The 60,948-nt window shown below is 42.6% G+C and overlaps 2 long non-coding RNA genes across 3 annotated transcripts; one reads left to right on the top strand and one right to left on the bottom strand.

Moving 5' to 3' along the window:
* Nucleotides 1-12,539: 12,539 nt before the first annotated feature.
* LOC138753574 (uncharacterized) lies at nt 12,540-37,640 on the bottom strand. Of its 2 annotated transcripts, XR_011351276.1 has the most exons (7): nt 37,572-37,640; nt 34,337-34,380; nt 31,478-31,583; nt 30,941-31,065; nt 27,124-27,256; nt 26,002-26,131; nt 12,540-14,747 (listed from the first exon to the last, which is right to left on the bottom strand). It is a non-coding gene; the product is annotated as an uncharacterized lncRNA (long non-coding RNA). The 2 variants fall into 2 exon arrangements; XR_011351271.1 differs by lacking the exon at nt 27,124-27,256.
* On the top strand, nt 14,649-33,707 carry LOC138753584 (uncharacterized). The gene is made up of 2 exons (XR_011351278.1): nt 14,649-14,849; nt 33,569-33,707. It is a non-coding gene; the product is annotated as an uncharacterized lncRNA (long non-coding RNA).
* Nucleotides 37,641-60,948: the final 23,308 nt, after the last annotated feature.

The raw sequence follows: 60,948 nt of genomic DNA, 5'->3' as shown, positions 1-60,948 counted from the left end.
CTGCTGAGTTACTCTAGAACTTTTGTGCATTGCTCTAGACCCCAGCATCTGCAGACTTTCTTGTTTAACAGGCATAGGATTCAAGTGAGGAGTAAAAGGCTCAAAGGGGATATGAGGAAGAATTTTTTTCACACAGAGGGTGGTTGGAATCTGGAATGCACTGCCCAAGAAGATGGTGGAGGCAGGTAATCTCACAACATTTAAGAGCACCTGGACAAATACTGGAATCACCAAGTGGGGTGCAGCCCAAGTTCTGGCAAATAGATGTCAGATTTATTGTCAGAGTACATACATGTCATCACATACAAACCTGAGATTCATTTTCTTTTCCCTGAAGGTGAGGCAGAATTACCATATATTGGCAGTGCAAAAAAAACTGACTCAACGTACACATGTGAACCAAGAAAGAAATGTAAGCAAACTGACTGTGCAATACAGAGAAAAAAAGTCAATAAAGTACACAAGTAAGAGTCCTTAAATAAGTCCCAGATTGGGTTTGTTGTTGAAGAGTCAGATGGTGGAGGGGTAGCAGCTGTTCCTGAATGGTGGTGCGAGTCTTGTGGCACCTATACCTCTTTCCTGATGGTAGCAGTGAGAACAGAGTGTGTGCTGGGTGGTGTGGGTCCTTGATAATTGCTGCCGCTCTCCAACGGCAGTGTTCCCTGTAGATGTTCTCGATGCTAGGAAGGGTTTTGTCTGTGATGTCCTGGGCTCTATCCACTACTTTTTCCCCCATGCTAGACTGTGATGCAGTCAGTCAGCACACATCTGTAGAAATTTGCCAGGCTTTCTGATGTCATCCCAAAACTCTGCAAACTCCTGATATATAGCTAGTCAACATGAGCTTGGTGAGCTGAAGAGACATTTCTCCTTGTAATGCTCCACTATAAAAGATGTGATAGTGCTGGAGAAAGTGTAGAAGAGATTCATCAGGACGTTGTCTGGAATAATAGACCAGGCACCAGAGGGGATTGGATAGGTTAGGCTTGTGGTCCCTGGCTGACTGATGATCTGATAGAGGTATATAAGATAATGAGAGTTAAAAATAAGATAAATAGTTAAATCATTTCCTCATGGTAGAGGTTTCAAAAACAAGAGGGTGTCGGTTTCAGCAGAGAGGCAAATGGTATAACAAGATGTGAAATGGAAAGTTTTTTGGAACATGTTGCTGGAAAAGGCACTGAAGACAAATATAATTATTATATTTAAGATGCATTTAGGCAGACACTTAAATAAGCAAGGCTTAGAAAGATGTAGGCCTAATACAGGTAAATAGGATTGGTGTAGATGGACATTGTTAGGTGAAAGGCCTGTTTTGTTCTGTACAATTTTATGATTGCATGATCCCATGATTCAATAGGTGAAACTTGCAGGGCTACAGATACAGAACATGAGACTGGCAATGACTAGTTGGCTCTGCAAAGAGGTGGCATAAATTAGATAGGCCCAATGGACTATGTCCATCACATTAACCTGCCTGAACTGCATAACACTATTTGGCACCTAGAATGAAGAACCACAACAAAAATTTCAGTAACATTTCATGCGATCATATCAAGGTTGTCAACTATGGTGTGACATATTTCAAAAGGTTTCATCGTAGGAATCCCTGTCTCCACTCACCCCATTCAAAACATCAGTTGACTAACTCACCCACCCATTGAGCAAACTGTGTGGTCACATCAATTTGATAACAGACTCTTCATTGCCTAATTACATGGCTCTTGAACATGGCCAAACAGCATTGATTCCCTTCACCAATATGCATTTAAATGTTAAGTAATGAACAAAAGTGTTTTAAAAAAATGAAAACTAAAGAAAAGAAATTTCATGGCTTGATTTTTTAAATGAGTTTTGTAGTGAGGTGAATCTTCAATTGTGGGAGATTTTACAATCATCTACCACAGTGTAAATTCCCAATGTGTTCCCTGAGACATAAATAATAAAGACTATTTAGCCTGTGCTAGTTAATTTGTTCCTGCATACTCTGATACCTAGTACAGAGTAGCAATGATAAATCAACACATGCACCCCGGCATTGAATTACAACTCATGAATGACAAGCTGTTCAAGCATCTGTCAGATGGAGAACTCACTAAACTGTTCACCCGAGGAGACAGGAATTGACAAACCTTCAACCCTGCTCCCAAATACTTCTAACTTAAAAGAGCAGTTCTTCAGAATGGCTGTGCCTTAGCACCTAAACACTTCAAACATTAACCACTCAATTCCCAGTGTTGAATGTCATTGCTGAAGGCTTTCAAAGCAGTCCAGGTATTTCTACTTTTTGAATTCCTCTTAGAAACTCCAATCTGTTAACATTTGTGTTTATGTGTGCTGGTTTGAAAAAAGAAAATAAAAGCAAAATGTACATATACCTCACAGCAAGGTACACAGTTTAGGAAAAGATCTACTGTGCTCTTAATGCCTCAGATTTGTCTTCTTTTAACAATTTCTTGGGCAATCCCTTGGAACTGAGGATGATTTACTTCCACAGCAATTCTGTGGTTCTTGTGTTGTCCAACAGGTCCAATGTGGCAACTGCAGCTTTCTACAGATGGTCCAGGAGCTGCTTGATGGAGCAGGCAGGTTGTTTTTGCTTGGTGAGGCAATATGCTCCTTCTGCCACTATCTGTGCTCCTCAAGATTCTCAGAACATTCCAGATCCTTCTCCATGTGCAGTGGCCATGGGCCAGAGATTCTGAAGAATTAGTGGCTGCATTTTTTAAGGAAGGCTTTGAGTACATCCTTGAATTGTCTCTCCAACTGACCTAGTAATCTTCTCCTATGACTGAATGCGGAATACACAAAAGTGCTGGAGAAACTCTGCAGGTCACCCAATTATCCACCGGAAGTAAAAGGCAGTCAATGTTTCAGGCCTTGTCAGGAATCTGGAAAAACTAAAACTATTTGGAAATACATAGAGAGAAAATGGAATAGAGTGTCTATTTCAGGATTTTTCCGGGGCGCATGCAAATAACGATGCTGGGGTTGGTGGTCAGAGAGAGAATGAAGTTCACTTATTGTTTCAGTGATTGGGAAGATTTTGGTGGGTGGGGGGGGGGGGGAACAATGTTGGTGCCATTTTCCATTGCCTGCTGTCGGCAGCAAATAGGAGAGGAGGCACCATTTTAGCATGTGGAACATAATCCATGACTAATGACAAATAAAAATAATCTATTTCATTCAGAGTTAAGCACTTTGGCACATTCTGAGCTCGTGAAATGTGTGATGTGTGCAAATGTATATTTGCTTTCCAGTGCAAATTAATTTTCTGTCACTCAGTTATTCTTTATTTCCTAGAGAACGATGCAGCAACAGGATCAATAATTTCCTTAGCGATCTCCATCTCATACTTACTGCCAATATAAAACACACTAACTTTTTAAAAAATTTGTAAATGACTGGATGAATGGTTTTGAATGTTTCAATATAATCCCATGGCTGCTATGCTCAGAAAATATAACTTGCATTTATTTAGTCCCTTGGATATAATAACAGGCGTGAAATACTCTTGGATATTTTATTTGGCATCATTCCATATAAGGGAATGACAAGACATAACAAAAGCTTGGTCAATAAATATGCACTTATGAGTAGCATAAAGGAAAATAAAGAGAAACAATTATAAGGTTTGGAGTGGAATTCTAACAAACGAGTCTGAACACAGCCATTAATAGTGGATCTACTAAAATCTTGGATACACTAAAGATTACAATTAAAATATAGCAGGGCCTTTGAAGGGTTGTGGGATGGAAGAGATAATATTGATAGAAACGGATGAGATCACACAATGGTTTGCAAACAAAGCTGAGAACATTAAAACCATAACAATGTTTGAATGTGAGCTAGTGTAAATTGATGGGCATGTGGAAGGGAGGTAGGAGAAAGGATGTAATTTTGCAAGGGCAGAGGGACTTATTAAAGAAAGAGACAACATTGCAGGTTTCAAGGAGAGAGAATAGCTGCCAACATCAACTAAAATGCCTGACCTGCTGAGTTTTTCTAGAATGTTTTGTTTTTATTTCAGCAAGCACGAGTTCATGAAGGAAAGCTGGATAGACAGCAAGAGAGGTACTGAGGGGAGGGTGTGAAGGTTAAAACCTTGTGTTTTTAACTCTTAGTTATTTTGTGCCTGCCTCTTTAAACAAACTATTGTTTGTAGTGTTACCATAGTGACTATGATGTAATATGTAGTAATATCCGCCCAGGCTAATTGCTCTTTCTACAAGATGTGAAGGAAGCATGAGGACAAGAAATTTTTCTTTGAATTTTTTATATCTTTACATAACATTGTGTATCTCTTTAAAGGCTTATGTATCTTTTAAAAGCCTTTTATATCATTTGTATCTTCGTATACATTTTATGTTTTCATTATACAGTAAATACTCTGTTATTCATCATTATTTAAGTCTTATTGCGAAGTTATGCAAAAAGTTTATCCATTTTATCATCAAATTAAAACTACATAAAGTAACAGCCACAGAGTTTGATTTGTTGATACCAAAAAACCCAGAGATTTTCCTTCTAATTAATATAAGAAATAAAGAATTTGGACTCGATTTGGATGGAGCACAAAAAAGATTTATTATGATAGCCCTAGCTGTAGCAAAAAAATGTATTATGTCAACCTGGAAATTAGAAGACAACTTGAGAATACAACAATGGTACATAGAAATGAATAAATGTATTTCATTACAAAAAATAACATATAATTTAAGAAATAACATCACACTATTCGAACAAATATGGGAACCATACATGAAATACAATCGAGAAATCCTACCACGAACCTCCACCACCTAAAATGACAGAAGGAGAAGACAATGAAATGAACTGACTCAATATATAAAAGTAAAAGACAAAAATTTCTTGTTTATTTTTATTAAGTGACGACATTGTTTAACGGGTTTAATGTATCTTATAGATTGAACTTTGAATAAATGAGAAGGGGGAGAGGGAGGGAGGGAAGGGATGGGGGAAAAAGGGGAGAAAATGACACTGTATATATTCAAGAGAAAAATGTCTGTATGTATTTTGGTCAGTATGGTTTATAGTGTGAAAAATTTTAAAAAATTTTAAAAGATCTAAATTTGGGATATCGCAGCTCTCGCTTTGGAAGGCGATAATCTGAAATTAGGATATATTAGAATAAGGAATTTGTCATCTATAGAGGGTAGAGTCACAAGAGGAAGTCTGACAAACACACAATGCATATAATTATATATATATATATATATATATATATATATGTACACACACACACACACACACACACACACACACACACATGGTTTCAGACACTGCTGAGTATTTACAAATATGTTGGAGTGAAAGCTAAATAGAATAAGTATAACTTTGTAAGAAAGATGCAGAACAAAATGCCTTCTCAGTCATGAACACATATTTTCAATTAATTTTAACTCATTATTGACACCTTGAAAAATTTTCATTTTCATTTTTGTATTACTCTATACTGCACCAAATTGCATCAAAGTTCCCTTAATTTTATAATCCACTCCCTTTGTAATAAAGGCCAATATTCCATCTGCCTTCCAATTACTTGCTGCAATTGTGCGTTAAGTTTTTGTAGTTTGTTTACTGGGATCCCCGGATCCTTTTGTTACACTTTGTAATCTCGCGCCACAGAATCAATTTGGTTTTTTTTCCTTCTTCCTTAAGTGGAGAACATCACATTTCCTTCATTATATTACATCTGTCAAATTCTTGCCAACTCACTTAATTTATCCCTTTGCAGGATCTTTGTGTCTCCTTATAACTTACCAACCCACCTATCTTTACACCATCAGCAACTTGGTCCACAATACGCAGTCCATTCATCCAAGTTATTAATTGAAATTATTCATCTTGGAGGCTCCAGCACAAGATTCTTATTAACTCTCTGAAAATCACCTATTTCCTTCTTTTCTCTAATTTTCTGATAATTAGCTACTCCACTATCTAGATCAAAATATCTTCCCCAATCCTGTGTCCAAATACATTGCATCTATTGGTAAGATGAAGGGTCCATGAGGAGCAAGATCCACACACTATGTCACTATGTTAAATCCAACTTCTTTTACATAGAACCATGATTTTTTTCTAATATTTTATTTTAAATCAACACATATATGACTGTTATAACAGTTAATAAATCATAAATCACAATATTAAAGTTTGCAAATATATATTGATTAATATATAATAAAGAAAAGAAAGAGAAAAAAACCTTAAAAATTCCCAACTAATCCCTCCCTCACTCCCCCAACATTTACTAACCCTACTCTTTCTTTGGCTTGGCTTCACAGATGAAGATTTATGGAGGGGTATGTCCACGTCTGCTGCAGGCTCGTTGGTGACTGACAAGTCCGATGGGGGACAGGCAGGCACGGTTGCAGCGATTGCATGGGAAAATTGGTTGGCTTGGGCTGGGTGTTGGGTTTTTCCTCCTTTGTCTTTTGTCAGTGAGGTGGGCTCTGGGGTCTTCTTCAAAGGAGGTTGCTGCCCGCCGAACTGTGAGGCGCCAAGATGCACAGTTGGAGGCAATATCAGCCCACTGGCGGTGGTCAATGTGGCAGGCACCAAGAGATTTCTTTAAGCAGTCTACTAAACTAAATCCTAAATCTAAAATACATGATAACATAGCCTAATATTGATTTGAATTGCTTCAGAGGATGCTCAAGGATCTCAAAGAAAACATTTTTCTATTAAAGCCCTTACTCATTTTCAGGGAAAACTTCACCAGCTTCAAAGAAACTATTTATAATTTTAATCCCATTATTGGAGCATACGGGCTCCAAACTTGTAAAAGTACAGAATATTTACCCCTCAAATTATATGAAATTTGTTCCTAAAGGGATACAACTTTGAATCTCTGTTTGCTATGAATGTTAATGGAATCTCTGATCTCCAAGTAACAGCAACACATTTCCTTGTGTTACCAAAACTAATTTGACAAATTTCAATTGAAAATCTGATAAAGATAGTTTAGAAGTTATATTCTCAACATTTCTCATCAACAATAATTCAGGATTTAATGGAAAAACAACACCTGTAATTCATCGTAAAAACTTACTAATAGGTATCCAAAAAGGTTAAACCTTTGAACAAGATCATGTAGAATGAACAAAAGTTCCAACATCCTTTCCACATCTAAAACATTGATCCAATGTATCCAATTTCCATCTATTCAATTTCTGAGGTGTAATATACAACTGATGTAAAAAGTTATAATGAAGTTGTTACAAGGTCGCTATGGCTACAGCTAGGTTATAGCTCTCAGTTATAGCCCTAAGGTTGTAGCTTGAATCCGAAGGAGAAGAAAGACACACACACAGCAGTAGAGTGTATTCAACACTGAGTTTATTCAGTGGCAGCTCTGCATTTTATAGTCAGTTCGCCTGTGTCACCATTGGGGTGTGGCTTGAGAGTGCTGGCTGCCAATTGGTTGCCTCGGATGCCCGGGCCCCAATATGACCCCTGCAATCCACCATCAGTAATTGGCCAGTTTTATCGCTTTGCTGGCAATCTATGGAAATGGGCATTTCAGCCCGCACGATGCTTTGCTAGTCACTGCATTTGATGGCCATTTCCTGTGTTGGCCCGAGGCGTGGGCTGCAGGTCGCTACATGAGTTTGAAAGTTTCTTCTCTACCACCAAAGTCCAAAACATAGGTGGAGCTGTTGTGTCTGAGGACATGGTATGGCCCCTCGTAAGGCCGCTGTAGAGGTGGCTGGTGAGCCCTGCACCAAATAAACACGTGTTTACATTCAGTAAAGTTCTTTGGGTGTAAGTGCAGGGGTTGGCCATGGGGTTTAGGTTTAGCGGGGGTCAGGGTGCCTAGGTGCTCACATAGTTGGGACAATGTGGTCGCCGTGGACTCCTCTAAGTCCTCAGGGTCTGTCACGAATTCGTTCGGTATAATTAGGGGTGTGGCATAGACAAATTTGGCAGAGGATGCCTCAAGGTCCTCCTTGGGTGCAGTGCAGATGCCTAACAGGACCCAAGGGAGTTTGTCAGCTCATTTAGATCCAGTAAGCCATGCTATTAAGGCTGCCCCAAGGTGTCTGTGGAACCTCTCCACCAACCCGTTGGCCTGTGGGTGATACATCATGGTGTGGTGGAGTTGGGTGCCCAGGGCATGGGCTAAGGTTGTCCAGAGACTGGAAGTGAATTGGGCCCCCCTGTCTGATGTAAGGTGTTCGGGGACCCCGAAATGCACTACCAAGTGTTGATGAAAGCCCGTGCGCATGGTTTTGTGGAAGCCTCCGTTAGTGATACCACCTCTGGCCATCTGGTCATTTGGTCAACCATTGTGAGAAGGTAATATGTGCCTCTGAATATGGATAGGGGCTCCACAATGTTAATGTGCATGTGGCTGAAGCAGCGACAGGCTGGTTCTAATGATTGTGGTGGAGCTTTGATATGAGTCTTGATTTTGGATGACTGTCACTGAGTACAAGTCCTGTCCCACAGGGCAACCTCTTCACGGAGGCCGTGCCAGACCTACCTGTTCACCACCACTTTGAGTGTAGTCTTGATGGCAGGGTGATCCAAGTTGTGGACCGAGTCGAAAACCCACCTCTTCCATGCAGCCGGAATGACAGCGCGATGTTTACCCATCGAGGTGTTGCAGAGCAGCGTGCGATTGCTGAGAGTGATCTGGTGTCCTCCAGTTGTAAGCCAGTGAACGCTGTGCAGTATGCCGGGATGTCAGGGTCCACTTGCTGCGCATCAGCCAGGGGTAGGGTTGTGCACTGCCAAGATAGCCAGACGGGACAGGGCATGTGTCGCCACAATGGATTTGCCAGCTATGTGTTCAATGTCCATTGTAAATTCAGAAATGTAGGAGAGGTGCCATTGTTGCCCTACTGAAGGCAAAAGTAGGGGGTTAGTGGTCCATGTAAATTTTGAACTTCCTGCCCTTCAGGAAGTAACAAAAGTGTCAAATTGCCATGTATAAGGCCAACAGTTCTTTATCAAAGGGCCTGTGCTTGAGCTCTGGTGGCCTGAGGTGTTTATAGAAAAAGGCCACCGGTTGCCATTGTCCATTCACCAGTTGGTCAACTACACTCCCGACCGCTGTGCTGGAGGCGTCTATTGTGAGGGCAGTCAGGGTATCTGTCCATGGGTGCCCAAGGAGGGTGGCATTGGCTAGGATGTTTTTGGTGGCCTGGAAGGCGTTGGTTGCCTTCTGGCTCCATTGTATGTTTTACTGGGTCCTGCCATGAGGAGAAAGAGTTGGCTCCTGATGCGGGCTGCTGAAGGTATGAAGTGGCAATAAAAGTTGACCATAGCTGCAAACTCTTGTAGTCCTTACACTGTCGATGGCATGCGGAAAGAATGAATAGCATTCACCTTGGTGGGTAACGGTCTGGCTCCAGGTTGGTCGATACGATGGCCCAGGATGTCAGTAGTCTCTCAACCACACTGGCACTTGGCTTGGTTGATGGTTAGGCCAAAATTGCTCAGCCTGGAGAATAATTGTTTTAAGAGGGCAGTGTGATTGGTGCATGTATGGCTAGTGATTAAAATGTCATCGAGGTAGATGAAGGCAAAATGCAGATCCCGGCCCATTGCATCCATCAGCCTCTGGAAAGTCTGAGCTACGTTTTTTAACCCAAAGAGCATGAGGAGAAATTCGAACAATCCAAAGTGGGTTATGATGGCAGTTTTGGGGATGTCTTCATGGTGTACCAGGATCTGGTGATAGCCCCTGATGAGGTCCACCTTTGAGAATATCTCCTTGTAAGTTAGTGGTGAAGTCTTGGATATGGGGCATGGGATGGCCTCCAACAATCCGCTGCCTTGGGGACCATGTTGAGGGGGGAGGCTCGAAGACTATTGGAGTGCCGCACAATGCTGAGTTCCTCCATCTTTTTTAACTCGTCCCTGGCTAGGTGGGGGGGGGGGAAACGGGATGTCGTGCCCTGGCATAGAGGGGAGGGCCCTCTGCAAGGATTTGGTGCCTCACCTCATGTTTGGGTTCTGCCAAGTGGAAGTGAATCATTGTGATGGATAGGAATTCTGCTAGGACTCGAGCAAATTCGTTGCTGAGAGTACTCAATGAGTACAGGTGGGGGCTGGCGAGTTCAGTGCCTTTGAGCGAGAGTGACTGAAATGTCCAGTGTGCACAAGCCGGTGCCTTTTGATATCCACCAAGAGTGAGTTGGCCCAGAGGAAATCTGCACCCAGTACTAGTTGTTGCACTGCCACCTCTGTAAACTTCAAGTGAATTGTCTGTCCTCGAAGCGTAGGGGAATGGTGTGGGTGCCGAATATTCAAATGTTGGAGCCGTTTGCTGCTCAGAGCTCCCAGCCCACTTTGCCACAGCGGGCCTCCAGGCCGGTTGGGGGAATTATGCTGTACTGTGTCCTAGTGTCCACCAAGAAATGTTGGCCCAACAGGGAGTCTAGAATATGTAGCACACTATGCAGTTTGTTGGTTGTCACAGCCACTAACGACGACTGGCCAAGGCATTTCCTTGGAACGCGCAGGGGGAGCAGCATCGACAGGTCTCAGAACATCACCATTGGGGATAGAAACAGTACTGCTCACTGGTGGGCCATGGCTTTTCGGTGGTCGGTCAGTCAGATGGTCGTTCAGACGGTTGGTCGGTTGTCTTCCTGGCCAAGTGCTGATGACGCAGTGCTATCACCTGCTCAAGCAAAGTTCAAGTGTCCCTCTTCGCCGCCCATAGCAGGACTGCTCAGGCACCCACCTTCCTGGAGACATTGAAGTCTTCTTCCACGATGAGCATTTGTATGTCCTTGGGCAGCCTCTCCAGGAAGATCTGCTGGAACAACAGGCAGGAAGTGTGGCCGTCGATGAGAGGGAACATGTCGCTCATGAGGGCAGAAGGGGCCCTGTCCCCCAAAATGACAATATGCAACAGTTGGGTGGTGTGCTCATGCTTTGAGAACCTGAAAATATGGGTTAACAGCTCTTTGATGGTCACACATCTTCTTTGTTTCAGGGGCTGCTGGAGGAAGTCAATGATGTGTGCTGTGTGTCCTGATTGAGGGTGCTGACCGCATGATAGTAGTGCGTGTCGTTGTCAGGGATCCATCAAATGACGAACTGCACCTCGGCTTACTCAAACCACACCCATGGTTGTGGCATCCAGAAGCCAGGCAGCTTCAACACTATGGTGTTGATCACAGGTTTCTCTTCCATCTTCAGGTCCAAAGCGCCATTTGAACCAGTCCAGGTTACCATTGTAGCGAGATTGCTATGGCTACAACTAGGTTATATCTCTTGGTTGTAGCCATAAGGCTGTAGCTCAAATCTGCAGGAGAAGAAACACACACACACACACACACACACACACACACACACACACACACACACGCACACGCACACGCACACACACACACACACCAGTAGAGTGTATTCGACACTGAGTTTATTTAGTGGCAGCTCTGCCTTTTAAAGTGAGCTCGGCTGCGTCACCACTAGGGCATGGCTTGAGCAGGCTGGCTGCCGATTGGTTACCTTGGTTGCCAGGGCCCCAATTTGGACCCCTGTGATCCACCGGCGGTGATTGGCCAGTTTCACCACTCTGCCGGCGGCCTATGGAAATGGGCATTTCAGCCCATACAATGCTTTGCCAGTCGTCATTTTCAATGGTCATTTCCTTTGTCAGCCCAAAGTGCGGGCCGCAGGCCACTGCAAAGTCATCTATATCTTACATTAATTGTATTAGACATAACTTCTTTACATAAATCTTGCCAAACCTGCTGATCTATTGATATACTTAAATCTTGTTCCCATCTTTCCTTTGACTTAAATAAACCTAATTTAGGTGCTTTTTCTTGTAACATCGTATATGCTATTGAAATAAATTTTATAGCCATTCCATCAACAATTAAATGTTCTAAATCCATAAGATCTTTTAAAATCATATCAGATCCTAATTTCTCTCTTAAATAAGCTTTTAATTGAAAATAACAAAAAAGTATATTGCAAGGAATATCATACTTCAATTTTAATTGATCAAATGACATCAATATATCATTATCGTAATAATCTCTTAATTTAGAAATTCCTTTATTATTCCAAAAATTCAAAAAAGGATTATCTTTTGAAAAAAATAAAAGAGGATTAATCAATGGCATTTTTAACAATGAAAAATTTCCATCAATTTCTAATTTAATTTTATTCCAAATATTAAACAAATGTTTTAATATTGGAGCATCTCCATCAGTTGTCATCAACCTCAGTTCCCATTTATAAATAAATTTTTCAGGTATAGTTTCTCCAATCTTACTTAATTCAATTTCCACCCATGATGGTTTTTCAACAGCAATAATTACAGTTATTTCTAAAAAAAGATAGAGATGCATTAAAAGAGTTTCATATAGAACAGAAAATGTTGATTATAAAATTATGACAAAAGTTTAGCAAACTAGAATTAATGATTATCTTCCTGAATTGATAAATACAGATCAAACAGGTTTTGTTAAAAATAGACAAACTTTGGAAAATATAGTAACGTTATTAAGTATAATTAATTTAGCACAAAAGAAAAAGGACTTAAATATAGCAGTGGCTTTAGATGCAGAAAAAGATTTTGATAGGTTAGAATGGGATTTTTTATTTAAAGTTTTGAGTAAGTTTGGGTTTGTAATAAGGTCACCAGAACTGAACACAATATTCCAAGTGTGGTCTCACCAGAGATTTATAAAGCTGCAATAGGTCTTCTTAACTATCCTATAACTCTGCACAGCAGCCTTGAGAGATCTATAAAATTGACCCCAATGTCCCTCTCTTCTTCCACACTGTTAAGTATCCTACCATTAACCATGTACTTTGGCTTTGTTTGACCTTCACACTTAGCTGGATTGAATTTCATCTGCCACTTTTCTACCCAACTCTGCATCCTGCCTATATCCTGTTGTAATCTACAAAAGCCTTCTATACTAACTGCAACACCTCCAACCTTGGTTTCATCTACAAACTTATTGACCCATCCTTCTACTTCTGCATCCAGGTCATTTATAAAAATCACAAACAGCAGGGATGCCAGAACAGATCCTTGTGGAACTCCATTGGTAGAGTACTTACCTTCCACTAATACTTCCTGCTTTCTACAGTCTAGGTTCCAGGGATCCCATGACTCATGACTTTCTGAACGAGTCTCCCCTGGGGGACCTTGTAAAATGCTGTATGAGAACCCTTATCACCACATCCACCACCTTACCTTCATCAATTTCTTTTGTTACCTCATTTACCCTAATTTAACCCCCTTACTTAGTTTTTTTTATGGTGACATATTACTTTCTGTTCATCTTTCTATATTATTATGAGGGTGTTTTTGCAGCTTCTGTGAAATACAAACCAAAATATTTCTTTAGATTCTCCACAATTTCTCTATTTCTCGTGATTAATTTTCCATTCCCTTCTCAGCAACCAATTATGAACTTACCACTTTCTGCCCTTTTATTTACCTGTAGAACTCTTACTGCCTGCTCTTATATTATTTGTTAATTTTATTATAAACTCTTTTTTTTCAATTTTTTTTGTAACTTCCTTTGCTAGTTTCTAAAAATATTCCAATCCTCCAGCCCACCACTACTCTTGGCAACATTGCATGACTTTCCTTTGAATATGATACTATCATTAGGCTCCTTAGTTAGCCATGGATGGTGCACATCTTGGCAGTCAACCCTGTGTAAAGATAGCCAAAGGACAACAGCAGTGGCGTGATCAAGCTGGAAAAATCCTGGTGCATTAATGGCATATGCTTTCATCAATCAGCAGAAAATTCAAGGGATTAAGAGATCTGCTTCATGTGGCAATTCTCCAGAATTGGCTTGGCAATTTACCCTCTGCCACTGTTCGCTCAGTACAAGCTGTGTATTGGTCTCAGAATTTATAGCATTTGTAAGAATAGTTGAAAGTTTCAGTTTATTAGGCCTTTGAGGTGAGTGGCTGCAGAAACTTCTTGGCAGTCATAGGCTAGTCCTAACTGCCATAGTGCCTGCACATACTCGTCAATCGACTCACTCGGCGCTTGCGTTCAGCTGTCCAGGAGGAATCGTGTGTATATGACGTTCATTGGGGCCTGGTACTACCTCTGCAGGAACTACATCACTTCAGAGTAAGTAGTAAAGTCTCTTATCACTTGGAAAACTCGGTGGCTGACTTGAGCGAAGAGCATTTCCCTCTTCTTCGTTCCACACGTCGTGAGGCAGTGCACCCACTGTTCGAAATTAGTTGAGATCTCTGGATCCTTAGGGTCGGTGTCTAATCTATCTGCCCGTATTACCTTGTCCATGGTCTAAAATTAAGGTGATTAAATTGTATTATCAATCAACCACAATCAGACAGAGAATTAGTTTTAATTACCTTAAAGTTTCAGCACAGCTGGCATGTTGCTGCCCCAGTTCCAAGGCAGGTACTGAGGGAGGGATTTGGGCGTAACAGCCTTTATGGGGATATCTGGGAGGGAGGAGTCACAGGTTCAGGCGGCGGGCCAGCCCATACAGCACATACATACATCTATATACATAGTGGTAGCCCCACAACTAACCAGGTACGAATTGTTGCTGCAATGTCAACAATCTTTGGCCCAGAGCAGAAGAATTTACAGAACTTCATATCTGCAGGTGGTCATTTTTTTTTCAGTGGTTTAAAGAAAGAACTACTTGTATTTTCTTCTAACTTTTCCTTCCTGGAGTTCTGTTCTGTGCAGATAATATGAGTCCTGTTCCCTTTGTTTCTATATTCTCTCTTGTCAGAAGCATCTAAAATTTCCAATGAGAAGCATAGCACATTTGATTCACTTCATAGAACATAGTACAGTGCAGCACAAGAGCAGGCTCTTCAACCTACCACATCTGCATCAGGTATGATGACCAATTTATATCAAAAGAATTCTGACAACCCATGATATGTATCCCTCTATTCCCCGCACATCCATGCGGCAAGCTAGAAACATGTTAAATGCTACTATTGTAAAAACACAATGCTGGATCAACTCAGCAGGTCAAACAACAAAGATAAAGATACATGATGAATGTTTTGTCTTGCTCCCTTCAACAAAGTATGAGAAAAATGTAGGCAGAAAAATGGTGGAGGGAGGGGGCGGGGCAGGGGAGGAACACAAACACACAGGCAGGAGGTACTCGGTGGATAATTTGGGGGAGGGCACACCAGCCAACTGGGGGAAGGGGAATAGCTCTGTGAATGGAGAGGGAAGGGGGTGGAGAGCTGGAGGAAAGTAGACAGAAGGATGGGAAGGAAAGGGAAAACAGGGAGTGGTCTAGCAGACACTGGAGACGTCGATGTTAATACCATCCAGTTGGAAAGTGCCCAGACCTCTCTTGTCATCCAAGATTCTCCTACCTTGCTACCTTTATCCTTCCTCTTCACTGCCACATGCTGGTCCTAAGTTCTACTACTGGCCCTAAAACAACTCCCTCAAGACAGTTATGGGTTTAGCCAATAACATCTGCTCCCAAAGAACACCCACAAGCTCCTACCTAATTATGTCATGATTTGCCATTATCCCCACTTGTTCCTCCCAATTTATCTGAGGGAGCTGATGAGAATGTGGGGAGAATAAAATGTGGGTGGTGTTGAATCAGTGTGAGTGAGAGGATGATGGTCCGTGTGCTCTCAGTGGGCCTAAGGGTGTGTTTACCAGCTATAATTCTCTTTGAGTCCATTACTTCAACACAGCATCAGAGATAGATGCAGCATTCAACATCAAGTCTTGTCCCAAACACAAACAAACTCAACTTCCATCCTGTACCAAACACAAACCCAGAACCAAACTTCCACACATGACCAGACAAAAACACACCATGCACAAACACAGCATTAAACAGTAAAAAGGCTTCAGACCTGAACATTACTGCAGATCCCAATACTGTATAGAAATCCAGTGCAGCACCAGACAGAAACACGGGAGCAGATGCAAGTGCAGCACCAAACTCCATCACTGATGCGATGTGTGCACAGGCCAATCTGTCATGTTCCCTGCCAATACCCTACATCTACAAAGCAGACCCAGAAAATAAGCCTTTTGGAGCCTTCCTGATGAATGGTGCTAGACTTTAGGGAAATTTATCATGCAACACATTATGATTTGTCCTACTTCTGCTTATTTAATTGCATTGCATTGTATTTTCATTGCAGGAACAGCCACTAGAATTTAAATTTGCTGACTTTGAAGAGGTTAGGTGTATGATTCTTCAATATCCTTGAAGTGCCAGTTGATGAAGGAGACAAAGACGATGCGGTCAAACAATAATCATGGCTTTTATTAGCAGAAACTCATGGTACAATAATGAAAGACAATAGATGCATATACAGTTCTATCCAAGGGGAGTGTCCTTAACAGTTGAGGTAATGCACAGCAAGGCTCACCAGAGGGGAGACAGGCAGCTTGGCAGAAATTCACCACAATGCTGAAGGGAACATGTTTGCACACATATTCATAACTTGGTGCATTCCGTTATTTTCTTAAACGTTTATGGTGGAATGGCTACATCCCCCAATGAGCACATGCTCTGATCTCTTGCTTATGGAGGCAATTTGTGCACCAGTTGTCCTCTGGCATAATGATAACGCTGGGCAATGAAGATTTTGCTTCCTGAACACATCTGGGTGTATGTTATGGATTTTGGGCTGCTGATCACGAAAATCACCTGAAAATGTTCCTATCCATTCTGCTTTCATTAAAATATAACCTTTTTTTGTGATTTCTTGTCATATCTTCTAGTATATTTGTGATAGTACAGACCTATCACCAATGTATATAGTTACAGTATCTAGAGTATGTAATGACTGTGCTTTCAGCGATTGGCTGAGAGCTAAGCCACGCCTACTGTCTGGGCCTTAAAGGGTTGTGTCCCTAGCCAGGTCGGATCATTCCGGACTGGTCGGCCACCTGTGAAGAGCTTCTGTCTTTTGCTAATAAAAGCCTTGGTTTGGATCAACAAGTCTTTGGTTCTTTCGACGAGCTCTACAATTTTATTAGCAAAAAGAATTTTTTTAAAAAGGGATGGAGCGTCTAACTCGGCCAGAAAAACTTATTAAAACTTATCGACCCACAGTCAGCTACAGCCTTCAAAGCCTTTAAGTTCTGGCTGTTGAACTTTGAAAACTTCCTAAGGCTCATTGAGGTGGAGGAGGATAACCAGCGTCTAACAGCATTGCTGTCTATGGTGTCCTTGAGAGTCTATGAGAACATCCAGGATGAGACCACTTACACCGCAGCCATAAAGGTACTGAAAGAACTGTACGATCAACCAATGAACAGAGTTCATGCCCAGCTCGTGCTTGCATCGAGGAAGCAACAGCCCGGCGAGTCCAGCAGGGCATATTTACAAGTAGTAAAGGCATTGGGCAAGGACTGTAACTGTGTGGACAAAACTGCTGCCAAGATCACAAACGATCTCACCCGGGATGCCTATGTGGCCAGGCTCCGATCGAACGAAGTGAGGCTGCGCTTGCTCGAACAAGGGGTAGAAAAACTAGAGGACGTGGCCCAGATTGCAATCACAATGGAGGATGCAGCCTTAAAGTCAAACAAGTTCTCCAGGGACTGGACCCCACATTCTGATGTGAGTAGAGTGCCCTTCTACCCTACCACCCCCCGAAATACTAATGGCCTGTCGGCTGCTGCTACGCTGCCCTCTGCGAGCCCAAAATGTTATTTCTGGGGGAGGGACAAGCACAGCAGGTCCCAGTGCCCAGCAAGAAAAGCCAGGTGCCAGAAGTGCCTTAAAAACGGCCACTTTGCTGCAGTCTGTAGGTCTAAAATGGCCACCGGCAAACACAGTGCCTCGTGTGAAGCCCAATCGCCACTATCCCATTCATACTCTTCTTCCCCAGAGCTCTCGTCCAATGAGAGCGAGGGCTCCCCTGCACGGCAACGCCTGATGTCATGGAGACGCCGAACCCGGAAGGGGCAGCCCACCCTTGCAACCATGATGTTGGCCCGCCTCTCGCCCCCGTGCAGAACACTAGACCCGGCCTCGGTCCCGACTGTAGAGCCCGCTATTGCCACGGCCACGACCACCCCCGGGGCCGACGCTACCGCTGCTGCTGCCGCTGCCACCGCCACAGCCACCCCCGGAGACGACGCTACCGCTACCACTGCCCGCTCCCCTGCTGCTGCTGCCCATGCCGCCGCCGGTGCGGCCACCGCGACCGACTGGGGACCCGCCGCGGCCAACCAGGTACTCACCCTAGCGTCCATCGCTGACGACCGCTGGGGCCCGACCGCACCTCCGGGAGTACCTCCAACCTGCTCCTCCAGCACTGACTGCGTCTATGACATCATCACGTTGCGTGACGTCATCACGCGGAACTCCCCTGTCAACAGGATTAGTGGCTGCTTCTATAACACTAAATCAGCAATGCTCTCATCCCCTCACTAAAGCAATGGATCTGATTAAAGTGCATGGACACTACACCAATTGCTTATTTGACTCTGGGTCAACTGACAGTTTCATCCGGCCAGATGTGGCCCTCTGTTGCGGACTTGACATTATCCCCACTACCCAGAGGATCTCATTAGCGACTAGGTCGCACTCGACTGGGATAAAGGGGTATTGCATCACCACACTGGAAGTACAGGGCGTAACGGTCACCCAATTCAAATTACTCATCCTTCCCCAATAGTGCGCCCCAGTGTTGCTGGGATTATACTTTCAGTGTCAGTTTCGAATGGTGTCCCTACACTTTGGGGGACCCCACGCCCCCCTCTCGGTCTGCCATCGCCCCACCCCTGAAGCACCCGAGTAACCCGCCCCCGTGCCCTGGGGCCACTCCTGCAGCCTTTCCACACTCCAGATTGCCCCGCCAGCACTCTTCACAAACCTCACCCCGGCTGGAAGCCTGTGGCCACCAAAAGTCGGCAATATAGTTACGAAAACAGGCAATTCATTAGGAGTGAGGTGCGTAGATTGCTGGATGAGGGCATCATCGAACCCAGTTCAAGTCCCTGGAGAGCCCAGGTGGTGGTTGTCAAGAACGGGGAAAAGCTACGGATGGTGGTCGACTATAGCCAGACCATTAACCGCTTGACGCTCCTGGATGCATACCCCCCTGCCACGCATCACGGATGTGGTGAACCAGATTGCCCAATTCCGCATATTCTCCACCATTGACCTACGTTCGGCCTACCACCAGCTCCCGATCCGTTGTGAGGACCGACCATTCATGGCCTTCGAAGCAAATGGGCGGCTGTATCAATTTCTCAGGGTACCATTTAGGGTCACGAATGGTGTCGCGGTCTTCCAGCAGGAAATGGACCGGAGGGTGGACCAGAACGGGCTAACCGCTACCTTCCCGTATCTGGACAATGTCACCATCTGCGGCCACGACATGCAGGACCACGACGCCAACCTAGACAAATTTCTTCAAACTGCCGGTCGGCTGAACCTGACCTACAATTTTGACAAGTGTGTCTTCCGGACCACACAACTCGCGATTCTAGGTTGCGTGGTGGAGAACGGGGTAGTGATGCCAGATCCTGACCGTATGCGTCCCCTAATGGACTTTCCTCCCCCCATACCCAGAAAGCGCTCAAACGCTGCCTGGGCTTTTTCTCATATTACGCCCAATGGGTTCCACACTACGCCGACAAGGCGCGTCCTCTTATCAAGACCACCGCCTTTCCCCTCTCGACCGAAGCCAGAGCGGCTTTTGATTGAATCAAATCTGACATCGCCGCTGCAATGCTGCAAGCAATCGATGAGTCTGTCCCTTTTCAAGTCGAGAGCCATCTTGAACCAGGCTGGTCGGCCTGTAGCCTTCTTCTCCAGAACCCTCCAGGGTCCAGAGAGTAGCCACTCCTCGGTCGAGAAGGAGGCCCAGGCCATAGTTGAACCGGTGCGTTGTTGGAGACATTACCTCGCTGGGAGGCGTTTTACACTGTTGACTGATCAACGCGCGGTCTCCTTCATGTTCAGCAACACCCAGCGAGGTAAGATAAGAAACGACAAAATTGCCAGATGGAGAATCGAACTCTCCACTTTTAACTATGACATCCTGGTAAGTTCAACGACCTGCACGACGCGCTCTCCAGGGGGACGTGCGCCAGCGTACAGATGGAGAGACTACAGAAACTCCATGAGGCGCTCTGTCATCCAGGGGTCACTAGGTTTGCCCACTTTGTGAAGGCGCGCAACCTACCCTACACATTCGAGGAGATTTGCTCCATGACCTGAGCCTGTTCGGTGTGCACTGAATGCAAGCCCCACTTCTTCCGTCCGGGGAACTCCCACGTTATCAAAGCCACCCGCCCCTTCGAGTGTCTTAGCGTAGACTTTAAGGGGCCCCTACCGTCGACCAACCGTAATAACTACATCCTTATGGCCATCGACGAGTACTCCCACTTCCCGTTCGCTGTGCCCTGCCCAGACACCACCATCAGTGATACTGGCCCTTCACAGTATTTTCGCCATTTTCGGGTATCCCAATTCCATCTACAGTGATAGGGGGTCCTCATTCATGAGTGCAGAGCTGCAACAGTACCTTCTGGAGTGTGGTATCGCTTCAAGCAGGACCACCAGCTATAACCCACGCGGTAACGGCCAGGTCGAGAGGGAGAATGCCACCATCTGGAGAGCGGTTACACTGGCTCTCCGGTCTAAAAGTCTCCCCACCTCTCACTGGCAGGAGGTTCTCACTAGTGCCTTACACTCCATCTGCTCCCTCCTATGTACCGCATCCCACGAAAGGATGTTCCTTTTCCCGAGGAAATCCGAATCAGGAACCACTGTACCGGCATGGCTCACCGTCCCTAATGTGCGACGCCACGTCTGGCACTCAAAGAACGACCCCTTGGTCGACCGAGTGACTCTACTCCACGCGAACCCTTATTACGCCTACATTGAGTTCCCAGACGGGCGGGAGGACACTGTTTCGGTGCGGGACCTAGCTCAGGACGCGGTAGGCCCAGCAACCCCCCCAAACCAACCTTCCCCAACTCTTTATTCCCCAGGCCCCGTGCCCGAACAGCAGGACCAACAGCACCCCAACGACCCGGGCCACACTGCCGACAACACGGCTGGGGAATTGAGCGAAGGAGCGGTCGCACCCGACGAGCCCGCTGGCGACACCACTCCAGTGACCCCAATCCTGGCACCACAGCGGTCATGCCGGATGGTCAGACCCCTTGACCGCTACAGTCCTTAACCTACCCCTTCCTTTCATTCTCTCCCTTGTTTTTTTTCCTTCCTTCTCCCTCTTCAGCCCTTCCACCCCAGGGTCAGTTCTCCAAGAAGGAATGAATGTGGTAGTACAGACCTATTACCAATGTATATAGTTACAGTATCTAGAGTATGTAATGACTGTGCTTACAGCGATTGGCTGAGAGCTTAGCCACGCCTACTGTCTGGGCCTTAAAGGGTTGTATCCCTAGCCAGGTTGGATCATTCCGGACTGGTCGGCCACCTGTGAAGAGCTCCTGTCTTTTGCTAATAAAAGCCTTGGTTTGGATCAACAAGTCTTTGGTCCTTTCGACGAGCTCAACAATATTGTCCACCAAGCAAGCTATTTTGGTCAGTCCAAACATGCCTGGGCATGCATTCAGTGCAAATGCTATGTAAATATTGTCTTAGGCCTGGGAATGCTTAGTCAGAATAGATGCAAACATGCTATATTCTTTGGCTTGGCTTCGCGGACGAAGATTTATGGAGGGGGTAAAAAGTCCACGTCAGCTGCAGGCTCGTTTGTGGCTGACAAGTCCGATGCGGGACAGGCAGACACGGTTGCAGCGGTTGCAGGGGAAAATTGGTTGGTTGGGGTTGGGTGTTGGGTTTTTCCTCCTTTGCCTTTTGTCAGTGAGGTGGGCTCTGCGGTCTTCTTCAAAGGAGGTTGCTGCCCGCCAAACTGTGAGGCACCAAGATGCACGGTTTGAGGCATTATCAGCCCACTGGCGGTGGTCAATGTGGCAGGCACCAAGAGATTTCTTTAGGCAGTCCTTGTACCTTTTCTTTGGTGCACCTCTGTCACATGCTATATAAAAGCAGCTTATATATACAGATGCCATGCATTACATTGATATAGAATGAATGCATGTTGATGAACAAGTTCTTCAGGGAATAACACAGTGAGTGTACTTAAGAAAGCATTTATTGACTTCAGGAAGATTCAATACAACAGAAAAATCTAGTCAATTTAACAACAGCTGTGATATATTCTGTTACATTTGTGGTGATATATGTTTATGGCTCAAAGGTGCAGCATGAATGCACTTATTAAGAAAGCCTATGAGCTCTACTTTGATTGTAAAATTGGTGGCCAAGACAAACCTTCAGCTCTTCACATTTGTTGTGCAACATGTGCAATCAACCTGAGAGCTTGGCTCAGAGGTACTCAGAAGTCAATGTCATTTTCAGACCCAATGATATGGTAAGAACAGAAGGATCACGTGACGGACTGTTACTTCTCTCTGACTGGCTTCTTTGCTAAAAATAAAATAATCTATTGAATACCCAATCTGTTTTCAGCCATGAGACCAGTGCCATATATTGACAGTTTTCCAATTCCAAGATGAAACCAAGATGAAGGAGATGAAGATGCCACAATACATGAACCAGATGTGGAAAATGACACTGATCCAGAGGTTGAACTGTTTATATCTGGTTATGCTCATCTGATAACACAGCCAGAATTAATGACCTAATCAGGGACTTACGTTTGTCAAAAACAAAAGCAGAACTGCTTGGTTGAAGACTGCAAGGATGGGATTTGCTGTCACCAGATTCAAAAAATTCTTGTCTTTCTGAACTGACAAGAATATTTGACAAATGTCTTTATACAGATTGACAACCTTTGTTTCTGCACTGATATCTTTGGGTTATTCCTGGCTTTGGGTTGTGTGCATGACGCACAATTAGACTTCTTCCCTGCTGATCTTGGTGCAGTCAGTGACGAATATGGTCAAATACACTGGGACAGTGCGACCATGAAGTATCAGGTCAACTGGAGTCCATCAATGCTAGCCAGCTATTGTTGGACAGTGACATGAGAGGCATCAGATGCTAAGTACAAACAAAAATCAGCAGCAAAACATTTTTATGTCAGTTGAACTAACACAATGTGTCAGTATCATTATGCAATTAAACATGGTAACTTCATGATGATGACCAAGTTAACAGAGAGCCTGAAGCAGCCGCCTTTACCTGAAGGTGAACAACGGCTATTCAGAAATTGTATGTTTTTTTTCTCTCTAGGGGAGGCAGGGTTATTTCCTTCTCCTTCCCTAGCTATGTGCCACTTAGCGGCAAGAGCCACTTCCCATACGATAAAGGGTGGTAGTATGTGCCCTTTTTTAACAGAACTTTTTTTTTGGGGGTGGTTATATAGTTTTTTTTTTCTTTTTCTTATCTTTCTTTATTTTCTTTTGACAGAGATTAATTATTTTGAGATGTGGAAGGTCCAAGAGGAGAGGTAGAGGGGAGTTAAGATTTTTTTTGAATTTGGTATAATGGCAAATAGTAAAACATTGAATTTTCTAAGTTTTAACATTAATGAGCTTAATAGTACGATTAAAAGAAAAAGGGTATTAGCTTATTTGAAAAAAATTAGAGTTCATAATGCTTTTTTACACGAAACTCGTTTATCTGAGAAGGAACATCAAAAATTGAAAAGAGACTGGGTTGGGAAAGTGGTAGCTTCATCTTTTAACTCTAAAGCAAGAGGTGTGGCTATTTTATTAAAAAAAACATTACCGGTTAAAATTAATAAAATGTTTACCAATCCTTTGGGAAGATTTGTTTTAGTTCATTGTCAAATTTATTCTGAGAATTAGATTTTGAGTATTTGTACACCAAATATAGATGATGAAGGATATATTAGAGATATTTTTACATATTTAGCTGAGGTATATGATAAAATATTGGTAGGAGGGGATTTTAGATTGTAAAATGGTTACTCAATTTAGGTGGCCAGATGCAGGAATTAAGTATTTAGGTATTCAAATTGATAATGATTTAAAATGTTTATATAAATTAAATTATTTATCTTTGCTTAATAGAATTGTTGGAGATTTAAAGAAATTGAATACTTTACCTATTACTTTTGTTGGCAAATTGTGTTAAAATGTAAGTTTTTCCTAAAATTCAATTTCTTTTTTAGTTGATACCTATCCCAATCCCTTCAAAAAAATTTTGAAGTATTTTAATACAGCGGTTAAGAAATTTTTATGGAAAGGTAAAATGGCAAGGGTTTCTTTGGAAGAATTGACCTGGAAGAATGAATTAGGGGGTTTATGACTCCCTCATTTTAAGAATTATTATAAAGCAGCTCAATTGAGATTTATAAATGTACTGTTTAGTTTAGATAATATCCCTCATGGATTTTTATAGAGTTTAATGAGATAGGGGATATGAACCCCAGGATTTATTTATAAATGGAATTCTAAATAGTTAGTTGGAAATAGGGAATCACCTATTTTTAAACGTTTGATTGAGTTGGGGAATAATATTGATAATGAAATTGGTATGAAAGGTTTAATATCTCTAAAAATGCCCCTACATCAAAAAAAGCTTATACCATTTCCAATGGTATAACCAATTTTTGAGCATTTGGAGATGGGTTGGTATTAAGAAAATTGAGGACTGCTTTGAGAATGGGAAATTTATAACATTTGAACAAATGAAGGAAAAATTTAATGTACGCTGTACCTAATAATACTTTATTTTGTTATTATCAGATCAACGCTTTTTTTAATCTGGTAAAATAGGTCCTTGTTTGATGTTACCCAATCAAAGTGAATTGGAATTACTAATTTGTAATACTAGTGTAAATAAATTTATTTCAGTAATGTATAATTTACTTCAAATGAAATCCCCTAAAATTGGGGTGCATAAATCAAGACTAAGGTGGGAAGTAGATTTATAGACACAAATTAATGAAAAGGATTGGATGGAGTTATATGTAAGAGTAATAATGACTAAAACTATAAATGTAAGATATATGTTTGGCCGATATAATGTTTTACATCAATTATATTTGACTCCACAAAACTTAAATAGATTAAATCCTGCTATATCAGATTTATGTTTTAGGTGTAGATCTGAGATTGAAACATTTTTGCATTTTACTTGGCAATGTCCTAAAGTTAGACATTTTTGGTTAACGGTAGGTAATTTTTTGGAACTAATTACAGGGGTCAAATTCCCATGAGATCCGATGTAACTTTCATTGAATAATATTAATGTTATCAGACCAAAATTAAAATTAAATATGTCCCAAATTGAATTTGTGCAAATTGCTTTAGCAGTTTCTAGGAAATGTATAGATATAGATTTAGGTATGGAAAGGTGGAATGTTGACCTTCGTAGTTGTATACCATTAGAGAAGATTACTTACAGTGTGCAAGATAAATATTATGTTTTGGAAAATATGGTGCCCAAATTTACAAAATGTAGGTTTGCATGTTTAATAGGCTCTCTGAAGACCTAACTTCTTGGTAACCTCCAATGCAGACTTTCTGGTATAAATGTTTTACTCCCTTGGCATTCTTCAGTTTTACTGTTTTCTTTTTTTCTCTTTTAGGGATTTGGTGGGGGGGTGGGGGGGTGAGGAGGTGGGAAGGTAGGATGGATGTGGGGATATATACCATACGTACAACTTTTTGAAATAATTTCTGCATTGAATGTAATGCAATTATTTCTGTGGTTTAAAATTTGTAAACAAAATCAAAAACATGGTAAATTCAATAAAAGTTAATTTAATATTTCTTCAACTTCCTACGTACGTCAGCAAATCTGAAATTATCTTTCTGTTCAGCCTGGTTGTCTATCGTATCTCCTTTTTTTTCAGGAAGCAAAACCTTTTGAAAAATTTGTCGTCCATTTTAATGATAATGAGTTTATTATCATCTACATTGTAAAATACATACGTGCATAGAAATTCTTACCTGCTGCAGCTGAACAGGTACTTCTAAAAAAGGCAATAAAACTAAATGTAATTGAATTAAAAAGACAATGAATACATAAGATAGATAATCCCAGTGCAAAAAAAGTGACTTGCCATCATGTAGCCAATCCTTTTGCCGTATCAGGGCAACCCATGATTAGCATAGCAAAGTGTCTGGTAGGTGTTGGAAAGAAACTGTTCTTGAAGCTGGAGGTGATAGTTTTCAGGCTTCTGTACCTTCTGCCTGTAGGGAGAAGAGAGACCAAAGTGACGGGAGCCATTTATGATGTTAGGTGTCTTCTTGAGGCAACGGTTCAAATAAATGTTTGCAATAGACAGGAAGTCAGAGTCAATGATGGACCTGGCTATGTTTTTTTTCACCTTCTGTAGCCTTCTACGTTCCTGGTAACCTGTTAGGGTCCTGTAATAAGGAATGGACAAAACAAAGAATGCAGAACAAGATAGCAGAGGAACAGGGCCTTGAACTATGGTCCCTGTGCTGAATCTGATGTCAATTTAAACTGTGTAGCCTTCCATACACCTCCTTATGCCTTCCATTCATTTTGATGTGATTTTTGCCTATCAAGTCAATCAAAAGATAAGATGGATGATCAGTGTTTGGATATATACCAGCAGTGATCTGACTGAATGCCAAACAATGCTGAGAAGCTGAGGAGCCTTGCACAATTGCCATGTTTTGAAACATTCATTGCCATTCTGACCTTGAGCAAGAGCCACCTCATATTCAGAGGGGAGTAGTAGAATATCTTAGTCAATACTATAGCAAAGAACTGGTCATGTTGACTGATTCAGATAAGAAGATATCTAATGGACTACATTATGTTAACCCACATGAAGAAGTGCTCCTCCAGGTCATGGAACAGAATGGCAACAAGCAAAGGGTTTCCTATGCCCTTGGCTTTGTTAGCTACAACTTGAATGAGAGCAGAACTTGGGGAGATTGCTTGAAAATTTGGCTAGATATCAGGAGGCTTCTGTAATAATTTTAGTTATTCCCTCGTGAGCACTCAAATGGCTCAAGCCTTGATTCCAGCAACCTCCACTTATATTTCATTGGAGAGGGAAAGTATTTTCCCCACTGGGAGAAGTTTGCACCTATGATTGGGTAAACTGAAAATCCACATTAATTTCTTAGCGAAGTGAATATTTCTCTAAAGGTCTTTCAGATGAAATGAACACACACAATATGCCCGACACATAGTAAGTGATACTAACCTGTCACCTTCTTCCACTGCTGGACTACCACAGGACAAAAGACCTTCATGGGCATTCCAGAAGATTGTTCTTCCCCATCAGCTCTACTGGAAAGTACTTTCCCTGCTATTGCTCCCACTTGCGTTAACTCAACCTGAAAGAGTAGGGAGGTTGTCCAAATTGATCTGGGTGAATGAAGCCCAGTGTTTATGTGTTTATATAATATTTACAGATGATGCCGCTTTAGTTGCCCATTCAGAGCCAGCTCTTCAGCGCTTGACGTCCTGCTTTGCGGAAACTGCCAAAATGTTTGGCCTGGAAGTCAGCCTGAAGAAAACTGAGGTCCTCCATCAGCCAGCTCCCCACCATGACTACCAGCCCCCCCACATCTCCATCGGGCACACAAAACTCAAAACGGTCAACCAGTTTACCTATCTCGGCTGCACCATTTCATCAGATGCAAGGATCGACAATGAGATAGACAACAGACTCGCCAAGGCAAATAGCGCCTTTGGAAGACTGCACAAAAGAGTCTGGAAAAACAACCAACTGAAAAACCTCACAAAGATAAGCGTATACAGAGCCGTTGTCATACCCACACTCCTGTTCGGCTCCGAATCATGGGTCCTCTACCGGCACCACCTACGGCTCCTAGAACGCTTCCACCAGCGTTGTCTCCGCTCCATCCTCAACATCCATTGGAGCGCTCACACCCCTAACGTCGAGGTACTCGAGATGGCAGAGGTCGACAGCATCGAGTCCACGCTGCTGAAGATCCAGCTGCGCTGGATGGGTCACGTCTCCAGAATGGAGGACCATCGCCTTCCCAAGATCGTATTATATGGCGAGCTCTCCACTGGCCACCGAGACAGAGGTGCACCAAAGAAAAGGTACAAGGACTGCCTAAAGAAATCTCTTGGTGCCTGCCACATTGACCACCGCCAGTGGGCTGATAACGCCTCAAACCGTGCATCTTGGCGCCTCACAGTTTGGCGGGCAGCAGCCTCCTTTGAAGAAGACCGCAGAGCCCACCTCACTGACAAAAGGCAAAGGAGGAAAAACCCAACACCCAACCCCAACCAACCAATTTTCCCTTGCAACCGCTGCAATCGTGTCTGCCTGTCCCGCATCGGACTGGTCAGCCACAAACGAGCCTGCAGCTGACGTGGACTTTTTTACCCCCTCCATAAATCTTCGTCCGCGAAGCCAAGCCAAAGAAGACAACATTATACAACATCTTTATATCACATTTTAATCACAAGGTTACATGAGGCATACTTTGTTCCCTTTTGCCCAATCATCATTAGGGCATCCAAGAAATTTTCAGCAAATTGTTACAAATAATTTTTTTAATACAGTTGAAGCTGATTCCAGCCATTAAAAGCTGTACTTCACAATTACACCCAATTAACCTACAACTCCATAAGTTTTGGAGGGTGGGAGGAAACTGGAGCACTCGAGGAAAGGCCATGCAGATCAGAGGGAGAACGTATAAACTCCTTGCAGACAATGCAGGATTTGAACCCATGTCTCTAGCGCTGTAATAGTGAAAAGTTGCCTAACAAGTGTAGATATTCAAGATTCATGATTCCTTTACTGTCATGTAATAGTACAGAACATATAACATTACACAAAATTACCTTCTGCCTGCTCATAAAGCAGACAAAGAATTGTCATTAGTTCCATTCGTACAAGAGAAAGAAGAGCAAGGGAGAGTCCATCCAGAGTCGATGAGTGTTCATGCATTTGCCTCCACCACTCGCACAGCCTCAGCAGTTGATGGATCCATCAGAAACCTGAGTTCCAGATCCAAACCTCCAACACAATCAGGAAGCCTTCAGCACCCAAGGCCCTTCAGGAGGCCTTCTTACCCTCAGCACCCTCTTAAATCCTGATTCCAATACCTGGTTCCCATGAGCGAGAATCCAGCAGCCCGCAGTTCATGCTGGTCCCCCAACCACAAGTTGCCCACAGACTGTGTGGGTCCCTTAGTCGCTGAACCCCTCACTGGTCCCCTGCCATTGTCACTGTCCTGTAGGGTCATCTTCTCCGCTTCTCTTTCTCCCCATTTCTGGTGCTCTGCACCTGCCTGTTGCTCCCCAGAGTCAGCGAACTTTCATGGCCACTGCTGAGCTTAGGTGCCACCATCTTGTGGTTTAAAATCGTCAGCTCCTTTAATAGCAATCTTAGTGCAAAAAAGTGCAATTGTGCAGAGTAGCGATGTGTCTCCAGTCTCCGCTCTCCCAGGTCCATACCAGTGGAAGAGCTGCCGTTACTACAGGTCCAGCAGTGCCGCCATTTATTTTTGTGAATATTTGAAGAAACACTCACAATTTCCTGAAACCCCTTTTTTTATAGACAACTATTTGCCCTTACCAAGACAATTAGGTATTGTAATTAGGTGAAAAGGTAAATGTGTGGTAAACCACTGTTATGTTTAATTACCTGGTTAAGTACACCTATTGGCTGGTTGTACCTGTGGCACCTCCCCATTGGCTCCTATATAAAGGTGACTGTTCCATAGCCACCTGTTACTCAGTGCAGGACAACTGAACAGTAGTTCTCAAGTGAATAAAAGCCTATTGGTTTCTCTACAATAGTCTTTCGAGTGATTGATATGTTTGGAGATTTCCTCCTCGGCCCTTATCCTGCACCTCCCAGTCCCCCCATTTGGCCACCATTATCCCAACACTAATACTAAAACTACACTAAAACATTATATGCGTCACGTCATATCAATACTACACTAACAACTACACTAAAAACCTTGGAAATATAACTGCACTGATATTAAAACTACCATACCAATGCACGCACGCAGGCACAACTGTCAGTAATGCTACCCGGTAGAGCGGGTGGCCCATTCACATTGGAGCCGAGTCAACTCGGCTCGGCTCTGATACAACCCAGTTGATTTGTACCTACCACGCCTTGGGAGCATTCACACTGGTAGGTGACCCACTAAATACCCAGTAAATTTCCAGGGTCAATGTACATTCAGTGGCAGTGTGGACGGCTGCTAAGAGGGTCAAAAATAACACTCTAGACTGGCCTGGTGGCAGCATGCCCAGTGCAGGAAGGGGAGATGCCTCTCTGCTAACTTGGAACTTACTCCCACCACCAAAGCCAGAACACTATCTTTGGAAGAAGATAATTGTGAATTTATTATCTATCAATTTTTTTTCCTATTTATCTCTTTTTAATTCAATTAGGTATGTTATTGTAGTTGTTTTTAACTTGTTTTTGTTTTCATTTGTTATTTTGAAATATTCAGCTGCAGCACCAAAAAATTTTGTTGTATATGTGCATTGTACAATGTATATGACAATAAACTCATCATCATTAGCTCTGTTAATGGCCCAGGACATCATGTTGCCCCTTCTTCTGCAGGATGATGCCTGGTCCGCTGTGTGTTTCGGTTTCAGTTTCAGCTTCTCCGCGTCACATAGTATTTTTGCCTGCTGTTTGTCATGACCCAGATGGATTGCCAGGTTATTGGCCAATTTGTGCTCAACAGCTGCTACTTAAATTTGTTAAATGGCCACTAATCTCTTTGAGAAGTGGGAGACCAATCAACTTGATGACAGGTAACTTGGAGCTGGCCAGGTTTCTACCACTAGGCCCCGCTCCAGAGGAGAAAGATCTTGCTTGGTGTGGAAAACATGAGCCAATTCGTACAGCAGAGAAGAACAACATGTTGTTGAGGTCAATAAAAAGTACATTATGAAATAAACTTACACAGGAAATATATTTTGGAGCAGTTCTCCAAAGATCAGGCAAGGGTACAGGAATATCTCAAACTAATTTACTGGAAGTACTTTAGATGAACATACTGTACCTCTTGCAGCTTATTGCTCCTTCGTGTCAATCCACGTTGATACTGATCCCAAGTTCACATTTCAATCTTGTACCAATTTAGTTTGTTTTGACAACAGAATCCTTTGTTTTGATATGGTCCAACAGCTGTAATAAAAGGGTCACTGTCAGGTTAGTATTTTTCTAGGCTCGCCCTCACCTTCCTTACGGCCCTCCAGGCAACAGGCAAGAGAGGCACAAAAACACGTTCGCAAAAACAAAGGAAAAGAACACACACTCAATCATGATTAAATTACCATTAATTGAATTTAATAAAAACAAATCATGAACAGTTTTCCAGAGCTGCAATGAACAAATTGAACTGCAGTACAAGCTTCAACAAGGCTTGCAATTGCCAGTGAGTGTACTGATTCTTTTTTTTAACTCAAATAATGAAAACTTTAAAAATAAGAAAGATTTGGCCAGGAGTTTATGTAACTTGGTGGCCTGAGCTTTGAAGGACTTGAGCGGCTTAACCTGCTCATGGGAGCTCTGACCATTTTCTTCCTGGAAGGCCTACCTGGATCCCACAGGCCATGCCTGTACAATAACAGAGCAACATGGTTATTTCTGGCACTGAACATCCTGGTTTCAGTCCTAGACACAGCAGTGCACCAGGGAGCAAGCTGAAGGGGTGGAAACAGGAATATTAGAAAACAAACCTCAGCGGCAACTTAGCCTTTCCCTTCTCATGTGCATCTTAAGATCGAACAAATGGAAGCCGAGATTCAGGGATGATCCACACTTCTGGGCAGAGTCAATGCCGCCCAGACCAAGAAGCTCCTGATTCTGCATCAGTGCCATCTTGTCCACTGCCTAGGAGGATCAAGGTCTGGCACCCATCTAAAGGCATTTAGGCTACAACACAGAAACGGGCCCTTTGGCCCATTAGGTCCATACCAACCCATTTACAACAATCCTACCTTACACCAATTATTTTAAATCTCCCCATATTTACACTCATGCACCTACACACTCAGGATAATTTACAATGGGTGGTTAACCCAGCAATCCACATGTTTTTGGGATGGAGGAGGAACACAGAGGAAGCCTATACAGCTGCAGGGAGAATGTTTAAATTTTGTGCATGGTACCTGAAGTCAGGATTGAACTCACAATGGTTCTACCAGCTGTGCTACTGTTACAAATGCATTGAGTACTGGGACGTTCTTATATTGGATTATGATGCTCCCTCCATTAGAAAGCTCTGCTTATTTTTTTTTTAACCCAACATAAATAAAAGATCTTCCATGTATACTGTAAGCTACCATGGAACTGTTTCGGAGGGTGATGCCATAACTGGTTAAGAGGTCGAGAGGAACTAAAATTCACAAATTGAAAGAAAAACATCAGTCAAGAATCTTGGAGACACACAGGAGATCACAAACACAATCTGCTTGAGGAACTCAGTGGGTCGAGAAGCATCAGTGGGAGATCACGAATGGTCGGTTTTAGGCCAAAACCCTTTATCGAGACTGGTCATAAATCCTGCCCTTATTTGCTATCAGCAGAAGAGTTACTTTGTGATAAATCTGATTCTGGGTGACATTGTACCCTTGCTATGTTTGATATTTAGAGAAGCTGCCCACAGGATGGATCTGGAACATAGTTACTTTGTGGTGAAAAATGAACCACAACACCTAACTGCCTTCGCAAATAGAAGAGTTCATCACATTTCAAGATTATTTGCCATTGTGCTGGGATTCCCTTAATTTCTGGCATGATTCAGCATCAAATTTGACTCAATTAATCAACTTCAGGGCATAATTGACTGAGAGGTGTGCATTAAAACACGGATGGAGTGGTTGAACTGAGGTAAGGCGAGTTAGTTCAGACAATCCAGGAACTCTGAGTGAGATGACTTTAAGAGGGATGTTTGCCCGAGCAAGCTAGTTAACTTCATTTCCTGGGGTTTACATTAATCAAACAAATAACCCGAGGTCTTTGATCCAAACTAGGATTAAAGTCTAAATGCGATAGCTTGCAAGTTAGAAACTGAGCCTAAAAGAAGTTAAAGAACGGAAAATATTCTATCACTATTTATAAGTTCTGGAATCCTTCATATATGTCTCCCCAGAAAGAAATAGCCTGAGCCAGAAGGACTTCCTTTGAGAAAAATAACTGAAAACAAAAGAATCCGTAGCTGGAGGAAGCTGTGGTTCTTTGAGCCTTCTTGGTCATTCAGTACAATCATGGTTGAATGTTCACCTCAACACCATTTCCAACGATATCTATCCTTACACTGACCCCTTGACATCTAGAATTCTATGAATCTCTGCTTTGAAAAAAATGCAGTAAATGAACACCTACAGACAATTCTAGACATCCCCATCATCTGAGTGAGAAAATTTCTCAAGTCAATCTGAAATAGCTTAGTTATCACCGTGACCCCAAAATGTAAAGTCTGACAAATGTTGTCCCTGTATCTACCCTATTGAACCCTCTGAGAACGTTCACACTTCAATGCAATTTTGTAAAATTTAAAGGTAACATGTTCAAGAAAGAGATGTTGGGTTACCATTATTCAATTTCTTTACAAACTGAGACTTATCATGCTTTATGGTGTCTCCAGGTACTAAAAATATTTTTTTTTTCCCCATGCATCTTTTAGGCAACAGACAGCTCCAGATCAGACTAGAAGTTCATGGGGCAACGGCTCTTAAAAGACTTGGCTGTGTGACTTTTGATATGCAGGAACAAAATAATATTTTGTGCAGGGCTGAAATATTAAAGATGATAATGCAAAACCACATGATTTAAATGCATTTTAAGTGCTTTGGGTGTCATATATCTAAAGCCTCATAGATGTGTGAGCAAACAGAATCCGACTCTTCCCCAACTCCTCAGGGTTGCAGATGTTGCCTAGAAACCTGTTAAAATATATGCATGTGCAGATGTGCACAAGTGAACAGGCAGGGAGGTGTGTGTATCCTCTTAATATTACATTATGTTCCGATAATGAGATAAGCAAATGGTAATCTGGCAAGCTGCTCACTGCAAGTGATATAATCAGACACTCTGGATAGAAACCTGGAGGGCAAGATTTATATTCCACAAACAGACTGTCCCTGAGGACTCATAAGTAATAAAGTTCCTCCAAGTAAGTTAGGGAGAGTGTCTTAAGTGGATTATAAATTTAGCCCATGTCTCCTCATTGCCCTGTTCAACGCACAGATATATATTTAAAACAATGAATTCAAACCATTAAATTGAATTATAAGGGTATAATGGTCATTTGGTAATCTCAGCAAGGAGCCTCTCCAAAATTTATCAATATGAAGCCCAGGACTTCAATACATGCAGGGAAAAGATAATATGCGGCACACCTGTCATATCCTAAGTTTGACACTGTTGTCTGATGGGAAGGTGGGATCAATACCTTTACATTGTTGCTCACTCCGCTTCATTCTGTTGTGACATCATCTAAAAGAGGATATGACAACAACTTCAACAACTTAGATCAGAACTGTGTTCCAGGGGAGTTCCCTCTAATATCTTAACAAACAAGAGGGATAAACACACAGGAGGAATATCGGTGAGCATAATTATAAAAAGTTCAACACAAGACAAACTGTTCAAATGGTTCATGCTCCTCACATGCGTTCTTGAATACTTCTAATCTAATCAGCATAACCTTCTATTCTTCTTGTCCTTATGTTTATTTTACCTTTCATTTTAAAGCATTGTGGGTATTCACCTCAATAACTCTTCTATTCATTTTCGAGGTGAAGCATTTCCTATTGCATATTTTGCATTTATGATGCCAAGCTTTGGAGTTCCACAAGTGGAGATATTTACTTCATGTCTTCCCAAGCAAACTCATAATGTCATAAACCAATGGATTCATAAAGTTCTACAGCATGGAAACAACCCTTCGGCCCAACTTGTCCATGCTCACCACACTTGTCCCAATTATTTGCATTCGGCTCATATCACTCTAAACCCTTCCTATCCATGTATTTGTCATAATGTCTTCTGAATGTAATAATTGTTCCTACTTCTACCACCTCAGCATCTCATTCCATATACCAGCACCCTCGGTGTAAAGAAGGTCAATTTTAGATATTTCCACTCTCAAAAATCTCTGTCTTAAAATTATAGATCCCCTACACTGGGGGAAAAAAAACTATGACTATTTACCTTGCCCATGCCCCTTGGAATCCCACTTAATCACCTAAGCTCCAGGGTGAAAAGTCCCAGCCTGTCCTGCCTCACATTATAATTCAAACATTTTTGCAGAAATAATTTATAACCAATTTTAGAGGAGAAATATATCATGTGTCTTACCTTATAACAGGGGGCCCTTGAGTCTTGACTGGTGAAGAGCAAAAAGCAGCAAGAAGACAGAAAATGCACACTTCCAAATCAGTCTGAGTCGGTCTTGTGTGGAGGTCTGATAGGAATTGTGACTGGGTGCTGAGCGCCAAGCCTCTTAATATTGAGAGATGGCCAGATTGCCTCCCTGACTTCAGTGGCAGATTGCTCAGTCCCCCACTCAAGGTCTCCTGGGAGTGCTGAGACATGACCTCAGACCCACCCTGCTAGTGGGTTGGGAAGTCTCTGTGATCCACATGCAAACACGCTGTGGCTCCCACTGGTTGCGAACCAATGATCTAGATCCTCTTGTAATTTTAGATAACCTACTTCATAGTATACCATGCCACCAATTTGGGTGTCATCTACAAACTTACTAACTATGCTAACAGATTGTCACCCAAGTCCTTAATATAGATGAAAAATAGCACTGAACTTGGTTCTGATTGCTGTAGCGCACCACCGGTCACAGACCTTCAATCTGAGTATCAACACTCTAATACCACTCTGTCCCCTCCCATCAAACCATTTCTGTACCTAATTGACCACCACATGCAATCTGACCTCTTGGATCAACCTTGTCAAAGGCCTTACTAAAATCCATGTCAATAATGTCTATCATCCTGCCCTCAATATAATCTTCTTGGTCTTTCAAAGTTGGTCAATCAAGTTTGTGAGAGTCCATTTCCCATTCACAAAGTCATGCTGACTCTCAGTCCTTGAGTTTGCAATCTTAAAGACCTCTATCAGGGCACACTTTAGAGTTGTCTATTCCAGAGAGAAAAAGATCTAGACAGTCTATGCTTTCCTGATAGAAAACATTTTGCAATTCATGTACCACCCTTGCAAACTTCATCCATTTGCTCCAGTGAATCTTCATATTTTTTATCATATGTACAACAGATGTAGCATTTTAAATATGAATGTATGCTTAGGAACTGACTGCATGACAAGATATAACTTTTGAGATAATACTGTACCAGACAAAACCATTAACTGGAGGTTATTGCCTTCAGTAAAAGATGTTCTTTTAATTTCTCTCTTTCTGTCATTTGCCTTCATGAGAAGCAATAGTGAAAATACTGCATAGAACTGTTCCCAGTATTTCAAGTACAGTCAAACCAAGGCTTGATACAGTTAATGTCTTTGCCATCCCTTTAGCAGTTGTTACATCTCAAACCAGCAGCAAGAGAAGCACAATTCAAAAGGATTAAATTTAACTCTATATTTATTCATGACTATTAACAATATAATGTCTTAACACAATTAACCCCTCTATAAGTACCTACAATGAGATAGACAACAGACTCGCCAAGGCAAATAGCGCCTTTGGAAGACTACACAAAAGAGTCTGGAAAAACAACCAACTGAAAAACCTCACAAAGATAAGCGTATACAGAGCCGTTGTCATACCCACACTCCTGTTCGGCTCCGAATCATGGGTCCTCTACCGGCACCACCTACGGCTCCTAGAACGCTTCCACCAGCGTTGTCTCCGCTCCATCCTCAACATCCATTGGAGCGCTCACACCCCTAACGTCGAGGTACTCGAGATGGCAGAGGTCGACAGCATCGAGTCCACGCTGCTGAAGATCCAGCTGCGCTGGATGGGTCACGTCTCCAGAATGGAGGACCATCGCCTTCCCAAGATCGTATTATATGGCGAGCTCTCCACTGGCCACCGTGACAGAGGTGCACCAAAGAAAAGGTACAAGGACTGCCTAAAGAAATCTCTTGGTGCCTGCCACATTGACCACCGCCAGTGGGCTGATAACGCCTCAAACCGTGCATCTTGGCGCCTCACAGTTTGGCGGGCAGCAGCCTCCTTTGAAGAAGACCGCAGAGCCTACCTCACTGACAAAAGGCAAAGGAGGAAAAACCCAACACCCAACCCCAACCAACCAATTTTCCCTTGCAACCGCTGCAATCGTGTCTGCCTGTCCCGCATCGGACTGGTCAGCCACAAACGAGCCTGCAGCTGACGTGGACTTTTTACCCCCTCCATAAATCTTCGTCCGCGAAGCCAAGCCAAAGAAAAAAAAAAAGTACCTACAAGTTATCATATATTTATAATCAGTGTGTATGTGGAAAAAACCCAGACCATTAGTCTGTGCCCAATATTCAAAAAGAAAAAATCCCCAAAAACCCAAGTCAGTCACTCAAGTAAGTCAGTCCAAAGACACAGTCCATAGAATTGAATCTGAAAGCTCAACGTCCAAGTTCAGTTCTTTAACTGATTATAAAGGACGTTGTATTGAACGCTGGAGAGAGAAATGTCTGTGTAGTAAATTATGACTCACTTATGAGGCATGTGCTCTCCAGCTGCCCTCTGGTGCTCCAGCTGCCATTCTAACTGCCATTCTGCCACTCCAACTGCCACTCTCTGCTTCACATCTGGATTCTCCCTTTGTTCTCAGAAATTCCAAGGAATTGGCAAGTCAGCACTCAGCTGTACCACAAGTGGCATAGAGCTCTTAGCAGAAATCCATCCTTTATAATGACAGTCCAAAAGGTCCATAACACAATGAAATCTGATGCTTAATGATCTTGTGATGGGGTGTTGCTGTATTCCCAGATTATTGCTGTTTAGACTATGCAAACTTATATTTTTCCTGGCCAAATATTGCGCGAAAAAAAGAATGAAATAAAAATGCTGAACTAACCAAGTGGCCAATCAGATTCCACGAAGAGACAAATAGAGTGAAGATTTTAGGTGAATGGTTGTTCATCAAACCAACATTTATTTTCCAATTACTATGTGGCATACTTGACAATTATCAATGTTGAAATTAACCTGTTAAATGATAACTAGTTTCACTTAGAGTTTTATATTTATGTCTCATTTCATTTTTGTTAAATTCCCATAATATACCTTCTTGGGATTAGTCACTAATTTATTGAGGAATAACTCCAGTTTGAGTTCTCCCTATCCCATCAACCACACCAGATTCTACCACTCACCTCCATAGTGTAGACAATTTCCAGTTTGCAGCCATTTAATCTAGAAACCTGTAGATATTTGGGATGTGGGAGGAAATTGGAGCACCCAATGGAAACCCATGTGAACACGGGGTGAATGTACTAACTCTGCACGGACAGCACCCAAGTAGAGGAATGAATCCGATTCAGTGGAACTGTAAGGCAGCAGATCTATTAGGTGAGTCATTGTGTAGCCCTTAAATAGCTGTTCACAAATAGAAAGCATAAAAACTGTGTTCTTCATATAATCTTCAATGAATAAGTTACATGTATAATATTTCTATGTTTTTAGTTAACTGGAAGGAAAGATGTGAGTTATGTAAAAGTACATTTAAGATACAAAGGCTTTACAGGAACAAGAAAAAAAGGAAAGGTGCTATGCATCAGTGAGGATTACCCCATGAATATTTACTGTAAAATACAATACTTATTCTAAAAACTATTAACTGAAAGGCTAAACTTAGTTACAGCCATTGATCCTCAAATGATAGCTTTGAAAGAAGTAAATTATGTTACTAATATACAAAATATAATGCAATAAAAACCTTTTTGCATAATTTAGATTTTTGAGCTTCAAAGTAGAAATACAAGACAATGTAAACTGACAACGCAAGTCCTGAGTGAAATATGAGACTCTTTCAGGATTGATTTGTGTTCGGGGATCTGTCCTCATGCAAAACACTGTTATGAGAGGGAGTCATGTTTCAGTTCTGTAGATGCCCAAAGCAGTTTTGTTTCAGCATTTGCTGAGGTCAAATTAAATTAGTAAAGTCTTGGGATTAGTCACTAATTTATAGTAGATACCATCAAAATAACTCCAGTTTGAATGTTTATCCAGATAGTGGAGGACAGGAGACAGTACAGCAGAGGCAAGAAAGAACATGGACTGTTCATATTTTCCATATTCAACTAAATCTGGTGATATACAAATGGAAAATCCAGTAATATGGATTTAAGAAATTTCTAATCTGTAACTATCTAAAAAATTGAGAATTTGGAAAGTCATATTTACTTGCCAGCTGTTCAAGTAAAGAATTTTCATTTAAACAACCTTCCTTAAATAAATTTGCAAAAGAAACAATGCCTTTGATTTTCCATATAGAGAAGGATCGATCAATTATTGATGGTCAAAAATAATAATTATGAGAGATAGCATTAGATAAAGCAATGTTTTTTAAATTTAAAAATGTCCTATATTGGAACCAGATTCGCAATGTATGTATGTTTGAGCCGCTGTCTTAAATTTTCTTCTTCTTCAATCATCATATCTAAAAGACCCTAAAATTTAAAACCAGTGACTGACTCGCTGGCTGGTGCATCACTTTTCCCACAGCATCCTGCCCCTCACTGGGTGCCCTGCCCCAGCTGTCCCAGTAGTCCCAGTCCCAGCTACCCAGCCCCTCTGTGGGTGCCCTATGCCGGCTATCTTGGCCTCTCACTCACTATTTGGCCCTGGCTATCCCCGCCCAGTTTCCCCGGCTGTTCCAGTCCCGATTCTTGAGTTTGGCCTCTGGTTGTCTTGGCCCCGGTTTCCCCGGCTGTTCCAGTCCTTGCTCTTTCGGCCTCTCACTTTTATTCATTTTTTTGTTGCTTTCCTCTCGAGTTTCTTCCTTTCTTATTCCTGCTGCCGAGCATGTGATTTTTGTCTCTCTGTAGTCCCACTCTTTGTCATTCTTTTCTTCACCAAATTTTCACCTCCGAAGTCCTTTTTTGATGAAATCCTGCAGACCCCACATGTGGATATCCCATCCTTGTCGCCACTTTGTTGTGTTTTTTCCTTTTGGAAATAACATTACTCAGGAGGAGAGGTAAACACGTCTTTATTCATTTTAAGATGGTGTCAACGTAACTTTATGTATCTGATGTCACGTGCACAACTCACGCATGCGCGTTCCCATAACACTTTCAGACAGTGCAGGATTCGAACCCTGGTCCCAATCACTGATACTGTAAAGGAGTTGCACTAACCACTATGCCAACTGTGCTGGCCTGATGATGGGCAACAGGAAAGTAAAAGATTCTCAGGATGCGGAGAATTCCCTGTTACTCATTGAGTCATTCCTGTGAGTTATTTACACACACCTGGCCAGAAAGCTGGCTCTCATTCAAGCTTCCCATCTGAGTCACAGGCTCAGCACTGCAGAAAATGAAGTGTGAAGCTTGAAGCTTGTACTGATATCCCATCATCGCAGAAATAGAATACTATCAACTAATTCAATCTGAAATATGCCAGCAATAAAGCCAAATAATTTAGTGTTATTAATTGTTCCGAAGCCAATCTCAATGTTGCACTAAAGGATGTTGCAATAAAGGGCAAAGACATGATTTTATCATAAAACTACTCGAGATGGCAGAGGCCGACAGCATCGAGTCCACGCTGCTGAAGATCCAGCTGCGCTGGGTGGGTCACGTCTCCAGAATGGAGGACCATCGCCTTCCCAAGATCATGCTATATGGCGAGCTCTCCACTGGCCACCGTGACAGAGGTGCACCAAAGAAGAGGTACAAGGACTGCCTAAAGAAATCTCTTGGTGCCTGCCACATTGACTACCGCCAGTGGGCTGATATCACCTCAAACCGTGCATCTTGGCGCCTCACAGTTCGGCGGGCAGCAACCTCCTTTGAAGAAGACCGCAGAGCCCACCTCACTGACAAAAGACGGAAAAACCCAACACCCAACCCCAACCAACCAATTTTCCCCTGCAACCGCTGCAACCGTGTCTGCCTGTCCCGCATCGGACTTGTCAGCCACAAACGAGCCTGCAGCTGATGTGGACATTTACCCCCTCCATAAATCTTCGTCCGCGAAGCCAAGCCAAAGAAGACATTATGATTCCAAAGTGCCTGATGGGACTTCCTCAAACAAAATTAGACAGTGGGCCATATTTTTACTTATTAATTCTTCAGGATTTTAATAATATTCTGGCCCTACATTCAGCCCTGGACCACCTGGACAACAAGGAGACCGAGCCCTTCATCGACCACTGCTCTGCTGTTAACACTATATTATAAAGCAAGCTATTTCACTGGTCTCTGCACCCTCCCTTCGATTTAATTCATGGCTTTCTATCCCACATTCCGTAATCAGTAGGGCTCAATGACACCACTTCCTCATGATCATCCTCTACACTGGGACACCTCAAGACTATGCACTCAGTTGCAAGAAGACTCTCTGTATATTCACAACAGTGTGGATAAACACCATTCCATTTCCATCTATAAATTCACGGGTGACACCAGTCTCAGGGCAGGATCACTAACAGCAGTATAGAAGTGACATGAGGAACTTGTGGCTTGGTGCCAGACAACATCCTCTCCCTCAATAACTAAGGAGCTTCAAGAGAAGGAGCAGAGCTCACTCCCAGGTCTGCAACAATGGGACTGAGGAGGAGATGTTTCTCGGAGTAAGCATCTCCAGTGACTTGTCCTGATCAGTCCACATCAATACAGTGGCCAAGAAAGTGCAACAGCACCACAACTCGTACAGGTGCACTATTGAGACCAACCCACCAAGATGTATCACTACGTGGTATGAGACCTGGTCCACCCAAGATCACAAAAAACTGCAGAGGCTTGTGAACATGGTTCAGGTCATCATAGATTACACCACTCCCTTCCAGTGTCTCCATCTATAACTCCCGCTGCCTTGGAAAAACAGCCAACATATTAAAAAGACTCACCCCACCCCACCCTCCACCACACTTTTTTACACCTATTGTCACTTTATTGTTCGAATAAGAATATCAGTATCTAGACATACATACAGAACTTTCAGCCCATGAGCCAAATTGACATACATGCCCAGTACATTTTGAAGAAAGGGAGGAAACCGGAGCCCCTGGGGAAAACCAATGCAGATAAGCGGAGAACGTACCAACTCCTTACAGACAACGCGGGATTCAAATCCCGGTCCCGATTGGTGGCACTGTATCTGATACGCTAACCGTGCCACCCTAATTTATTGCCCACCCCCAAATGTCCTTGGGAAGCTGATAGTGAGTTGCTTTCTTTAACTCCTGTCGTCCCTCTGGTGATGTTGGATTGGAGTGTTCAAGATCTAGTCAGAGTGATGATGGAGGATTAGATTTCCAGATCAGAGCAGTGTGCAAGTTGGAGGGGAACCTGTAAGAGGTGGTGTTCCTATACACCTGATTCCCCTGCCTTTTTTGACCAGGGATGTCATAGGTTTAATGAGGTGGAGTAACCAAAGCAAATAGCTATCATGTATTTAGTTGATGGTGCACAGAACAGCTGCAGTGTGCTGTTGGTGGGTGGAATGAATGCTTAGGGTAATGAATGTGGTTCCAATCAAGTGGGCTCCTTTGTCTTGGATAGAGTCCAGCTTCTTGTGTGTTGGATTGCACTCCTCTAGGCAAGTGAGAGTATGTAATGAGGTTCATTGCATCGGAGCAGTCAGATGATGCACAGATGGCCACTAGGGCCATATCGTGAGAGAATTAAAAATGTTTTGAGTTAGCAAATTTTATTCTGTTGAATATCACATTTCCCAAGCCATTGCACAACATTGCAGAAGGAAGGCATTAGAACCCAAGGGATTTTATATCTATCATCATCTGGTACAGTTTATGTCCATGTCACCACAGTGGACGCCAAGAGGTTACTCCCAGTTCTTATCTCAGATTTGTGTGAGATATGTAGTTAAATGTGAAATCAAAAATCCCTTTTCCTGATCACAGTGTAGAATATCCTCAAGTATATATCTCATGGGTGCATTTAACTTAAGTCCAAGGCACATGTGCTAACCACAGAATATTTTTTATTCAGTTCCATTTGGGCCTTAAGATAAACCCCACAGCTGTTAGATGTACAGATCAGTAGCATTGGGAATATCACTATTTACTGACAAAGACATTTTTGCCAATGGAAATATCATCTGGAAATGTGATAACCATTCCTGTATTTATTTTATCAGAACTACTTTAATTGCATCAGGACCAAGAAGCATGGACTGTTTTGGGAATGCTTCAGAATGAAACTACAAAGCAAATACAGAACTGGATGAGACATAGGGGAGGCAAGTAGAAAGTGGGCCCACAAATCAGTCTTGAGTTAGAAATGTGGCTGCATTATAAATATTTCAATCAAGTGTTTAGTGTATGGCACAATCAAATTTGAAAACAAAGGTGTTACATTTGATGAAATGACTTTGACTGGAGGTGAACTTCTGCTGCTGGTGTTGAACAGACTCATAGAATGAAATCAAACCAAGAAACCCATTCAGGCTACTTAACCTCTGCCAGCCCAATCCAAAAGCTTTTTAGTCAATTCAATTTGTCCTCCTATCTTATGTGTTAACCATAGTGCAGTTGTTCAGTGGTAGACTTCCTTACCCTTGCTTAATGATTTAATCTATAACAAAGGATGTAAACACCAAATACATGGTAGAGAATAAGTCTGAACAAAGACCTTTAACTATGACACATCATGGATGGACAGTACCAGCAACACAGGTTTGAATCTAGCGCTGTCTGTAAAGAATTTGTACGTACTCCCCGTGACCACCGTGGGTTTTCTCTGGATGCTCTGGTTTCCTCCTATAGGGTTGGTAGGTTGATCAGCCAAGGAGAGCTGTAGTGGCCCATTTGCAAACTATATGTTTCTATGAGATTATGAAACCTATGAAGTTCTTACAGGACCCAATGGATTGGATTCAGGGAGAACCGGATTGAGGAGTCAGGAACCAGGGATAACAGTGATAAAATAAGGGGTGGGTTTTTCTGGACTGGGATGCAGTGAAGGCTCTTCAGACTATTTGCTAGGATGGATTGATAAAGCCTGCATTTGTTATAGATGATATTAGGAGGGGATCTCATTAAAACATTATCACAGAGCTAGATAGACTGGATGAGGGAGGACACTCACTCATGGAGTATCTAGAATAAAGGGTCACAGTCTCAGTATATGCCAGTTAGGACAGAAATGAAAATAAATTTCTACAGTTAGTGTAACCCTTTACAGAGCCCAATGATTAGGACATGGGTTTGAATCCGCGTTGGCTGTAAGGAATTTGTTTGTTCTCCCCGTGTCTGCTTGGGTTTCCCCGGGGGCTCCAGTTCCCTCCTACAATTTGAAATGTACTAGGGCCATCGGTTAACTCCATTAGAAGGAAGATAGCATTGGGAAATAGAATCAGTCTTGGCACTGAATGGCAGAGTCAGCTCAAAGGAATGAGTAGCCTACGTCTTTGTTTTAATGTATCTGTGACCTTGATGAATGACCAAGCAGGTTCAAAGTTAAAGTATGAAAGTCTGCAGACACTGTGGCAAAATAAAGATACATAACCAACGTTTTGGGCTTGAGAAGGCTCAAATTGCCAAATGGCCTTCTCCTGCTCTTCATTCTTCTGTTCTCATGTTATTAATGCTCAGTGTAGTATAATAGTCTCTGCACATTCCCAGATGTGAAGTATCGCACAATTTATTGGCACTGACAGTCTGTGCAGGATCAGAGGTGAGGCTGCTTTGATTTATTAAATTCCTTTTCTTAAAGTTGCTATGGAATCTGCTTCCACCACTCACAGCCGGTACCTTGCACATCACACTACCTGACTGCATCAGAGAGGTTCTCTGATTAAATCCGCATCTTTCGCCTTTAATCTGTCTTCTCCTCCCTGACCCTTCAACTAGTGGGCCAGTTCTCCCTGATGTGCTCCAAAACGATCTGTGATTGTTATTGCTTCAAAGGAGAAAAATTCCAACTTCCATGCTCTCTCCATGTAACCCAGTCCCACTTCCCAAATGCTATTCTAGTGAATTTACTGTGACCTCTCCAAGACCTTAACATCCTTCCTAAATAGTGGAGTGTCGAACAGGAAATACGTAAGATGGAGCTAATGAGTGATTTGTTAAGATTAACATAACATCCTTTCTCTTTCTTCTATATTTCTATTTCTAAAGATGAAGTCTCAAATGTTATTTTCACAGTTTTGTCAACTAATCCTGCTGGTGGAAAATGTTTGCACATAACCCCTATTCTCTGTATTCTGGTGCTCTTTTTAAAATTGTACTGTCTTGCTAATGCAGCCTCTCAAAATTCTCCTAATGAACTTTATCATTTCAAGTTTTTTCTTCATTGAGGTTAACCGGCCTTGTGTCTGCAATTTCTAATTTAAAAAAATTAAATGTAAATTTTTAAATTTAGACATATTGCACGGTAACATGCCCTTTCGGCCTGAGTCCATGCCGCCCAATTACACCCAAGTGGCCTACCACACCTGGTACATTTTGAAAGAGGGATGGAAACCGAAACACCCGGAGGAAATCCATGCAGACACGGGGAGAACTTACAAACTCTTTACAGACAGTGGTGATTTGAATCCCGTTCACTGGCGTTCTAACAGCATTGAGCAAACCACTACACTAATCATGCCACCATTCTACTTTAACCATGCCAGTCTTCTGTGCTAACTGTGCTACCCTTCTACGCTAATGCTCCCACCTTTTCACATGGCCTTTCCTTCTAAACTCTTTAACTCCCTCCTTTTTAAACCATGACCAAAGTATGCAACTCCAGTGCAATGATCAACAACAAACTGAGCAAAAATGCTCAGGATAAGATACCATATATTTTAGCATATAAGTTGAGTTATGAAACCCAAAAAAATCTCTCAAGAAATGGGGGTTGATTGGAGGGGGGAAAGGGAGGGGGAAAAGGGGAGAAAATGACACTGTATATTCAAGAGGGAAATGTTTGTGTGTATTTTGGTCGGTATGGTTCATGGTGTGAAAAATAAAAATATTTTAAAAAAATTTTAAAAATTAAAAATGGGGGTGTATTTATACACTGAATGTACTTTTGAGACCTTAAATTCATCTCAAAATCCAATCCACGCTGATCCGACCCTTGGGAAAAAAAACCCAAATGCGATCGATTTTTATTGAGATTTTTAATGAAAATAACAACACAATTGGCTCCCTTCAAAATCGCTATCATCGTCTGAAAACAACAATAAATTTAGAACCCTTCAAAATAACTATCTTCGTCTGAAGCAAAGATGATAGCAAGCATATCCATACTCTCTCACTGTTTAAACAGTAATCATATGGGTCCCAGCCTGTATCTGATGAGGCGGTTTCAGCTTCGTCATGAGTATTCCACAATAAATTATCTTCTGTGCCATCAATTGCACAAGATATACTGCACTTTGTAACAATATTGGCTCTGTTCACTTATTCATCCTTTTCTCCACAAACATTGCCTTTTTGGTATTTTTCTTAAAGTCACTTCCACCAATCTCTTACCAACTTCTCATGCACATCAAATTATCCCACAGCAGCTCAGTTGTTGGCTTTCTTGGCCATTTCTTTCACTTTCAACTTAAAGCTTGCTTCATATTTTTATTGGGTTGATGGACCCTCAATGATAACAATCACCTCCAGCCAATGTCCAGCAGATCAATCTGCGCTATCTATAGGAGTTGACACATAATCTGGTCAATGGCCCATTTCAGGCATCACGAGCTTTGTCAGACATCTTATAGGCTGGATAACAGGGCACCTCAGGAAGCCAGAAAATGGGGTGGGCTTAAATGCCAGATATACCATAAAACCCTTAAATGAGGCTGAAAAAGGGGGGTATTCTTATACGCTGGTCGGCTTATACACCAAAATATACAATAATACTTGTTACAAAACTAAATCCGGTGAAGTAGCAGGTGGCAAAGCTTCTCTCTGGGAGGAACTCAATGTCTTCTACATCAGAATTGATGACATTAACAGTAAAGAACCAACACTCCACACCCCATGCCCCCTCATGATCCCACCCTGTCTGTATATGAGGATAATGTGCGTGCTGCATTCTGGAGAGTGAATCCGATGAAAGCATCTGGCACAGCTGGAGTACCAGCCAAGTACTAAAGATCTGTGTTGATCAACTTACCAAGGTATTCACAAATATCTTCAATATCTCACTCCAGCAGGGTGTGGTACCCACTTGTTTCAAAGAGGTGTCAATCATACCGGTGCCCAAGAAGCGTGCAATAACCTGCCTTAATGACTATCGACCAGTAGCACTTCCATCAACAGTGATGAAGTGTTTAGAAAGGCTGGTGATGAAGCAGATCAGCTCCTGTCTAAGTAGTGACATGGATCCATTCCAGTTCGTCTACAGTGGATGCCAACTCATGTCGTACATAAAGCCCTGGAACATCTGGGCAGCAAAGATGTACACATTAGGATGCTCTTTATTGACTACAGTCTGGCATTTAACACCATAAGCCCCTCAAAACTGAACTGAAAACTCCAAGACCTGGGTGTTAACACCCCACTGTGTAATTGGATCATGGTTTTCCTCATTTCCAAACCACAATCAGTGAATATTGGTAAGAACTTCTCCTCTACTATCTTCATCAGTACCGGAGCACCACAGGGCTGTGTTCTTAGCCACCTGCTCTATTAACTTTACACCTACAATGGGGTACTCGATATGACAATAACAGCATCTACAAATTTGCTGACGATATCATGGTGGAGAGGGTGAGTACATTTATGTTCTTGGGAGTCACTACCTTGGAGGATCTTTCCTGGACCCAACACAACAATGGCATTGTGAAGAAAGCATGTTAGTGTCTCTACTTCCTCTGGAGTTTGTGGAGGTTTGGTACGACACCAGAAACTCTGGCAAACTTCTACAGATGTGTGGTAGAAAGTGTGCTGACTAGCTGCATCATGGTCTGGCATGGGAACACTAATACCCCTGAGTGTAACAACATCCAAAAGGTAGCCCAAGACATCACAGGCAAAACCCTCTCCACTATTGAGTACATCTACAGGGAACACTGCCATCGGAGGGCAGCAGCTATTATCAAAGACCCTCACCACCCAGTACATGCTCTGTTCTCACTGCTGCCATCAGGAAAGAGGTATAGGTGCCACAAGAGTCTCACCACCAGGTTCAGAAATACCTGCTACCCCTCCACTCTTCAGACTCCTCAACAATAAATTGAATCAGAGAGCCATTTAAAGTCTCTTACTTGTGCACTTTATTGTTTTTCTTTGCTCTCCCTATATTGCACAGTCAGTTTGTTTAGATTTGTTATCACTTGACATTTCTTTTGACTGTTTACATGTTCATGCTGTGTACAGTTTATTTTTTGCACTACCAATTAGTGCACCCACAGGAAAAAGGAATCTGACTTGTATGTGAATGTCATGTATGTACTCTTGACAATAAATCTGAAATCTGAAAAGATTAAAGTTATTTTTTTAATTTAAAAGATTGACTTTTTTTCTATTTCTACTGGAATTCAGATTAACCTCAATGAAGAAAAAACTTGACAAAGTTCAGTCGGAGAATGATGAAGGGCTGCATTAGCAAGTCAGTACATGATGTTGCCTGAGTGCTTCTGGCAGTTTTTGTTTTCATTTCACATCTCTTAAATAATTTGTTATTTAACAAGTCTCTCATTATCTAATGCACCTCTATTAAGTCTCCTCTCATCCTCTGTCACTCCATCTTTCATCTCCAACCTATCTTGCTTAGTTACTTGTTAAACACAGAAGAGGATCTTCTATCTTATCAGATTCATGAAAGCTCCCAGAGGAGCAATTCCATTAGTCGCAACCCCCATTTTATTTCCCTGTAACTTATTTTCTGAATATGCTGTTCAATTCTCTGATTCTTTTGCCAGTTCCTATAACTGGGGAAATGTATTGTGACCATTTAATCTCCCTACTAATCTGAGTGCTTCTAGTAGTTTTTGTTTTTATTTCACATCTCTTAAATAATTTGTTATTTACAGCTCGTCTGAGCTGTAAAATGGACACTGGCCATTGTTTTCTGTTTCGTGCCCCTCAGCCAATTTTGTACTCGTCCTGCCCCTTTTCTTTCAGTCCTACTGGTTTTGATTGCATTTGCAAGCATAGACAGATATCATTATGGATGATACGCTCACTGATTTACTCTTGTCTCAAGGCTTCTGTACATTGAATGGGACATGTCCCAGTGCTGCTCAGCATATCATTTGGAAGAAGTACTGTGGTCTCTGCTTTGTTTCTTCAGGAAAATAAAGCCCCGACATATTTTGTGGTAAAATAATTATTTCAGCTTTATCATTAAAGTTCCTCTGCAGCTGGGCCCCTTCCATGGATCATTGGGAATGTCCACCATACAATGCAATGTACAGAATTTTTCTTTTTGTAACTGTTTCATACTTCCCTTCAAACAGTATCAAGTTCCATCTCTCCAAGCTGGTTCATCTTCAAATCCTTTCCCACAGCCTTTTGCATCTGCAGATATGCACAGGAAGTTAATTCGACCAATTTTGGAGGAGGACATGGAACAGATGCATGTTAGATCCAAACAGACATAAATGTGCATCCTTAATGTGTTTAAGGTTAATTGCAGTTGAGGTTGAGTTCAAGGGTTGCATTCGCTTATGTGAATCTGTAACACCACATCTCCCCAACTGCTGAAATCTACAACCTGACAATTGGAATTTTGGTTGCACCTGGAAATGTCCATCAATTTTCCACAATAATATAGAAATACAGTAAGCATATATCGACTACATAAACACATTTTCCTGGCCTCTATACCAGAATAATACTGGCTTGCTCACCTAACAGCTTTTCAAGGATCTTTCAGATCTTTGCTCAACCAGGTGGAGCCCATACCATGAGTTACGTTTGCAGAGGGCTTCGCAATCTGGACCAAGTCTGCAAGCCATTGATTATTTGCATACTAAAGCTGATCTCATAGTTTGGAATAATGTCTCTGAGAATAAGTTCTAGGGAGACTCAAGAGGGGAAGAAAATAAGTGGCACAGTAATGCAGCAGCTGGTGTTCTTCCTCACAGCTCAAGTGACCCAGATTTGACACCTGATCCTCACTACTATCTGTGTGGAGTTTGCATATTCTCCCTATCATTGGATACATTTCCTCTAGGAGCTCCCAATTCCCAAAGATTAGTAGGGAGATTAAATGGTCACAATATATTTCCCCAGTTATAGGAACTGGCAAAAGAATCAAAGAGAATTGAACAGCACATTCAGAAAATAAGTTACAGAGAAATAAAATGGGGGTTGGGACTAATGGGATTGCTCCTCTGGGAGCTTTCATAGATCTGATAAGATAGAAGATCCTCTTCTGTGTTTAACTAAGCAAGATAGGTTGGAGATGAAATGTGCTAGATGCTTGGACAGTGGTGAAATATTCCACATCTGTTACTTGTCCACCAGTGGCACTGAGAATCTGCTGACCCCATCTCCGTCTCAGAGAAGAGCTGAAGCCAATCTGGATCTTATCCAGTCTGGAGCCAAAAGCCAGAGTGGATCAGGGCTACTCGAATAAATAATTATTAATAAATAACTCCCTTCCCATATTTTCTTTAACCTTTTCTAACATTAGATTCAGAAATAATGCATCCAAAACTACTCTGGTGAACACATCTGATTTTTATTTCAGTGGTGTAGTGACAGGCAGTCTTTTAGAACACTGGAGTGCACCCTATTTGAGTTGAGAAAACAGCAGGCACTGCTCCTGTGATCCTGTGATCTATGCCAGGCACCTCCTGGCCACCAGAAAACAGTGACCTGGTGAGTCAAGCGCCGAGTACCCGAGGGTCCTCTGGAACCTGTGTGGAGCATGTGACTGTAAGGCCATGTTGGCCTCCCAGGATGCAAGGACCTTATCGGGGACGCTTACATGGCCAACATCCGTTGTGGGTACAGCAATGACTACTGGAACAAAAGGTACTTGATCTACAAAGGGCAGTTGAACTTACAGAGACTCTGGAAGACCCCTTCCAGGACTCAAATAATTACTCGGCTGCTTGGTTGCCACAGGCGCCACTATTCTGTGACAGGGCATCAGTCCTGCCCCGTGAGTGACTGGTCCCCTTCACTATCCCACTACTCTAGGGATCTGACATTGGCCGTCATTGTGGATGATCTCCCCAATTGCTACTTCTGTGGTACCCAAGGAAACACTGTCCTCCCAAGGATGCAGTGTGCTCCAGGTGCCGGAAAAAGGGGCATTACGCCAAAGTTTGCCGGTCCAAACCATCTGCGAAATCTAGCAGCGCCGCATGTGGACAGTCACCACTTCAGGCTGCACGATCGATGCCATTTTCTCTGCACACCAGCAATGCCATGTGCGAGTCAGGGGGGCCACCATTTTGGACTGCAAGCCAAACACCATCTTCCCAGGCATACAACATCACAAGGGATCGAGGGACCAAAGGCAGCCATCTCATGAGTACCTACCAGACTCGTACAATGAGTCCACCCTGACCTCCATCATCCTGAACCAGGAGGCACCTCACGAACTCACTAAGTCCATAATGGTTGTTCAGGTAAATGAACACGTTATCAATTGTTTATTCAATAGCGGGAATACAGAAAGTTTTATCCATCCCGATACTGCTAAACAATTGTCCCTTAAAGTGTGGCCTGCCAAACACAGGATATCACTTGCATCCAAATCATACATGGTAGCCATCCACGAGTATTGCATAGTGACCCTGAAGGTTGGAGGTGTAGTCATGCCACAGCACTGTACCCCCTTGCTACAGGGGCTGGATTTCCAGTGCCAACTTCAGAAAGTGACTTTGTGATTCGATAGGCCCTGCCCCCTCACAGTCTGAAACAAAGAGTTCATAGACGACTCCCTGCAGGTGACATGTGGCCTCTTGACCCTCAGGTCGATTTCCCCCCCCCACCACTGCTGTTTGCCAATCTCACCTCAGATTGCAAGCCAGTGGCCACCAGGACTAGACGTACAGTGTGGCTGTCAAGACACCCATTAAGTCAGAGGTTCAGCACTTATTGGGCAAGGGCACCATCGAGACCAGCAATAGCCCTTGGAGGCCCCAGGTGGTCATGGTAAAGAATGAGGAAAAGAATAGGATGGACATAGACTATAGCAAGAACATCAACCGGTACACACAACTTGATGTTTATCGCCTTCCCTGCATGTCCGATATGGTCAACCAGATTGCACAATATCAGGTATTCTCCATGAATGACCAGGTCCAGATCCATCCAGAGGACCACCAGTATACTGCACCTGAGGTGATGGCCACCTCTACCACTTCCTCCGGGTCCCTTTTGGCATCACAGCAAGAGATTAACCATATGGTGGACCACTATGATCTGTGGGCCACTTCCTATACCTAGATAATGTAACTATTTGTGGCCAAGACCTGCAGGACCATGATGCAAACCTCCATAAGTTCCTCTGAGCAGCAAAATGCATGAACTGTGGCAATGCACATCTCTTGGAGTGAACTGGCCCCACTTGTATCACCGTGCTGGCAGGACAGCTGCAGGAAAATGGCACCATCAGGGCTTACTGATTGCCTTGTGGCTTAGGCCACAACTCGCGCTCCAGGCAACGTAGTGATATCATTGCTGTGCGGGGCAGAACTCCCATTGGCCTTAAAGGGGCACACATGAAATTCAAATAAACAGTTCAAATGAAACCTCCACCATGTCCAGTGGTGTGTTTCTGTGTGTGTAGTAGTCTCTACAGAACCTTACAAATAACAAAGGTAAATATGTGTTCCAGACAGCACAGCTAGCCGTACTTGGCTTCGTGGTCATGAACAGTGACATTGGCCCCGATCCAGACCGCACGTGTCTGCTGAGGGAGCTACCCTCCCACATACCCTCGAAGCACTGAAGAGATACCTCAGATTCTTCTTATACTACACTCAATGGGTCCCCAATTATGCGGACAAGATTCACCCATTGGTCATAGCCACCACATTTCCCCTGCCAGCAGAGGCCCAAGTTGCATTCAACCGTATCAAAGATGACATCACCAAGGCAACCATGCAAGCCATAACCGAGTCCATTCCGTTCCAAGTAAAGAGTGATGGACCTGATTTTGCCCTGGCTGCTACACTCAATCAAGTGGGCAGATCCATCGCCTTTTTATCATGCACCCTCCAAGGACCTGAAATTCACCACTCCTCCATCGAGAAGGAAGCCAAGGCCATGACTTATCCAGTACGCCACTGGAGGCACTACTTTGCCGGGAAACGCCTCACTCTCCTCACAAATCAGTGAGCAGTCACATTCATGTTTAATATTAAGAAAAGGGGCAAAGTTAAGAAAGATAAGATCCTCAGGTGGGGAATCAAAACTGTCCACTTACAACTATGACATTCTCCACCAGCCCAGCAAACTTAACCAGCCCCCAGACACTCTATCCCGTGGAGCCTGTGCTGGTGTTCAAATGGACAGACTGCAGACTCTCCACAGTAAACTCCTGAGCAACTAAGTTTTTCCATTTTATCAAACCTCAGAACCTACCATAATGTCTAAAAACTGCCAGGTCTGCGCCGAATGCAAACCACAATTCTACTGACTGCAGAAGGTGCACCTGATCAAGGCTACCCTCCCCTTCGAGCACCTCATCATTAATTTCAAGGGACCCCACACTTCATCCAACCAGAATGTCTACTTCCTTACAATTAATCTATGAATACTCCTGTTTCCCCTTCACCATCCCATGCCCAGACATGACCACGGCAACATTTGTCAAGGCCCTCCGTAATATCTTCGCGCTCTTTGGGTGCCCTGGCTTCATCCACAGAAACTGGGGGACATCATTCATGAATGATGAGTTGTGGAAGTACCTGCTGATCAAGGGCATCACCACAAGCAGGATCACCAGCTACAACCCTAGGGGAAATGGTCAAGTGGAAAGGGAGAATGCCATAGGTTTGGAAGACCATCCTCCTGGCAATGAGGTCACGGGGTCTCACCATCTCCCAATGGCAAGAAGTCCTCCCAGCTGCATTCCACTTTTATGTACATCGAACAAGAACACACCGCATGGACGGATGTTTGCTTTCCATAGGAAGTCTGCATCAAGAACTACACTGCCCACCTGGCAGACCTCCCCAGGACCAGTCCTGCTCCAGAAGAACGTCAGGCAATCTAAGACTGACCCGCTGGTCAAAATGGTCTGCCTCCTCCATGCCTACCCCCAGAATGCCTACATTGCCTTCCCAGACATGTGTGAAGACACGGTCTTGATCCAGGACCTGGTACCAGTGGACGCCTCCCTGACCACCACTGACATTCAACAGACACTTACCTCCACTTCAATATTAGGGGTCCCTGAACCTATAGCTGACCACGCCCTACCACTGGCCACTGTTGTCACCAATGATGTTCCAGAACCACACTCCCTTACTACCCCACCTGTCCCCATGCCTCGACAAACTGTTAACAGGCCAACCCACAAGCTGCTCAGAATGCTATGGCAGTGCCCCAACCATTGCCATGTCACTCACTGCGACAGTGGATACCCCCTGATAGACTTAACCTGTAAAATGTATATATGTATAGTTGTTTCACCCTCTTTTTTTCTCACCCCACAGAACTCCTCTTAAAAAGGAGGTGAGAATGTGGTAAACCACTGTTATGCCATGATTGGCTGCTGCCAGCTGGACATGCCTCCTGAAACTGATCCTATCATTACATCTACCTTTCTTAAAACAAAAGTAGCTTACTATTAACTAACATGTTTTCTTTGTATAACTCTGAAGTTTTAACTTTAACATCAAGAACTTACATTTTCAATATTATCAACATTGTTAACATTTTTTAAACTTGTTTAGTGTGTTCACATTTACATACACTAAAATTTGAAGAGCGAATAAGATAGCACTTCTTCATTCTATAACAGGAGTCTTTAAATTTGCTCAATGAGTCTCTTAGGAGGATTCACGATCTCCTGATTGATTGACCTTGAATCTGAGTTGTTGCCTCAGATGAAGCCTTCTCAGATGTGCATTCAGGTTGTTCAACGGTATCTGTCTTTCCATCTACTGTGGCTGGTTCCATTTGAAGATTGTGATGATTTCTTCGCAGAACAGCACCTTTGTCTGTCTGAATGGTGTAAGATTTTGGTTGGACTTCACTAAAAAAAATTCTCTTCTGAGTCCATATGTTTGTTTTGTCTTTTAGACTTACTTGGTCACCAGTGTAGAGTTCCGGTCAATTTTCTGAATGACTCATTACGTTTAGGTATGCAGTATGCCTCAAAATGTTCCATTATTTTTTCCAGTTTCATTTTATCTCCTTCAGCAGAAAATGTGAAATTATTATACAGCTCGAGGGCTTCATCACCCACAACATGTAAGAAAACTGATGCTTTCACTTTATTATTTTTCTCATCAGCTCCAACTGCCACTAAATACAATCCAAAATGCTATTTAAATCTGTTCCAATTTTCAGCCACATTACTTGTCAGCTGAAGTTTCACTGGTGGATGTAATCCCTCCATTTTTCTCTTTGTTATTTTCTCTTCACTAATCAGTTTCTGACTTTAGATTTTACCTTTTAAAGTATTTCCTTTTTATTTCTTTCATCTCACTTCTGACACCATGTTTCATCTTGTATTCATATGTGTGAGTTTGTAGACAACACATGGATGAAGGAAAAGGTTCCTTACTTTAAAGTTGTTGTAAACAACACCATGAGGCTGCAAGCCTCCATTACAGATCCTGCATACTGTATGACAGCTCCCTGCTGGCAGCCAAGTCTAATCAAATAGTAAGGTATTGCTAGTTGCATTGCAACCATGATCACTATCATTACACCCATAGCCCCTTGCATGCTCTCCCTTTCACTTTGCTTCGATCAGTCAATGAGGTAGATGCTTGTTTCAGTGTTTAGTTAATAAATGCCTGATAGTTTCACAACTCCAGTCTTTTGTGATTATTGAAGGTACATCAGTGACTATTTCAATGCAAGGATTATGAGGAATAAAGGAGATGAACTTAGAGCATGTATCAGTACATGAAATTATGATGTTGTGACTGTTACAGAGACTTGGGTGACACAAGGACAAGATTGGCTCTTGCAGGTATTGGGGTTTACATGCTTTAAAAGGAATAGGTTGGGAGACGTAAAAGAGTAGGGGAGTAGTATTACTGGTCAGGGATAGAATCACAGCTGCAGAAAGGTAGGATACTGTGGAAGGGGTGTCTACTGAGTCAGTGCAGGTGGAAGGAAGCAATCACTGTATTGGGAGCTGTCTAAAGGCCCCCAAATAGGCTACGGGGCACTGAGGAACAGATTAGTAGGCATATTTTGAAATGGAGCAGAAATAACAGGGTTATTTTTATGGGAGACTTCAATTTCCCAAATATTGATTGGCACCTCCTAACTGCAAGAGAGATAGATGGATTAGAATTTGTCAGATGTGTTCCTAACACAGTATATGGACCAGCTGACTAGACGATGGGCCATACTAGATCTAGTCCTGGATAATAAATCTGATCAGGTGATAGTGACATCCCTGAAATAATGTACTTTTGTCCCACATTTGAGCAAAAAAATTGACACTGACCAATGTTTTCTTCTTTGTGTCCCTCAGCTAATGCTGCGCCATCCCTCCACCAGCTTGAATTGTAGACAGTGATTGGGTAGGAATTTGCTTAATGTCTCCACCAGCCTGAATTGTGGACAGTGATTAGGTAGGAATTCGCTCTTTGCCTCCACCAGCCTGAATTGTGGATAGTGATTGGGTAGGAATTTGCTTCATGTCTCCACCAGCTTGAATTGTAGACAGTGATTGAGTAGGAATTTGCTTCATGTCTCCACCAGTCTGAATTGTAGACAGTGATTGGGTAGGAATTCGCTCTTTGCCTCTACCAGCCTGAATTGTGGATAGTGATTGGGTAGGAATTCACTTCATGCTTCCACCAGCCTAAATTATGGGTAGTGATTGGGTAGGAATTCACTCCGTGCCTCCAACAACTTGAATTGGGACAGTGATTGGGTAGGAATTCACTCCGTGCCTTCAATAACCTGAATTGGGACAGTGATTGGGTAGGAATTCACTTCATGCCTCCACCAGCCTGAATTGTAGACAGTGATTGGATAGGAATTCACTCCGTTTCTCCAACAACCTGAATTGGAACAGTGATTGGGTAGGAATTCGCTCCATGTCTCCACCAGCTCGAATTGTGGATAGTGATTGGGTAGGAATTCGCTCCATGTCTCCACCAGCCTAAATTGTGGGTAGTGATTGGGTAGGAATTCGCTCCATGTCTCCACCAGCCTAAATTGTGGGTAGGAATTTGCTTCATGTTTCTACCAGCACAAAATGTGATTGGCTTGGATGTTTCTCCATACCTCCACATACTGTATGTTTTCCATCTTATCTTGCATCGGCTTTGAGAAAACAACAGAAGCGTCTATTTTTTTCTGATCCTACCCTGTCACACAAGGCACAATATGAAGACTGCTGTAATAAAATATTAAGCCTGAATTCAAGATCTCAAAAATGCAATGTTTGTCTCATAGAGTTCTCAGGAAAAATTTGGATAAAGATATCTGGTTTGTGCAAAACTTTACTCAGTGCCTGATCCAAACATTATTGCATTACAGTAATGGAATGTGTTCCATTTCTATGCATTTCTCTGCTTGTTGTAATGTGACCTTTTCAGTTCTTCACTTCAGTGAGGCCAAGAATAGTAGATACAAGTGAAAATTGCTTTATCACAGTTTACCAGATTACGAATAGAAAGCACAATGTATACATGACAACAATTTTCATGGTATTGCGGAATGATTCTGCTGTTTTTAGGTCATCTTAAGTGATTTGATACTCACATGAAAGAGAGAATTCCATCTAAAACACATCTAATCACCACTCTCATAAGAGATATATCTGGTTGCTATTGTAATGCCAGAGATACACTCTTTTCAAACCAAAAATTAATAATGTTTCTGATGGTGGAGGAGTCTCTTAGAGAGGTCAGATATCTTGGCATTGCTTTTTGGATTGGCCTCAAGATACACTCTTTGAAAGCACGAGGAAGGGCTCATGTTTCGCCATTTCAGCAAGTTCAAACTTCACAAGATCCAAGAGAAAAATTCTTTGATACTTAACACTTGGTCTTATTCTTGAGCTCCAATATCCAGGACAGACTTCTGCATGCATTGTCTTAGTTTTGCAGAGGTCTGCCGGGTAGGGTTGTGGTAGTTGTGGGGGAGGGGTGGGGGGGTGGAGGTGGTGGTTACAGGGAAAGGTTGCAGGGAATTAGTATGCATTCCAGCTCAAGAGAACCTCAGCTGAAACTGAGCAGGGACACCCAGTGAAAGACAATTAGGAACCATTTTATATATTTTTTTAGCTAGTGCGCTTGTGTCAGTCAGCTGAATGGCATCTTTATTGATATCTCTGACATGCACTATCAATGACTGAGTGAGGAAGCTTTAATATGCTTTAGATTTCGGTTGGCCCAACTCCATGTGGTCAAATGAATGGAAGGGGGCAGGGAGGTCGACCTCTATGACCAGGTCACAGGGAGAGGGGTCACTTGGGGTCGAGTCATCAGTGGGCGGGCCAGACACTTATGTACAGAGCAGCAGCGGTATATACATAATCACTACAGTGGACTTTTTACCCCCTCCATAAATCTTCGTCCGCGAAGCCAAGCCAAAGAAGACAGTGTCTACAGCACTATTTGTGCTACATGAGGATGTTTTGAGAAAGTGAGGTTGAATTTGAAAGTATGTTTCTTATCTTGGAATAAGCATTTCTGTGCTTTAAATAAGTTTAATTTAACGAGTACAGCACCTTGCTTGCCATAGGTAGCCATAAAGGCTGATGAATAATCGAAGATTTTATTGTTCCATCCTCCAACATTACCTGCTTCACCTTTCTGCAATTCCATCCACCAACACCTTTGTGTTCCTGACTACCTTCTTTTAATTCTTCATTAACACCTTCCAGTGGTTAATTATTTAATTGCCTCTTGCTAATCATTTTCTTTTTGGCTCAGCATCCATTTTTGTCAAAATATTTTTGTCAATTTTTCCTACACTAGAGTCACTCTATATTGCTCCAAGTTGTTACAATTTATGATAGAGCTCTCTGTAACTTATTGTCACCCCTAACAAAACTAGTTTGTTGTAATGGCCTAATGTTTATTTCTTCAAACTTATTCTCCCAATATATATTTGTGCACCTTAAAATACGTTTATTTCCACCAGCTGTGATAAAATAAACAATCTTAAATGTGTAGTAGAAACATCAATGAATATGTTCATTGACAGATTGGCCCCGGCACATGTTGAAGAAAAAAAAATAAAACAGCACTACATTCTGTAACAGAATAAAGCTAATGTTTTTAAACCAAACTATTACTAATGTCATATCAAAGAATTCCCTCATTACACTGTATCTGCTTATCAAAATGGAGAATTGTACTAAACTTTCACCTGAATGAATGAACATTGCACTGAAAGTGGTGAAGCGGCATGTGCTGAGCTCACTTTTTATTAAGTGAGGCATTGAGTGCAGGAGTTGGGAGAGACATCAGTTGCCCAAATCATTGGTGAGGCCAAACTTGGAGTATTCTATGCAATTCTGGTTGCCGCATGAGAGGAAGAATGAGATTCATCTTAAGACAGTGGAATATGGCTTCACGGGAATGTTGCCTGGACTGGAGGGCTTGAGTTATAAAGAGAGACTAGGGTTGTTTACCATGGAGTGAAGGTGGAGGTTGATAGAAATCATCATGCGCAGAGATAGGTTAGGAAGTCACATCATTTCCCAAGAGCAGGCAAGTCTAAATCTAGAGGGCATAGCGTTAAGGTGAGAGGGGAATGATTTAAATAGAACCTGAGGGACGATTTTTCACACAGCTCTACAAAACTCTGTTTAGGCCAGACTTGGAGTTGAGGTTCCAATCACCAAACTATAGGAAGAGTACTGGAAAGAGTGCAAAGGAATTCACCCAGAGAGTCCCTGTATTGGAGCACTTTAGTTATAGGGAGAGCTTAGATAGACTGGGCTTGTTTTCTCTGAATTTAAGGAAGCTGAGGAGTGACCTATTGAAGATGATAGGAGTCATAACGCCCTTTTATACTGCCCTTGAACGACGGTAATTAACCACCATTTTACTGTTTCACATACTTGTGTGATCGTGACAAACATGGGATGGGGGGTCATTTTCATCCCAGTAGTTGCTCGGCAAAGAGGGTGGTATCAGAGCCAATGCGTTTTGCATCGTGAGACACCATCAATTACTCAATGACAGGTTATGAAACCAATAGGCTTTTATTCATTAAAGAACATCCATGCTGCTCAACTGACCTGCACTGAGGAGGGGCTGTGGAACAGTCACCTTTATACAGGAGCCTGTGGGAGGAGCCACAGGTACAGTTGGCTAATGGATGTGCCCTACCAAACAAATAAATACAACAGTGGTTTACCTCATTCACCCTTGTTTTTAAAAAGAGTCCTGCGGGTGAAATGGTACTTTCCAAGTCACAAATTAAGCCTCTCAGGTGGTCTGTCTATTCGTTGGGACCATCATAGTACAGGTTGTGTCATTAGTGCATGGTCCTGGACAGTCTCAGGTGCCTGGATATGCTCATTGGTGCTGGTGGGTAAGCAACAGTGAGTGTGGTGTATCCTCTATTTGGGAAGGGGCAGAGTACTATGGTTCAGGTGCATTGTGTGTGGTCAAGGGTGAGGGGGGTGTGATCATTGGAGGTCTCCAGGGCCCCTGGAGGAGCCAGATCCCTAATGGAGACAGTGTCCTCCTGTCCATCAGGATACGCCATGAAGGCATATTGGGGGTTGGCATAGAGGAGGTGGACCCTTTCGACCAGGAGTCAGACTTATGACTCATCACATGTTTCCAGAGTAGGACCATCCCTGGGGATATCAGCCACACCAGCAGCTTGGGCCCTGTCACAGATT

This window comes from Narcine bancroftii, chromosome 1 (assembly GCF_036971445.1).
Source record: "Narcine bancroftii isolate sNarBan1 chromosome 1, sNarBan1.hap1, whole genome shotgun sequence".
Lineage (NCBI taxonomy): Eukaryota > Metazoa > Chordata > Chondrichthyes > Torpediniformes > Narcinidae > Narcine > Narcine bancroftii.
Note: the sequence above shows the minus strand (reverse complement) of the source record. Positions and strands in the feature narration are given on the sequence as shown.